Here is a 66,038-nt window from a genome sequence, read left to right on the forward strand (position 1 = left end):
TGGTGATAAAAGCTGATCGTTAAAAAGCACTTACTCTGTACCAGTCAGGCTTCTAAGTACTCCGTGTGTGTAAACTCATGGAACCCACACAGCAGCTCTAGAAGGTGGGTACCATCCCTGCCCAGAGCCCCAGACGATATAGAATGAAAGTGAGGCCTAAAGAGGTGAACTAACTTGCCCAAAGCGGGGCCAGGATTGAATTCAAACCCAGATACCCCTGCTGGAGCGATCCCCTCCCTTGGCCCGTTCCTACCCCATCACACTCTTGCCTGCCTCTCCAGGCCCTCACCCCCTTCTTTCTGCCTTTCAGAGTCTCTGTCTCACCAGTGAGCTTCAGGTAGAGGAAAAACACTTAATTTTGGGGCAGGGAAATGGCACACTGTTCACGAGGATAATAAACTATGCTCATCTCAAAGGATGGGACGTACCCATCACGGTGTCGGGAGGAGGCATTTAAGCTATGCAGAAATGTGATAAGACATAAATTCACAAAGCGGTGGGAGTTGTTCTTCTACAAGAAAAAACACAGGAAAGATTGCTTGTTTCAGTGAGAGGTAAGTCGTCTCTGTCGTTGGGAAATAGGTGCAGAAACATGTCCCATCAGGTAAGGTATGCTGGGTAGTCTTGTCAAAACGGGGTCAACCACAGGCTTGCGGCCTTTCTCTTGATGACAGATGAGGGGGACAAAGGCAACAGCCCGCGAAACCTGCAGAGCTGCTGGGGGAAGGGCTGTCTTTGAAGTGGTTGCCTCAGGTTGGAAAGTGGATGGGAGGAGAGCAGAAGAATTTTCTGCCCCGCTGCTGAACCCCTGCCTCCCAATTTGGAAAGTGGAGACCCCTAGACGAGAACAAAAGTAGTAACAGTCTCCAGGGCAGGGCTTTCTCAGGCTACTTAAAATATCTTGCGGTACGCCAAAGTAACACATAGGCATTTGAGAAAATTTAGAAAGGACATTACAATCACCCATAATTCCACCTCTTGCTGGCAATGTTGTTCTAATCTCATAAAATTTCGTTGACTTCATTTTTAAGGGTTGTATAGTTTTCTGCCGTATTGGTAATTTGGACTTTGAAGTTGCCAAATTTTTTAAAAAATTCTTACAACCAGTGGTTTGATAGTATTTTAAATTATTTCTCTGGCATAAACTACTGGAAGTGAAACTGCTAGATGAGAAGAAACACACATTTTAGAGTCTTTTGATATATCTCAGATTGCCCACCAAGGAAGTTATTCCAAATTATGTTGTCATTGGCAGTGTTCATTTTCCTAAACAACCTCACCAGCGTGGGGAGTTATCATTTTTTAAAATATGCCAGTTGACAGAAAATGGTGCTTTGATTCACACTTGTTTCATTATTCCTGAAGTTGAATTTTAAAATATAATTTGCTTACTCTTTGTAACAAAGACATATATCGAAAACTGTCCAGGTTTGACGTCCGAGACATCCATGTTTGAGATGAAAAATCAAAACCGCGATTCCTCTTCTAAATTAAATAATGCATTATATATAGAGAGAAAGATAGATGATAGATAAATTCCTGAGGAAAGGAATTAATCTGAACCTGGGCAAGACATGACACGTTCCCAAGACGGGCCTGGGTTGCTGCTCTAAGCTCTGTGGTGGTAGAGGAGCATCACAGGGCTTGGGGACCATCCCGTCCCACGCCCAGAGGTGAACAGCTGTTTGGCATTTCAGATTTCCCATGATGCCCTATGGCCCCCAGAAAAGGAAATTTCACAGCATAGGAATGTCCTGAGCAGCCCATCTGGGGCAGCTTGAACTGTCCCTGAGCCTGGGATGGCAGACGATTCCCAACTTGGCAGAAAACTGAGGAGGTTTTGGCAAGTGTGGACTTCCCCACGGCAGAGCTTCCTGTGGGAGCAGGTAGTCCAGCCTCCAACAAAGGCAGCCTGCTTGCAGGTTCAGCCTGCTGGCTGGGGCTGAAAGGAAGGACTTTGGCTCCACACAAACACACCAAGCATGGGGACTGCTCTGGCTTCTGGGGTGGCCTCTTGAAGCCCTTCAACATCGGCTCCAAAGACTTTTTGAGACTTTGGTGCTGTAGCCTTTCTATGGGATGGCCATTCCCACTCCTAATCATTTGTTCATTCATTCATTTGCTAATTCAATCAACCAAAAAAAAAAATTTTTTTTTTTTAGGATTCACTTTACACAAAGTCTGATACTAGATTCCAGGGGCACAGCAGTGAATAAGACTCAGTCTTCGCCCTCTAAGAGTTTGCAGACTAACAGGGGAGAAAAGAGATTAAATAGCTGTCTGAAACTTAAGGCAGAGCTTAAAGAAATCTGATGGTGCACCAGCCAAGTGCCTGGGGAGTGAAGAGGGAAGAGTTCATTTCTTTCGGGATGAGCAGGGAGACTCCCTAGGGAAGGTGCCATTTGCTTTGCATCGTGAAGGATGAATTGTGTTTTAACACTACAGGTAGGGGAGTAAGTCAACAAGGAGCTGTGGAAACAACAAGGTCCTCCTGTATAACACAGGGAACTGTATTCAATGTCCCATGATAAACCATAATGGAAAAGAATATGAAGAAAAGAATGTACACGTGTAACTGAATCACTTTGCTGTATAGCAGAAATTAGCATAACATCGTAAATCAACTACAGTTCAATCTTTTTTAATACTAAAACTGAAAACAACAACGACCAAACAAAGAAAAAACCCAAGGAGCTGTGGGGTGGGAAGTATGAAGAAGAGGACTCTCCAGACTGTAGAGGCCTGGGAGTGTAAATTGGTGCATTCTCTGTACCAATTTGGTACAGAGAGCAATTTGGCGGCAACCATCAAGTTATCGCGCAGCTCCCCTTCCCTTCTCTTCTGAACAATTCAATTCTAATGCCATTAAGTGGGGGCAGAGTTACATATATCAGAATGGGAAACAGAACAAACACAATGAACCCTGCAGTGTCAGATTGGAATGGTAGGTTTTCATGGTTTCAATCTACATAAATAGATATAGAAATATAGATGTAATGCACGTACGCATGTACACACGCACACACGCACACACACACACACACACACACACACACACACACACCGATATTCCCTAGCTCTTTCCAGAGGGTTTGGGAGCAGTGACACTTCAATAGCAAACACATCTAGAGTTCAGATCTTGGCATTTAAATACTGTTTTCCACTAAAAGGAACCAGGGCTTCTTGGAGAAATGGCTGTTTCCAGAGCCCAGGCAGGAAGACTACTAGATGAGCATGCAATATTTTGTTGTGTTGAGCAAAAAAAGTGCTCAAGAAATGATGGGTCCATGTCCGAAGGACTCCCACTTGAAGGGGCTTCTACTGGCCAAACCAGGAGCAATATAAGCATCAAAGTAAAGTGATGATGATATAATAGATTATAATCCATTGAATAAGGTAGGAGACCAGGAGTCCATACAGATAAACAGAAGCCTGGTAGACATTACTTCATCTAGGGGGACAAATCAAAATCATGCACTGCCTGATGGAATGCAGTGAGAGAACCCAGCATCACCTCCATAACATGCCCTGAAATGCTACCTAAATCTAATCATGGAAAAGTGAGACAAACCCAAATTGAGTGATATTTTACAAAATAACTGGCCTGTAGTCCCCAAAATGCCAAGGTCGAACAAGTCCAGAAACACTGAGGAATTGTTCCAGAGAAATGCAAGGCATGATTCTAAATTAGATGCTTTTGCCATAAAAGATGTTACTGGGACAACAGGCAAAACCTGAATGGAGTGTGAGGATTAGATGGTAGTAATGTATCCGTGTTCATTTCTTGTTCCGTTGGTTATATTGAGGTTATGCAGGGGCATGTCCTTGTTCATAGGAAATACATGTTAAAGGGGATCCGACAACATACTCCCCACATGCTTCAGGAAACTTTCTGGAAATTTGTTTCTAAGTAAAATTATTTACTTAAAGAATATTACAATACACTGTTTGACCTAGAAATTCTACTTGCAGGAATTTTTCTGAAAGATATCCTCGCATAATACATGGCAAATCGAAAAGTATACAAGCTATTCATTGCAGTTGTCTAATAAAGCCAAAATTTGAAAATAACAATCATCAACATAGGCTGGTTAAATACATGTGATACATCTGAACATAAAATGAATACAGGAAAAAAAAAGAATAAAATAGCTCAGGATTAATCTGCAGGATACACTGTTGTAAAAAAAAAAAACAAACCAAAAAAAGCCAGGTGCAGAAGAGGGTGTTGGAACGCTTATCATTTGTGTACAAAAAAGGATTTTTAAAATGTGTCAATGTACATCCTTTTCTGTGCACAGAGGATCATTCCAGATATGGTCAGCATTGGGTGCCTCTGGGGACGGAGCATGACTTGGGAGGAAGGGTCATTTTCTACACCTTTTGTACTTTTGAATTTTGCAGCAAGTGGATATATTACCTGCTCAAAATTAAATTATCTCTTAAAAAAACAAAATGCATGATACCTAGCTACAGAGAAAATACAAAGAACTTTTGCAAATGTATCTGATCTTTTCTCTTGTTACATATTAGTAATTTGCCTTCTGGGAAGGGACACACAGCTCCCCAAAGAGCTTTGCTTAAGAACAATAAACAGTATTCATTGCCTGTTATTTCCACCTGCCTTCCTGGAGAAAATAAAAATTATGGCTTGGAATCTTTCATGTTATGAACTGAATTGTGTCCACCCCCATGAATGCATATGTTGGAAGTCCTAACTCCCAGTACCTTGGAATGTGACTGAAATTGGAGATAGCATCTTTAAAGTGGTAATTAAGTTAAAATGAGGTCATTAGGGTGGGTCCTAATCCAATATGACTGATGTCCTCATAAGAAGAGGGAATTTGGACACACAGATACAGAAGGAAGACGATGTGGAGACACAGGGATAGCCACCCACAAGCCAAGGAGAGCCTCCTGGGACAGGTCCTTCCCTCACGGCCCTTGGAAGGAACCAACCCTGCCGACACCTTGATCTCGGACTTCCAGCCAGAACTGAGACAATGAATTTCTGTTGTTTAAGCCACCTGGTCTGTGGTACTTTGTTACAGCAACCCCAGCAAATTAATATAACATTCAATTTCCAAAGGGGGCTCTGACCAAGGCGCTCTCCCACAGTGACGTATCCAGGTGGCAGACAGCGTGGAGGAAGCTAGTGAGGGAAATAGCTAGAAAGATATGACAGCACCAGCTGGAGCAGGACTTTGACTGCCGTCTTAAGGATTTGGATGTGATTCCCTAGGCAAGTGGGAGCCAAAGAAGGATTTTGAAGAGCGGAAGGACAGGCTCTGAGTATATTAGGAAAGAACTTGGTGGACAATAAATTAGAGTGGAAACCTGACCAGGAGGCCACTGCAGGCATCCTGGTGAGAGAAGGAAGAGCAGCCCTCAGGTGGTGAGCCCAGAACGTGGGCTTGAGTCAGTGTGGAAGAAATGAGACCATTGCTCACATATTTGGGAAGGTCGTTCAGGTTAAGAGGTCTGAGGTCTCTGTGGTTGACTCTACTGTATGGAAAGGAATTTAAAAAACAGGTCAAAAAGACTGTGCAGGTCTTTTGAACAACATGGGTCTGAACTGTGCTGGTCCATTTTATACATGGATTTCTTTCAATAGTAAATACCACAGTACTACGTGAGTTGAATCCACAGATGCAGAACCTTGGATATGGACATTGGACTGTAAAGTTATACTCAGATTTTCCACTGCTGGGTGTGGGTACCCCTAACCCCTATGTTGTTCAAGGGTCAACCGTACATCTCTATGGTGGAGGAGAAAAAGAGGAAGAACAGAGAAATGCACAAGGGCTTTGATTGGAAAGAGGGAATGTAGGGAGCTGTGCAAAGGGTCCCGGAGTATATGGGGCTGAGGGACCAGGACCCAGGGAAGAGTCCATCAGACTTGTCCAGGGGGAGAATCAAAGCCTGTTCTAGGGAATTGCTTCTGGGGTGAAAAAAGAAGTGGTTGGCCTCCCATAGGAACATGTAGGGGAACTCGAAGGACCAGAACACAGCCCACCTGGGAGGGCAAAACCCAGGGAAGGGGCTTCCCTGGTGGCGCAGTGGTTGAGAGTCCGCCTGCCGATGCAGGGGACACGGGTTCGTGCCCCGGTCCGGGAAGATCCCACATGCCGCAGAGCGGCTGGGCCCGTGAGCCATGGCCGCTGAGCCTGCGCGTCCGGAGCCTGTGCTCCGCAACGGAGAGGCCACAACTGTGAGAGGCCAGTGTACCACAAACAAACAAAAAAACAAAACAAAACAAAAAAAACCCCAGGGAGGTGGGGAGGTGAGGGCAATAATTCGGCTCCTCTGATTTCTCCCCACAGCAGCTCAAACTCGGAGGCTGGGAAGGACAGTTTGCAGGTGAAAGCATCTGACTTCCTCCCTCTGACAGAACAAAAGCCACCTCTTTGGGAAGAACTTAAAAAGTTGATGTCTGTTCCTTGTCTTGGCCTTGGGAGCTCAGCCCACAGTGAGGGAGCCGGGATGGCTCAGCCTGCTGGCGCCATCTAATGTCAGACTAGACACTAGTCCTCTGCCGGTCAGAGAAGGCAGGCTTAGGCCAGGCGGGTGGGATAAACTGGAAAGCTGAGATGCAGCCTGCAGCAGAGTTTTGGGCACCTGTGGCCTCCTGGGGCCGTGGAGAGGGAATGTGACCAGGAGTTCATGGGCAACGACCCTGGGACTCTGCATTAATTTACTAGGGCTGCAGTAACACATCACCACGAACCAGATGGCTTAAAGCAACAGAAGTTTATTCTCTCACAGCTCTGGGGGCTAGCAGTCCAAAATCAAGGTGTCAGCAGGGCCTGTCTCCCTCTGAGAGCTCTAGGGGGAGAGTCTTTCCTTGCCTCTCCCTAGCTTCTAGTGGCTGCCAGCAACCTTTTTCGCTTGTTGTTTTACAGATGCATCCCTCCTATCTCTGCCTCCATCTTCCCTGTGTCTGTGTCCAAATTTCCCTCTATTTCCGCCAGTCATCAGATTAGGATCTACCTGATCCAATACGACCTCATTTTAACCTGATGATATCTGCAAAGACCCTATTTCCAAGTGAGGTCACATTCACAGGTATTGGGGGTTAGGACTTGAACGTATCATTCTGGGAAACGCAATTCAACCTACAACAGACTCCTTTCACCCAGCAGATTTTCCCTGAGCGTCTGCAAAGTGCCAGGCCTGTGCTGGGGGCTGGGCTTGTGGAACTGAACGTGTGGACACTGCTGGGTCCTGGAGGTTTTCGTGTGTGGCTCTTTAATAGTCTTGTCACAGATCTGTGGCCTCCTGGTTCACCCTTGACTCCTCAGCGCCCAGCAGGGCAGGTCCAGAGACTCATTATTTCACTGAAGTAGGAAAGGAAGATGGAGGAAGGGCAGGAGAGAGGAAAGAAGGGCTGCAGGAAGGATGAGGAGGGAGACAGCACCGGGGAAAATAGGGGGGAGTAGTGCAGGACCACTGGCTAGAACTTTGCAGAGCAGCTGACATTTAATCTGGGACTTGAGTTTGCTCAGCAGAAAGAAGGTGAGCAGGGGAGGGGCCTTCTGGACTGAGCTAAAATTGTGAGCCATGGCCTAGAAGCCTGAAAGAGGCTGTGATGTTGGGGAGCAGGGGGGCGTTTGGTGTGGCTGGAAGGGAGGGTGTGTGTGGGGGGATGTGCTGCCCAGTGGCATGGACCTGGAGACTGCTCTATGGTAAAGGGCTGGGGGGGACATTCTCATGACTTTAAATGCTACCCTGTAGGTGGAGGGGCACCCTAGGAGATTCTAAAGCATGCTTTAGGTGTCATCATTATCAGGGGTAGAGACTGAAGCAGGGAGAGACTCGTGAAAAAGGGGGAGGTCCAGAGGGCCTCCTAGATAAAAAGGGAAATTTCCAATCACAGAACTGCCTCCACTTTCTGACAGCCCCCAGGCCAGAATAAAACCATGTTGCCTTGAAACTTACCTCAAATACTTGACACAAGCTTCCAAAACAAGCCCCTGGTAGCATCTTCTTCCTGAGGTGTGCACGGCAGCAAATACCAAGAAACCCCTTCTGTGTGACTTTAGGGACATTCGCTCATAGGCTGGCTCTCATAGGCTAGCATAGCTAAGTGTCTTTTAATTCCTAGTTTGCTGTTAATAATGAATGAGTGTTTAATTTTATCAAATGCTTTTACTGACAGAAAAGATAAGATGTAACGTGTTTTTCTTTCATCTGTTAATGTAACGCATTATACTGAATAGTGATAGAATTGATTGCTATTAAACCATCCTCATATCCTTGCTAAACCCAACTTGATTATGATAAGAGCATGTAGCCGTGTGTGCCTGTTTTAAAATACACTGCCGTTTTTGTTTAATTGGCATCTACTGCCAATTAAAAATTGTCACTCGTGTGCCCGTGTGTCTTAAAATACACCGCAGTTTTTGTTTAATTGGCATCTACTGCCGGTTAGAAATTGTCGCTCGCCATCTGGTTCTGCAAGACTGAAGTCGCTAGCCCCTGCCGTCACTGACCCTCAATACACCCTGAAAGGGGTTCGGGGTGGAGATCAGGAATGAGGTCCTCTGTGCTCTGAGAAAAGCTGGCAGAACAGGCCTTCAGATACTTAGATATTTTCAGGAGATTTTATGAGCTCAATTTCTTGCATCTTCTCATATCTAGAAAAGGACTAAAATTGTTAACAAAGGCATCTGCTCCTCGTGACTAGCAGCGACCTTCGGCTGAAATGTGTGCTTGGCTGCACACACCCCCTTCACTAAAATCATATATATACTGACGCTCTCCCCCTCCTCTTCAGAGCAGTTCGTCAGGGCTATCTGAGAGGCTGTCTCCCGGGCTGTAGTCCTTATCTGGCACCAAATAAAACTTAACTCACAACTCTCATGTGTTGTGCTTTTTTTTTTTTTTTTTTTTTTTCAGTTGACATATATTCGTAAGTGAAAACGGTCTGAAAATTTCTTTTCTTGTCCTTGTTTGCTACCAGAGCTGTACTAACGCCATGGAACAATATTTTATTGACTTCCCTCTTTTGAATTTTCTGAAACTGTAGACTACAGAGTTTATTGGCTCTTAACAGTTGGATAAAACTGACCTATAAAACCATATGTGCAATTTCCTGAATGATTATTGATTTAATTTGATTTTCCATTTCATTGAGATAATTTTGGTGATTTTTTTCTATAAAGTTATCTACTTAAATATATGTTTTCCAAATTTGTTGGCATTTAGTGTTCTAATTTTTAAAAATTTTACTATCTGTCATCATGTACCCTTTATTTATTTTTCTGTTTATTAAATTACTACAAGCATATTGTTTAAAACACAAAGAAGACAAGTAATAATGGGAAAAGCCATCTGCCTTGCCTCCCCCTCCCCACACCCACTTCTGCTCCCCAGAGGCTCGGTATATAACCATTCCTGCTTTTGTACTCCTGGTGTTTACACCTCTCCCTCTCTCCCACCCCTCTAAATAGATCACTCATACTGACATTTTTTACTTACCTACTTTATTTTTATTTTTTTGAATTTTATTTATTTTTTTATACAGCAGGTTCTTATTACTTATCCATTTTATACATATTAGTGTATACATGTCAATCCCAATCTCCCAGTTCATCAAACCATCACCGCCCCCCCCACCCCGCCACTTTCCCCCACTTGGTGTCCATACGTTTGTTCTCTACATCTGTGTCTCTATTTCTGCCCTGCAAACCAGTTCATCTGTACCATTTTTCTAGGTTCCACATATATGCACACTTTTGCTATCCGGGGTCTTTTGTGTCTCCATGCAAATTTTAGGATTTTTTGTTCTAGTTCCATAAAAAATGCCATTGGTAATTTGCTAGGGATTGCATTGAATCTGTAGATTGCTTTGGGTAGTATAGTCATTTTCACAATATTGATTCTTCCAATCCAGGAACATTGTATATCTCTCCATCTGTTGATATTGTCTTTAATTTCTTTCATCAGTGTCTTATAGTTTTCTGCATACAGGTCTTTTGTCTCCCTAGGTAGGTTTATTCCTAGGTATTTTATTCTTTTTGTTGCAATGGTAAATGGGAGTGTTTCCTTAGTTTCTCTTTCAGGTTTTTCTTCATTAGTGTATAGGAATGCAAGAGATTTCTGTGCATTAATTTTTATCCTACAACTTTACCAAATTCATTGATTAGCTATAGTAGTTTTCTGGTGGCATCTTTAGGATTCTCTATGTATAGTATCATGTCATCTGCAAACAGTGACAGTTTTACTTCTTAGATTTCAGTTTTCTTAAATTTACTGAGGCTTCATTTGTTACCCAAGATGTGATCTATCCTGGAGAGTGTTCCATGAGCACTTGAGGAGAAATTGCAATCTGCTGTCTTTGGATGGAATGTCCTATAAATATCTATTAAATCTATCTGTTCTATTGTGTCATTTAAAGCTTGTGTTTCCTTATTAATTTTCTGTTTGGATGATCTGTCCATTGCTGTAAGTGAGATGTTAAAATCCCCCACTATTATTATGTTACTGTCAATTTCCTCTTTTATAGCTGTTAGCAGTTGCCTAATGTATTGAGGTGCTCCTATGTTGGGTACATATATATTTATAATTGTTATATCTTCTTCTTGAATAGATCCCTTGATCATTATGTAGTGTTCTTCCTTGTCTCTTGTAACATTCTTTATTTTAAAGTCTATTTTATCTGATATAAGTATTGCTACTCCAGCTTTCTTTTGATTTCCATTTAGCATGGAATATCTTTTTCCATCTTCTCACTTTTAGTCTAGATGTGTTCCTAGGTCTGAAGTGGGTCTCTTGTAGACAGCATATATATGGGTCTTGGTTGTGTATCCATTCAGTGAGCCTGAGTCTTTTGCTTGGAGCATTTAATCCATTCACGTTTAAGGTAACTTGTCGATATGTATGTTCCTATTACCATTTTCTTAATTGTTTTGGGTTTGTTTTTGTAGGTCCTTGTCTTCTCTTGTGTTTCCCACTTTGGGAAGTTCCTTTAACATTTGTTGTAGAGCTGGTTTGGTGGTGCTGAATTCTTTTAGCTTTTGCTTGTCTGTATAGCTTTTGATTTCTCCATCGAATCTAAATGAGATCCTTGCCAGGTAGAGTAATCTTGGTTGTAGGTTCTTCCCTTTCATCACTTTAAATATGTCATGCCACTCCCTTCTGGCTTGTGGAGTTTCTGCTGAGAAATCGACTGTTTACCTTATGGGAGTTCCCTTGTATGTTATTTGTCGTTTTTCCTTTGCTCCTTTCAATAATTTTTCTTTTCCTTTAATTTTTGCCAATTTGATTGCTGTGTGTCTCGACGTGTTTCTCCTTGGGATTATCCTGTATGGGACTCTCTGTGCTTTTTACCTTTTAAAAAATGTGGCCACTGGAAAATTTAAAATAATATGTGTGGTTTGCTTTTGTGGCTTTCATTATATTTCTATTGAACAGTGTTGGTTTAGATAATCATTGTCATACTGGAGGCAAAAAAGAAGAGAAAAGAAGAGAGGAAGGGAAGGGGAAAGGGAGGAGGGGGTGGGGGAGAGGGAGAGGGAGAAAGGAAGAGAGAAGGAGGGGGAGGGGAGAAGGATTATCAGAAACCTTCTAGGACTGTAAAAGTCTGTAGGCTCCTCCCAAGACCGTGGTAGGGTGGTGAGGTTCCAGAAAATGTACTACAGCCTGTTAATGTCTATCAGAAGATTGCTCAAGTGTTTTATCAAGAATGCAAAATTCTTCTGAGAAAGAATAGCTATTTATACCAGACCAGAGAGTTCCATTCCTGCTTAGATTTGGGACAGTTTCTTCCTCAACCCCCAGAGAATATGATTCCATGGGTCTAAGGAGGGCCCAGAAATTGCATTGTTAAGCAGACCCACCAATGGGGTGATTGGTGTTTCTCTGAGTTTGAGAGCTGTTGACTTAGAAGGTGGTTGTATAGACTTGGTGACCCCACTGGAAGGGCTAAAGGTGCCACGAGAGGGCCCTGAAATGGGCCTTTGAGAAAAGCCCTGTGCTTCGTAGAGTGTCACCTGAAGGGAAGTGGGAGAGAGGCTTCAGGGTGAGGCCAGGTCTCAGTCTCTCTGGGGGTGGGGTAACTCCCAACACTCACCCTTTTAAATCTAGCCCCCTGTGCTCATGGGTTGAGTTCGGTGGCTCAGGCCCGTGCTCTTCCGATCTTACTGTTCATCTAGGCTTTAAACAAACTTTGGAAAGCTATGTACTTTTCCCCACATTTTTTTTTTTCTTTTTTTGCGGTACGCGGGCCTCTCACTGCTGTGGCCTCTCCCGTTGCGGAGCACAGGCTCCGGACGCGCAGGCTCAGCGGCCATGGCTCACGGGCCCAGCCGCTCCGCGGCATGTGGGACCTTCCCAGACCGGGGCACGAACCCGTGTCCCCTGCATCGGCAGGCGGACTCTCAACCACTGCGCCACCAGGGAAGCCCTTCCCCACATTTTTAAGTAGACATCTAAAATCTTTCATCATCTAGTTGAATAGTTGCAAAGGATGTAATTTCAGGTGTAATTTCAGTATTGACATTTCACAAAGAAACCATTAGATCACTTTTTAATAAATCCATTGGGAGCTGCATATCATTGCAATTTGATACTCATCATGGTCCATTTTAACACAAAGGAACCAGCTCTTCTAATGAGACAAAAATTTATATCATTCCTTCTCTTCTTGAGCTCACTTCCATTCCACTGCCCCCATAGAATTTTACCCCAATGTAATGTGTTTTTATATCTGAAAGTATTTTTAAGCAGCGCTTCATATTTCTATGCATCAAAATTGAGTGTATAAATAGAAATTTTTAAAAATTTAATTACCTGTGATCAAAACAACATAAAATATTACAAACACATTACAAGTTTTGATAGTTATTCCATTTCAAAAGTAATTTTACTGGAAATACATCTCTTAATGGGGTGGATAGGGCTATTTTTTCCATATAACCTTGGATGAATAATATTAATTGCAAGAAAGAGACATCTATACATTTAAGTGCTGAAGAACATTCTCTATACAGACAAGTCGATGGGAATGGGTGGAGTTTTGTTGCCGTAATCCCACTCAGTTTGTGAAATTCCGAGTCATACATAAAAAACCTTTTTATGAATGATCAAAAATGATGCTTAATGAGGTGTTAGCTGGCAACCTGGTTATGTCCCCCTCCAATTATTCTGAAAGCAAAGGATTGGAAACCATTTGACTCACGAGGGATTTGTAATCCTGTTATTAGACACATCGTTTTTTTGATACCTACCCAATAGTATTTCTAATGATCCCTTCGTTTGATGCCTCGGAGGTGCTCCTCTCTCACTGGACAAAAGAAAGTTAACCTCCCACTCATCCGGAATCTTTGTCTAGTGGGAAAGGGGCTAGTGGAAAGGAGATGCCTGAAACAACGGGAAAGTTCACAATCAGATCAACTTGGGAAAGAGTTCACATCAAATTGGAGGATTGTCACAGACTTTATGTTTGTGTCCCCCAAAGTTCATATGTTGCGATCCTAACCCTCAAAGAGGTGGTATTTGGAGGTGGGGCTTTGGGGAGATAATTAGATAACGGGATCAGTGACATTGTAAAGGAAACCCCAGTGAGCTTCCTCATGCCTTCATCCACGTGAAGACACAGTGGGAAGACGGCCGTCTACGAACCAGGATGTGGGCCCCCATCAGACACCTAATCTGCTGGCACCTTGATCTTGGACTTCCCAGCCTCCAGAACTGTGAAAAATAAATATTTGTTGTTTACAAGCCACTCAGACTATAGTACTCTGTTATAGCAGCCCACACTGACTATGACAAGGACCTTGAATGGCAGGTGGACCTCTTAAAATGGAATTTAGTGCCCAGATATCCCTTGGGAAGTCTCGGTGTGTCCCCCAGGGGTTCACATAGCCCAGGCATTAGGTGCCATAGCTGCTGCAGCTGAGAACTCAACGTAAACATAACCTCGACCCACCGGCAAGGAGGTGACAGCTGCTCCCTGGTATGTTTTGTGGCCCATCACACCCAGAGCTGCCTTTCAGTTCAGCTGGTTTCCCCTCCATGGGAAAATGGCTTCTTAGCCTCATCCTCTCCTTTATGTGTCATATTCCTTCCTTAAACTTCTCTGGGTAAGTCCTTAAATTTTTCTTCAGCACATATCCAATATTTATTGCTTTGTCATGGTAGTAAAAGTTTGAGACCTCTGAGATAAACAGCTTGAGTTAAAATATTTACTTGTTGGGCTTCCCTGGTGGCGCAGTGGTTGAGAGTCCACCTGCCGATGAAGGGGACACGGGTTCGTGCCCCGATCCGGGAAGATCCCACATGCCGCGGAGCGGCTGGGCCCGTGAGCCATGGCCGCTGAGCCTGCGCGTCCGGAGCCTGTGCTCCGCAACGGGAGAGGCCACAACAGTGAGAGGCCCGCGTACTGCAAAAAATAAATAAATAAATAAATAAATTTACTTGTTGTGCAACCTTTGGAAGTTACTTTCAATAAGCCTCGTTCTTCTCTGATGAAAGCTTGTTTTGTTTTGAGGTTTAAGTGATTTAACGTACACGAGGTTCTGAGCACAAAATGCTTTGAGACTCGGAAGAGAAACCACTGAGCAGATCTCAGGCTCTGTTGTTCCATCCCGTTAACTCTGCTCCTCCCTGGCCCTGTTTTCCTGGGGAAGGTTGGGTCAGAGAGGCAGAGAGGTAGTGTGTTGAGTTATTCCTCTGGGAAGTCAGTGTCGGAGCCTCAGAAAGGAAGGGGGCGTCCACAGTGTCTGAGACCCTCAGCCTGAACTCAGTTTCACCTCCATCCTCTGCTTGCAGAGGTACATCGCTGCACTCTATCCACCCTCTAATCCATGATGAAGGTGACCTTGGCCGTAGAAAGAGTTTAGACCGACTTGGGTTTGAATCCCCGGCTGTCACTAATAGTTATTGAACTTGGGAAATAGACCTCTTGGGACATAGCTCCTCTCCCATAAAACAGGCTCAGCAATACGCATCTTAGGGTTAACGTGAAAGTCAAAGGAGATAAGTCAATGAAAACCCCGGCACAGTGCTGGGCACAAAGTAGGCCCCCAATTATTCCTGAATGCGACCAGGCACAGTAGGTAATTATTACGGTATCTTCCTAGTTAAACATAGTGAGGAAAACAGGCATGACTCAGGCAGACAAGGTGGTTTCACACACCCTCACCCGAGCAGAGCCTGGTGCAGGAAGACAGATAAGCCACTTTGGCTTGCTCTGGTGGAAGGGTGGTGGGTGGTGGTGAGTTAGATCCAGGGCACACTGGGCCATTTTGAAGTTGAGCTGCTTGTTTGTTCAGCATTGGAGGTGTCAGCCTGGTTTACAGCACCCCTCTTAAACTTCATCCTCATCTATGATGTGGGCTCTCTGATGGCCATGCTTGTACCATGGGACATCATTTCCTCTGATTGGACTGGGATACACATGTCGCCCAAACTGGGCTAATCAGATTTTCCTCTCCAGGGAACTTGGAATTGGGACAAAGAGCTTCCACTCTCATGCTGGGATCTGCTTGTGGATGGAGGAAATATAAAACCTGGGTGATATGATGTGGCCATCTTCTGCCATATGCATTGAGAGATAGGGAAAGCCAGGCTGCAGGGAGAGAGGAACTGAAGTAAAAACAAAAACAGAAAACAGACAGGAGAAAAGGGACTATATTCCTGAGTTCTTGACAGTTCCCACTTCCTGTTTCCAGACTACTTCTCTGACCTGGACACATTCTTGCCCTCGGATTTCATGAGATACTTTCTGAATCCTCAGTGATGAACCTATCTTTTGCTGCTTGCACTGGATAATGTTGCATGTTAAGCTATTTCATGCTCAAGTTACAGAAGTCAACTTGAGCTAGCTGAAACAAAAAGAGGAAATTAGTGCAAGGTGCTGGGACATCTCATGAAATTCAGGAGGTTTAAATCAGTTTCAGAAGGTGCCAGCATCAGGGCAGCTCTGGGTATGTCAGCCACAGACTGGGAAGCCGACTTCTTTCCGGCACGCTGCCATTAAGATGCCTCAGTGTGGGGTGTTTCAGCTCAAAACTCCAAATTCCAGGGGTGGAGAGAACCTCATTGATCTGTGATGTGCATGTTAGTGATGCCTGTGGAGTAGCTCCAGGCAGCAGCAATATAACTGCTGAGAGAATTTACTGTGAGGACAGGACGTGCTGCTCCCCAAGAACAAGGAGTGGGCACTGACCAGCCAGTGCAAGTGACATCCTGTGAAAGCTGGTTCCTACAATTTACGGCTCATGGGGAATCGTTCTTCTCACTGAGTGGGCTGCGAAGGTTTATAAAACAGTGTCTCTGACATCAAAGAATTTATAATCTGCCCACAAATAATAATACTCCAAGGCAGCCTGTGATAGCTGCTAGAGGAGATGTACAAAGATGAAGTGCCACAGGAGTTTCGAGACAGGCGAGATACCTTTGAGCTGTGGGGACTACAGCCCAGACTCCAGGCCATGTCAAGGTTGGCAAATGACTTACTGAATGAAACACTAAAAATACACTTAATGTGCCTTATGGTAACAGCCAGGAACATGTATTTACAAATAAATGTTAAATGCAATAAAACAAGAATGTGTTTTTGATGGACTAATCCAGAGTATGTGAGCCAGGTTGACATATGCAAATGTATAAGGTGAAAAGTAGACACACACCAGCTGGGCCAGGGTCTTGTCTGAATTTGAAGGCAAATTAGTCCTATCCCTATACTTTTGGCCCCAGCCCAGATTGTAAGTTTCTAGTCCGTTAGTCTCCCCAAACCCTCGTCCCCATAGTGTTCATGCTTGGGATCTTATAGGCTGATGGCCTTTTCTCCACTGGCCACTGGAAAGCTCCTTCCAAGACAAACACATTCTTAATCTGCTCACGAAATACTCCCTCCATGTCTTTGCCTCAACAAAAACCTGAGTGGTTTTTAAAATTTTCCTAATCATATATATGGGGATTCCTTTCAACTTGGTCTTAGAAACTGCTCTGACCCATATCTGTCTCCCATGCTTCAGACCTATGGGTCCTGCTGCCTGATGGAATCTCCTCCCTGGACGTTGCAACTCAACTAACGTGAGTGAGCGCGCGGGCATTACCCCTTCTTCCTGTATCTTCTACAGCACCCACTCTACAGCCTGGAAGTGAAATTTGATTCTTATCGCCCTTACTCTCCATGGCAAATCAATCACCAAGTTGTTATAATTTGCCTCCTCAATATCACTCCCATTTGTCCCCTTCCTTTACCAGTGCCCCATCAATCCCACGATTGACTTAATGCGCAACTCTTGGTTTTGCCTCACCATCTGTGTTATCTACTGCTATGTGACCAGCTACCCCAAAACTTAATAGTTTGAAACCACAAATATATATTATCTCCCATAGTTTCTGAGGATTAGGAATTTGGGAGAGGCTTAGCTGAGTGGTTCTGAGGGTCATTTCTGAGGCTGCAGTCAAGCTGTCAGCTAGGGCTGCAGTCATCTCAAGGCTCGTCAGGCTGGAGGAGCTGCTTCCAGGATCACTTACATGGCTATTGGCTGGGGGCTTCAGTCAGACTCTCCATAGGTTGCCTGAGGGTCACAATGTGGCAGCTGCCTTCCCCACAAGGGTCTCTGTGTGTGTGTGTGTGTGTGTGTGTGTGTGTATGTGTGTGTGAGAGAGAGAGAGAGAGAGAGAGCGAGAGAGAGAGAGAGAGAGAGAGAGAGAGAGGGAGGGAGGGAGGAGTTCTAGATGGAAGCCATAGTCTTTTTAAAAACATAATTAAGTTTTCATTTCTTTTTTAATTGAAGTATAGTTGATTTACAATATTGTGTTAGTTTCAGGTATACAGCAAAGTGATTCAGTAATGTATATATATTTTTCAGATTATTTTCTGTTATGTATATGTTATTACAAGATATTGAATATTGTTCCCTGTGTTATACAGTAAATCCTTGTGTGTTTTTAATTTCTAATTAATGATTTTTTTCTTTTTTTTTCCAGCTTTTTGAGGTATAGTTGACATATAGCACCCAATAAGTTTAAGGTGTGCAGCATAGTGATTTGACTTACACACATCATGAAATGATTATCATAGTAAGTTTAGTGAATATCCACCATCTCATGTAGATACAAAATTAAAGAAATCTATAAAAAGCCATAGTCTTTAGTTATTTATTTTAAAGCCATCATCTTTTAAAACTGAATTTCCAACATTTTCACTTCTGCTATATTCTATTTGTCACATACACCAAACCTGATACATGTGGGAGGCTATGTGTGGATACCAAGATGTGAGGATCCTTGGGGGTTATCTTGGGAGTTGGCTACCACAACATCCTTTTATCCTTTTTGTTGGGTAAAACAATCTCTTGCTTTTCCTTTGGGGAACCACCCCTCCCTCACTGGTAAGCTATAGTTTGAGTGGAGCTGCCCCACCACCATTTCTGGTGAGGGTCCCCATTTGCAGTATGGATCCTGCTTAGCTAAAGTCCATATCAGCATATTTTGCTATGGATTGAATGTTTGTATCCCTCTAAGATTCATATGTTGAAACCCTATCCTCCAATGTGATGGTATTTGGAGGTGAAGACTTGGAGTTGTAATTAGGGTTAGATTAGGTCATGAGGGTGGGGCCCTCATGATGGGATTAGTGCCCTAATAAAAACAAGAGGAGACACAGGGTCTCTCTTTCTCTGTGCTCACACCAAGGAAGGCCCTATGAGGACATAGCAGGAAGAGGGCTCTCACTGAGAACTTGACCATGCTGGCACCCTGTTCTTTGACTGCCAGCCTCCAGAACTGTGAGAAATGCATACTTGTTGTTTAAGCCACCCAATCTGTGGTCTTCTCTTATAGCAGCCTGAACAGACTGAGACCCAGTCTCTCTGGCCTTAGTGATAGGGTCGGGGATGAGCAGATGACCCAACTGAAAGGCAGTGAGACATTAGGAAATGTTTGCTAGAGCTTCTGGGAAGATCTGAGTTGCTTCACTGGGAGATCCTGAAAGAGATGCTCTCTCTTCCTCTGACTTTGGAGGTGTGAGGTTGTGAGGCTAGGGCTGCTGGCATCTTGCTAACACAAAACGAACCTGCCTGGGAATGAAACTGATATTCAGAGGAAGTCGAGCAAAGAGATGGATGCCAGAGCTCTGCTTGAGCTCTGGATAAAACCAAGCCTACAGCTGGGCCTGTCTGTAAATTGCTCCGTTATACTCACCAATAAATAAACTCATTTTTTTAGATGGTTGTACCAGGGATTCCGTTCCTTGTCATATAAAAAGTCTTGATTTTGGCAACTGTCCCCCTCCCAGTCCTCCCCTTCTAAAACATAAATCTAATCATATTTTCTTCTTGCATAAAAACTTGCAACACCTACTCAGTGTCCTCTGGATAAAGTCCCAGCTCATTAACATGGTAGATGAGACCCACCACTATCCTCTCTGTCTCCACCTCCAGCCCCTTTCCTTGCTTCCATTTTATACAATACTCAACTATTTATACCATGTGCCCTGCTGTTCTGAACAGGGTCTGGGAGCACATGAGCCTTAATCAGGATTTAGGGTGGTGGAAACCATCAGAGAAGATCAGAGTCAGCCTCATCAAGATCACCTGGAAGCCCCAAACCTCAACCCAGAAGCTGCACTAGTTCGTATGTGCTAATGCTGGAGGTGCTGTGCCTTTCTTGGTCACTGGCTTTCCACCAGGATCCAAGTTTCTGCTGCTCTGGTTCCTAATAATATCTCACTGTGGATGCAACAAGATCTCCACAGGGATCAACAGGATGGACTAATTGCTTCACTAGCAGGATATCTGACCCCAATTCTCCTTAGGCCAAGGCCATTTGAATACTCAATATCCAAGCTCTTAAATCAGAAGACTGCTTATTTGAGATACAGTGATCACGAAGAAGCTTCCCATTCCCTTCCACAACCCTTTATCTGAGAGTAAGCCATTTCTTCTGGACTAAACTTGGCCCACTTCTGGGTACTCTGATTTATCAAACAGATAAATGTCAGGTATTCTTCACCAGATTGGTCCTGTGTGCCTTGACTCTAATTATTGTACTAGGGAAGGAATCATTGCCAGGACTGGGGCTGATCAGGGGGAGGGGGTCTCTTTCTGGAGGTATGTGTGAGACAGGCTGGGCCCTGGGACCTGGGACCTGGGACACTTGGCTGCAGTCCTTGCACCTGGACAGACGTCTCCTCAAGCAACAAAATACAGAGAAATTATAAGGGACTAAAAAGAACTGTATGCATGGGCAGCTGGGGCAAATTACGGACAACAAGATACAAAAAGACCAAAAAGCCCAACTGCCACTTCTGAAGAGCCGGGAGCAAAAGCAGGGTACTGCGCATGCCCCCTGCACATACCACCACCAGAGGGAGGGGCAGACCACCTAAGCCGCGCTTCTGGCCCAACCCCTGGACCCGCCCCTACCCTCACCCCATATAAGGAACCAGCTCGCCCCCCCATCAGGGAACAAGTGAGCAAGGGAACCTTTTACTTGTTCTCACTCCCTCCTGCTGCAGCTGGGGCCCCAATAAAGCCTTGCCTGAATTTCTTATCTGGCCTCATATCAATTTCTATTGATTAAGGAGGCCAAGAACCCTAGTTGGTAACATGTGTACCCCACCACAATGGCTCTGTTAGGAATCGGTATATGGAGAATTGTTTTCTGAGGCTTCCTTTTTCTTCTTCTTCTACTTCTTTTCTTTTTCTGAGGGATTAAACAACAAATATTTATTTTTTTCACAGTTCTAGAGGCTGGTGCCAGCGTGGTCAGGTTCTGGTGAGAGCACTCCTCTTGGCTTGCTAATGGGGATTTCTTGCTGTGTCCTCACATGGTGGAGAGAGAGCTCTGGTGTCCATTCCTCTCTTATAAATGTACCAGGCCTATTGGATCACAGCTCTGACCTTATGATGAGGCTTCCCTCTGGATATCAGAGATGGAAAAAGCCTGGTAGTTGGTCAGTCCCCAGTTGCTAACAGCTTGTGGGGTGGAGTAGATGTACAGGACAACCAGCACTGAGGGGTACCTCTGAATGGTTTCGCTTTGGAATGTTTGTCTTTTATATTTACCTGCAAAGTATTTGAGGTCATGAAAAAGAAACTTCCGTGTACTTTAAGTCCCAGTCTTGGTTCCCTTTGTTATAGCAGTTTAACCTTCCCTGTGATTTTTGTCCCTTCTGACTCGAGAGATAGGGCTGCCTGGATCACTCATTAGAGTGGAAATGTGTGGAGTGTGCCAGGCATGGGATCAAATACTTTACATGCATTATCTCACCTAATTCTCATGATAACCCTATGAATTAACTATGATTATTGACCTATTTCTCACATGTGGAAACTGAGGCTTAGAAAGGTCCAGCACCATACTGAAAGTCATGGATTCTCTCCTTCACAAATATGATTGGAGTGCCTGTGATATGCCAGGCCCTATTTTAGTCTCTGGAGCTTCCCATACTAAGTGTTGAGCCTGAAATTCCAACACACGTCTTATTCCAGCTCTGCATGTCTAGCTGATGGGCTCAGCTACTTCCCCTGTGGATGTCACCTGTAACGCAGCCTAGATGCTTCGGTCCTTGCTAGTAAGGGTTGATGCTGAATCCTTTTACACCTTCTAACCCACATCTTTGTAACACAGAGACAAAAACATAGCTAAAGTTACTTGCCCATGATGCAAAATTTGCTCTCCTGACTTAAAAAATGCTATAAGGTTTTGACTTCCCCTTTGAGTAAGTCATTTAACTTTGGAAAGAAAATCCTTTAGATCCACAGAGTTAGAAAAGGCACATGGGGTTGAATCAAGGTCCACCATTTCCAGCTGTGTGACTTTGTGCTTTGGTTTTAACATATTAAAAAAAGAAAAGAGGATGTGAACTGACATTGGAGAGTTGTATAAAGGTTGGATTGGCTAATAAATCCAAAGCCTCAAGCACTATGCCTGGCATACAGTAAGGGAAAGATGGGTGGCAGCTTTCATTAAGGAGGATGAAGATTGTAAAGAGGCCACTGGATTCTGCAATTAGGTTAAGGTGAACGTTGAGGGCAGTTCAGTGGAGAGGCGGGGTGGAGGTCCAGCTGTAGGTAAATGAGAGCTCGAGAGAGTGGCACCTCGGAGTGTAAAAACTACCTGCTCTCTAGCTAAATGTGTTGGCTTAGGAAAGGTGAGATGGGGCAGCTTTGACAAGTGACATAGGTGGGGTTTTTTGTTTTTGTTTTTTTACGTTTTAAAGAGGGAAACTAAGAAGGTTTGACAATTAAAGATTAAAGAGATAGTGGAGAGGTCAGGACTTAAGATTGAAAACAAATAATTGATGGAGCAAGGTCTGGAATCTGGTGCATAAAGGACCAAAGTTTGAAATTTAGCTCCTTCTTTCTTTGAGACAGAAAAGGGGAAGATGGGTGAAGATATATGTAATTTGAAGATAGAGGGGAGAGAGAGGCTCTCTCTACTTTCCAGGTGAAGCAGGAAGTATTGTGGTAGTTAGCCTCTGAGATGACCCCCAACCATCCTCCGTCCTGGTCCTCACAGCCTGTGTACTTCTCTTCCACATTGTACCAAGTTTGGCTGTGTGACCAATAGCATATGGCAGAAGCTATGAGTTATAGGTTGAATTGTGTGCCCCCCCAAAAAGGTATGTTGAAGTTCTAACCCCCAGTACCTCAGATGTGACTTTATCAGGAAGTAGGTCTTTACAAATGTCATTAAGTTAAAATGAGGTCATTAGGGTGGGCCCTAATCCAATGTGATCGGTGTCCTTATAAAAAGGGGAAATTTGGGGAATTCCCTGGCAGTCCAGTGATTAGAACTCCGAGTTTTCTGCAGGGGACAGGGGTTCGATCCCTGGTAGGGGGAAACTAAGATCCCGCATGCTGTACGGCACGGCCAAAACAAACAAACATACAAAAAACAATAAGAACAAAAAAAGGCAGAAATTTGGACACAAATTTAAAGAAAGACAGACAGGTACAGAAGGTAGATGTTGTGAAGTTGCACAGGAAAAGATGGCCATGTGACTGAAGTGATGCATCTCCAAGCCAGGAACACCAAGAATTGCTGGTAAACACCAGAAACTGGGAAGTAGCAAGGAAGGATCCTCCTCTAGAGCCATCAGAGGGAGCATGGCCTTGCCGACACCTTGATGTAGGACTTCCAGCCTCCAGAACAATGACACAATACGTTTCTATTGTTTTAACCCACCCAGGTTTTGGTACGTTGTTATGGCACCTAGCAAACGAAAACACTATGGTATGTCATTTCTAAGATCAGGTTATGAAAAGATTGTCGTTTCCATCTTGGATATACTCTCTCTCTCTCAGGTCATTCCTTCTTAAGATAGCTAGCTGCAGGTTGTGAGGACATTCAGGCAGCTTATGGACAGGCCCACATGGAGGAGAACTGAGGTTTCCAGCCAACAACCAGCAAGGAACTGAGGTCCATCCATAGTCAGGCGAGTGAGCTTGGAAGGAGATCCCTCTAGTTCAGGTAAGACTGCAGCCCCAATCAACATCAACAGCTTACTGTGGGTTCATTTGAGACTCTAAGCCAGAGCCACACAGTCAAACCAGCCCTGAATTCCTGACTCACAATGACTGTGAGGTAGTAAATATTCACTGTCTTAAGCTGCTAAATTTGGGGTAGTTTGCTACACAATAGTAGATACCCCTGCTAACAACGAAGGAAAGATGATCACTTGAGAAAAGGAGAGAAAACATGGGATGGCTGCTGAGATAACAGGAAAGGCAGGAGTAAACCAAAAAATGCGGGTCTGGTTAGTGGTTGCAACTATAATTGGAAACCACCCGATTAAGGTGCCAGTTAAATATTCAGATTCCTAAGCCTCCAATTCCTGAATCAGCCTCTCTGGGAAAATGGCACGGGGAATCTGCATTGGAAATACAGTAGTGCCTAAATGATTCTTTTCAAGAACCACTGAGTTAGAGGATAATTGAGAGTAGAGGTAAAAGTGGGCCAGAAACAGCAACTAAAGCTAGAATTTAAATTGGGTGTTAATTCATAGCACAAACTGATATCGAATAACCACACTGCTATGGACCTATAAAGAATTTCTAATTTTTGTCAATAAATTCTGAATTAGTGGGAATTACTATCTCTGCCTTAAAAAATATTCTCAGGAGGTTTTCAAAAAATTTTTTTTAATTTTTATTTTTTTGGCTGTGCTGGGTCTTCGTTGCTGAGCATGGGCTTTCTCTAGTTGCAGTGAGCAGGGGCCGCTCTTCGTTGGGGTGCATGGGCTTCTCATTGCGGTGGCTTCTCTTGTTGTGGAGCACGGGCTCTAGGCGCGAGGGCTTCAGCAGTTGCAGCACCCGGGCTCAGTAGCTGCAGCACGCAGGCCCTAGAGTGCATGGGCTTCAGTAGTTGTGGCGTGTGGGCTTAGTTCCTCAGCAGCGTGTGGGATCTTCCCGGACCAGGGATCGAACCCACGTCCCCTGAATTGGCAGTCGGATTCTTAACCACCGCACCACCAGGGAAGTCCTTCTCAGGAGCTCTTATGCTAATCTTTGCTCTCTAAAGATACTGCCCTATTTCTCCTTCAGTTCAATCCCTATGCAGAGATGCTCTGCCTATTCTAATTTCTACCTCACTCTAAACTTCTCTGGCCTTGGTGGTGAGAACTCTGCAAATTCAGAAGTGTTTCCTGTTTCTGGGATTTCTGGGGCCACCCTACTGCACAGAAAGGTATCCCATGAAGGTCATGCTGCAGCTTTTGTGATCAGGGCTGTGGCAGGAAAATCTGTAAGTGGGATGTTCTGGGCAGAACAGAGCATTAGATTCTCTAAGCCCCAGTTTCCTCATTTAAACAATGTTATAACACCTACATGGAAGGGCTGGCCTGAGGATTGACTGAGATAATGGGAGTAATGTCCTTATCACCATGCCTGGAACATAATAGTGGCTCAGGAAATGGCAGCTGTCAATATTAAAAGGGATGGTAAGGAGAATATGCTTAGGTGCCCTGAACTTAATCTTGATGTTAGAATGGTTTGTGTCCCAGTCAGGGCTCCAGCCACAACCTGAGTGACATATGAGTATTTGGAGCAGGGAAGATGGTTTTTATAGAGAACAAAAAAGTGAGTTCCTGAACCTAGGTCAGTATTAGAGAATACTCCTGGCTGAGTATTAGAATCACCTGCAGTCCTTACTAACAAACTGGGACTCCTCCCCAGGCCAATTAAAGCAGAATTTTCTGCCAGGTGGACTCAGGCAGCAGAAAGCTTCAAACACGTCCCAGGTGATTTTAATACACAGCTGGTGCTAAGGAAGACTCATCTAGGGACTCAAATTAAAGTAATGGGTTCACAGGTATCTTAATTGCTGTACACTATATTGAACAACAACCAAAGCAGGAGGTAGCGATAGAAAGAAGTCAGATGAGTGTGTAGGGGTGAATCTGAGTCAAACATCGAACATTTGCAAAAAACATAAATTTCCAAGAGAAATTATTTAAGGATACTTATTCTTTAAAAAAAATTGTTAGTATTATTATCTAGAAGCAAGGAAGTCGACACTTTTAGTGTTGGGAGTTTTGGATAGGAATTTTTAAGCATCTGGTGATATTTAGGACATTTTCGGAAAAACGGAATTGTTGGTCAGAATGAATGTTTTTTCCTTAGGCATGTAGTTGTGTCATATTAAGTGGAAAACAGATAAAAATTTGAATATACACTTTTGATCATAAATATATTAAAGAAACATGGGAAAATGCCCATGATTAAGTTTTATGAATAAAACCCCTCATGATACCATTTCTATATATGAGGATGATTCGTATTTTGAAAATACAGTTGTGCTTGTAGAAAAACACTAAAGGGAAATTATAAAAAAACCTAAGTAGTTATCCCTTAGGGTTGGAAATAAGAATGACCTTTTAAATTCTCATATCTATATTTTAAAAAATGATGAGGTATTACTTTTGAATTGGAAAAAAAATTCAACAGTCAGAAAAAAAAATCACACACACACGAAAGAAATACAGCAAAATATAAGCAGAGGTTGATCTGATGAGATGAGATTGTGAGCATTTCCTTCTTTCGATTATTCTTCCTGTTGAACATTTTTGTGACAATGAGTATCTATTTTTTTTATAATTGGAACAAAAGAAACTCTATTGAAAAATAAAGATCAAATCCTGTCTCCTTGTTTATGAGTTTACTTTCTGACAAAGGGAGTTGCGTGAAGCATTGACAGAGCTGTTTGAAGTTTAGGAATCACTTAGCTCAGGGGTATGCAAACGTTTTCCGAAAAGAGCCAGGTAGTAATTATTCTAGGTTTTTTGGTCTATATGGTCTCTGTCGAAAGTATTCAGCCCTGCTTTTGTGGCAGGACAACAGATATAGACACCAAGCAAATGAACAGGAGTGGCTGTGTTCCAAAAACACTTTATTGATGGATACTGACCTTTGAATTTTATATAATTTTCATGTGTCATGAAATATTCTTCTTCTTTGGATTCCCCACCCCCCATTCTTAAAAATGTAAAATCATCCTCAGGCCATACAAAAACAGTTGAGAGGCTGGATTAGGCCCAAAGGTCATACTTTGCTGACTCCTGAGTTAGATAAAAATCAGGGATGTGATGAAGGAAACTTCCCACAGTTACGCTAAAAGTCTCCCAAAGAGATGGCTTTGATAAACTCTGTTTATTTTAATCTGTAATTTCTTTGCATCTTTTTTCCTTTACTAAAGATTTGCTACTCACTTGGATGTCTTAGGAAAAAGATGCCAAGTCATTTTGTTGAAACATTAATATAGGAACAGGAACACCTGAAAGAAATGCTAATGCAAACCCAGGTCTACAAATACTGTCTTTTCTGTGCTAGGCATTCCTGGAGACAAAAACATGAATAACACATATCTTTATTATAAGTCAGTGATGAAGGAATTATAGGGGTGTACACAGAATATCGTAGGATCACATAGAAGGGAGAGTAATTCTGCTCATGGAAGATGACCTTGTGTTTATTGGAGAAGTTGGTAAGAAAATCTGGTAGGGAGACAGGCAGTTTTCACTGAAAAAACGAACACTGCAGAAGACAAGTTGTTTAAAATAGAGTAGATTAAGTCACTAGGAACTACTAATGAACAATTTGTGGAAGTCACAAACTTTTTAACAGTAAATAAATCAAGAGACTTTATTAAAAAATTAATCCTGAAGAAAATCAGAACACCTCGGGCTGAAAGCAGCTACTTTTCTTTTGGTGTACAGAACCATCGTTCTTCTTTTTCACCGCAGAAAATATTTTCCAGATTACTTTCTCTTATTGCAGCGAAACTAATGTTTAGTGAGGGAAATCACAAGATGTTGCTTCCATATTCAACACAGAATGTAGAAAATAATTGGGAGGCTGATTTTCTTTTAATTATGCAGAAAGCAAACAAATGCAATTAAATAAGTACAGGTTTGGAACAATTTGTGTGTGATAAAATGCCTATGTTTATCAGGCTAGCAGCTAAAAGTAAGTGTTTTAATTTAACAAATACATATTTTCTTTTAAATCCATCCTTAATTGGCCACACCATAACTAACTTCACAATTTTGGTCTGTACTCGCAGACGCGCTTTTTAAAAATAAACATACAGGGCTTCCCTGGTGGCGCAGTGGTTGAAAGTCCACCTGCCGATGCAGGGGACACGGGTTCGTGCCCCGGCCTGGGAAGATCCCACATGCCGCGGAGAGCTAGGCCCGTGAGCCATGGCCGCTGAGCCTGCGCGTCCGGAGCCTGTGCTCTGCAACGGGAGAGCCCACAACAGTGAGAGGCCCGCGTACCGCAAAAAATAAATAAATAAATAAAATAAAATAAACATACAAACGTATGAATGGATGAGTTCATGCCATACAAACTATCCAAGTTCTAACCCAGAGTTCCCAAGGGCCCTGGAGGTCCGAGTAAGGGCTGGTAGCTCTGCTCTTTCTTGAACGACTTTATTTCTGTGTAACTCTAGTTGCAAGCAGCAACCCTAGATTCTGGGCATCTCTCAAAAATGGGGTTAAATTAAAGAAAACTTTTTCACCATCATTCTCTTTATTGCCTAAGTTTCTAAGCCTGCCAACCTTACTGGGAAAATGCAAAGTTAAGAATGTGAAGGGCTACCGTTTCACACTTACTCTGAAAACACACTTTCTGTTTCTGAAGAATGGTAGACTTTTATGTGTTACATTACAGAAACCGGAACAGGAGTTAACCAAACACCGTTTGGATTTAAAAGTAGCTTGAAACACCTTCTTAGCCAGCACAGTCCTAGAGTGTGGAAAAGCAGAGGTCTGCATTCTGGCCTCAATTTCAGATGGCCTTCTAGCCACAGTCCCAATTTCAGTATTTCATGACCCCCAAACCTTCCATTTAAACAATACCGCAGCTCCTTAGACTTCTTACTATAACTAACCCGTAAGTCCGTGATATGGTTAAAATATTCACTTGAGCATCAGGGAGCGCCCTCCAAAGCGCAACCGTAAATTGCAAGCAGCAAGGGGTCAGAGATGGCCAGATATTTTTGCAAAGCCTGAGTTTCTTTCACCCAGTATGCTTCAGGGTATTAAAAAAAAAACTTAAGATAAAGAAGAGGTGTGGGGATTTCCCCGGTGGTCCCTCCAGTGGTTAAGAATCAGGGTTTCCACTGCAGGGGGCACAGGTATGATCCCTGGTCGGGGAACTAAGATCCTTCATGCCGCAGCACGGCGAAAACAAACAAACAAAAGGTGTCATTTGCCTTAGGGTGTTTTTATGGGGGAGATAATTATGAACTGAACTTCACGGCCTAACGGGAACCAGACAGCCTTCCACCGTGGTCCCTCCGGCGCCGAGAACCTGACGGCCACGCCCATGCCAGGTCCCTCCCCTCGGCCCCGCCCACCTCGGGGGCGGGTCACTTAGGCCGTCACCATAATGAGGTCCGGCCCCCCGACACCTCTGTCCCCGACCCAATGGGGCGGTGCCAGGGGCGGTCCCGGAAGTGACGCAAGGACGCGCCCTCCATTTTGTAGGACGCCAGAACAGCTAAGTGCGTCAGTTGTGGAGAGACGTAGAAGGGTTGAGTCCTGGTCTGCGGGGAGGCTGCCGGCTCCGTTGCAGACTACGGACCTCTCTGGGTCTCAGCTGCCAAAGATCCTGTCCGGTAGGTGAGTGGCTCACTTTGAGGGAAAGGATTCTCGGATCGAGGCTTCTTCATGGCCGCTCAGATCGCGAGTGGTCAGGGCTGCTCTCTGTGCGGAGGACGGCGTCCAATGAGCGCAGTTTATTCGAGGTGGGCGCTGGGGCACGTCTCCCTTTGGGTATTGTTTGAGGGGACCTGACGGGGGAAGGGCGGTCCTGGTCACGGTCGTTTTTACAGAGGGGTCGTGTGCCCCTCCCTGCCTCCTTACTTCACTCTCCGAACCCGGAGAGTAGTGGGCCGAGACCTTTGCTCGGGGTGTGGTCGGGGCTGTCCCAGGGCGGGTACAGTGACCCGGAGCGGTGGGGTCGGGGTGGGGGGAGGGGACAGGGAGTTTGGCACGGGCGGCTGTCCCCACCGCCGGCTCCGAGGCCGCCATTTTGTGACTGCTCCGCGGCCGCCCGCCGCCGTCTGCGCAGGCGAGGCGGTGGCGTCGCGAGATTCCGGCTTCCACCCGCTGTGACTCTCCTGGGAGGCGGCGACGCGCGCGCAGCCCGTCGCCATTGGGCTGGCCTTGCGGAGGGGGGGTCGGCTCCGCCCGCACTTCTCGGCCTTTCCTGACTGCGGCAGACGGGAGGGGGCCAGAAGAGCCGGGGAGAGAGTGCGGCTGCGCAGTTCCAGAGGCGGCAGTGGGCGTTGCGGTTGCTGCGGTCTGGGCCCAGGGAAGGATCGTGTTGGGAGCCGAGTTTTAATTTTGTCTGCAAGGGACCTGGCCTAGTTAAGAGGCACTCTTGGCAGTCTTGTTTATAACATCACCGGGTAAACATTTTATTTTATGCCGTTTATGTTTTTGATCCCTTGACCAGACATTCTTCTGACATTTCACCGGTGTTATCTCAATTGAATTATTTCCTGACAGGAAGTACTAGCGGGACATGAGTGGCTGTCGCGTATTCATCGGGAGGCTAAATCCAGCGGCCCGGGAGAAAGACGTGGAAAGATTCTTCAAGGGGTATGGACGAATACGAGATATTGATTTGAAAAGAGGCTTTGGTTTTGTGGTGAGTATTTAGAACTGGTTGACTTCTCTGTTGTTAAGTGCGTAAAGATTGTGGTAAGCAGTGCCTTTGATTTTATTGAGTCCAGCTAGAGTATCTTTAGGAAATGCTTTGCATCATCGAGGCAGTGAATTTTCTTAAGGGATAAAAGAGCCTCACTACTGGCTGAGAGAAATCACTGCTGGTCGCTTTTTGATGTGGCTGAGCTATATGCTGTTGTCATTAAGATACTCTTCCTAGGCTTTCACAGGTATTTACTGGTTTTAATGGGTTGTAGAATACACTTTTAAAGGTGTATGAAGCATTTGGGTTTTTTCATGTTTGTATTTTAGGAATTTGAGGATCCCAGGGATGCAGATGATGCCGTATATGAACTTGATGGAAAAGAACTCTGCAGTGAAAGGTGAGGATCTTGTTTTTAGTTTTATCACTAGTTAGCACCGCAGAAATAGAGCAGACTAGGTCAGCTGGCTGTTTATTTCTAAATAGTTCCTGACATAGCTTAAGTGGATAATGAAGATGTTTCTTCCCTTTCTGTAGGGTTACAATTGAACATGCTAGGGCTCGATCTCGAGGCGGAAGAGGTAGAGGACGCTACTCAGACCGTTTTAGTAGTCGCAGACCTCGAAATGATAGACGGTATGTGATGGATGGTGGATGGCTGCTTTGAACAAGCGTTACTGCAGGAGGAGTCTTTAACGTTTAAAAACCATTAGCGATAAGCGATTCTGCTGTTTATGTATAATCAGTTCTGTTACGTCCACTGATCCTGTGTGTGTCATAAAATAACGCAGAAACTGTTGGCGGAAGTCATTTGAATGACTTGTCATATCTGATTGCTTGAACTTGCCCACAACTGAACACAATAAGTGCACGTTGCTTCATTTCTTCCATTGTGAGCGCTCATTTTCTTCCTCAGAAATGCTCCACCTGTAAGAACAGAAAATCGGCTTATAGTTGAGAATTTATCTTCAAGAGTCAGCTGGCAGGTTTGTTGAAATACAGTTTTGAGATACTGTAATGTGGCTTTTTAAATATTAGTGGGTAGCTAATGTTTTTATTAATGTTTTATTAAAAGTAATTTTAATTTTAAATTAATGGACTTAATCGTAATTTTAAAATTTTAATTAAATGTAATTGGGGGATATTTCAAACTTTAATATTAGTGATCAAATGTAAATGTTTTGAGGATATATTTTCTTGTTTTTTAAAATCAATTTTAACCAAATATTAAACCCTTTATTTGCCAGCCTATCTGTGTCGTTGGCCTTATGACGAGGAGTGCCTGTGGGTTATCCTAATCGTTGTCTTGGTCACTCTTGGTTGGGCCTGGTTGACTTTGCCAGTCAGCTCCTACAGTGATCAATTGGCCACCTCTAGATCTGTGTTTGCCGGTCTAGACGTAATCGGTGCACTTCCTTGAAGTGCCAGGTTGCAGCGATCCCAGAGCGTTGATAACGTGATCTGATCCCTAAGTTGAGAGCTGTCTTCCTGTAACGCTTCCGAATAAGAGGTCCTGGTCGAAAAGAGTTGAAAGATACGAAATTAGGTGGTCGTTGGAATCCTGATCGCAGTAAAGTGGTCCTTGGTAACTACACAAGAGTAGAACATGTCTGCATCCGCCAGTAGTCTGCTAATAGGGAGGGCTGTGCGATTAAAGGCTTCCATCGATTGGGTAGTGTCCTTCAAGTGGGTGGCGAAGAGCCAGTCGGGCATATGTCATGAAGGTTTCTCCGACCGATTAATGGTTTGCTGCTTGACTAGCCTAGGGAAATAATAATAAAGGTAAAGTAAACTTTTTTAATGACATATGGGGCACAAGATAACTGGTGTCTTGTAAATGTTTTGTTTTTAAATATAAAATTTCTAGTTTAGTCTTTACTTTAAAAATATGTATTGTTTCTTTTTGTTTTGTTTTTGTTTTTTTGTTTTGTTCTGTTTTTTTCCTTTTGTATTGAGCTCAGTATAGACTAATACTACTTTAATGTTAAAATCTGAATTTCCTGGCATTTTGCTTAAAAGCAATATGCTATTTGCTTATTTCGTGCCCTGACATATATTATTTTTAAATTCTGATAGAATACAAGTGTGGTAAATACCATGTTTGTACTTTATCTAACATCTTCTCTTTCAGTAGTCTTGTTTTTATACAATGTGGTTGTTTGTGTGTCATGTTTCCTTTTCTCTGCTTAACACAATCGTCTTGTGTTAAGGATCTCAAAGATTTCATGAGACAAGCTGGGGAAGTAACCTTTGCGGATGCACATCGACCTAAATTAAATGAAGGGTGAGTATGTACTGGAGTATGAGAGCATTTTAAAATATTCTGAAAGTTTTACTCTGAACGTTTGAGCTCTCAAAATTTGGACATGCTGGAATGTAGCAGTTCTCAGTCAGGGTTGAGTTTGCTCCTCAGGGTGCATGTGGCAGTTCTGGAGACCTTTTGGTTGTCATGGTTGAGGGTGCTGCTGGCATCTTGTGAGAAGAGGTCTGGGATGTTAGTAATCATCCTATAATGCACAGGAAAGCTTCTCACCCCCAAAGAATCATCCAGCTTAAAATGTCAGCGGTTTGGAGGTTGCAGAGTCTTGCTCTCATGCTGTTTTATCCGTAAAGAGATTACTCAATATAGCAATAGCAAAATGAACATTAAAAAGGTACTTAAACTAGACTGGTAACATAGTTTGTGAGACTACAAGAAGTATATAACTTTACAAATGGCATTTTTTTTCTTTGTAGGGTAGTTGAGTTTGCCTCTTATGGTGACTTAAAGAATGCTATTGAAAAACTTTCTGGAAAAGAAATAAATGGGAGAAAAATCAAATTAATCGAAGGCAGCAAAAGGCACAGGTATCTCTTTAAATTGTTTTTTAATATAAATTTATTTTATTTTGGCTGTGTTGGGTCTTCATTGCAGCGCTTGGGCTTTCATAGTTGCGGCGAGCAGGGGCTACTCTTCGTTGCGGTGCGCGAGCCTCGCATTGCGGTGGCTTCTCTTATTGCGGTGCACGGGCTCTAGGTGCTTGGGCATCAGTAGTTGCAGCACCTGGGCTCACTAGTTGTGGCTTGCGGGCTCTGGAGCGCAGGCTCAGTAGTTGTGGCACAGGGGCTTCGTTGCTCCGCGGCGTGTGGGTTCTTCCTGGACCAGGGATCAAACCCGTTTCCCCTGCATTGACAGGAGGATTCTTAATCACTGCGCCACCAGGGACGTCCTGTTTAAATTTTTAGGACAGAGTTTTATTTAATGGATTGTAGGGCCTGCTACTTAGTGTTTTTTGTTTTCTGTTTTCTTTCTTTCCTAGTAGGTCGCGAAGCAGGTCTCGTTCCCGGACCAGGAGTTCCTCCAGGTCTCGTAGCCGATCTCGTTCCCGGAGTCGCAAGTCTTACAGCCGGTCCAGGAGCCGGAGCCGGAGCCGGAGCAAGTCCCGTTCTGTTAGTAGGTCTCCTGTGCCTGAGAAGAGCCAGAAACGTGGTTCTTCAAGTAGATCTAAGTCTCCAGCATCTGTGGATCGCCAGAGGTCCAGGTCCAGGTCCCGGTCCCGGTCAAGGTCCAGATCAGTTGACAGTGGCAATTAAACTGTAAATAACTTGCCCTGGGGGCCTTTTTAAAAAAAAAAAAAAATTCCCAAACCATACTTGCTAAAAATTCTGGTAAGTATGTGCTTTTCTGTGGGGGTGGGAGTTGGAGGGGGGTTGGGTTGGGTTGGGCTGGGTATCTTTGTAGATGTGGACCACCAGAGGTTGTTGAAAACTAATTGTATTCAATGTTTTTGATAAGCCTTCTGCTCACATTTTTGTGAATGTCTGAAGTATATAGTTTGTGTATATTGACAGAGCTCTTTTATAACTAAAGCAAATTAATTTTTTTGTACTAGAAAAAATTTGAACGTTTTAGTTCCTGGTTATTCAAATATGTTAATACAGAATTAGTTTAATGCCTCACTTAAACTAATTAATAGCTTTGGACACTTAAAAGAGCTCTAAATTTGCTTGTACGTAAAGGCTTAATTTGAGTTTTCCTTGTTAGGGTCAAGGGTGTCCGTCCCCCCCACCCTTTAACAGCTGCCTGGCAAAGACGTTAAAGCAGCTGTTTGTTATTGATAATAAAAGATTATAAAACTGCTTTTGTCTGTTTGTTTGAAGGAAGTATGGCTACATCCTCCTCCTTCCCCATGCACATTTGACACATTTAAAATCCCTGGTAGAGAAGGCTGTAGTAGTGCGGTATGGTGAGCCTTTTTTTAAAAATTAGTACTGTTGACATTTCTTGGCTAGTCAGAAGATGGGCAAAGAAGTGTGAACTGTTCAGAACAGTGATAACCAACAGTTGTTACGACGGTTTCCCTTGTGCGTGATCCTCCTGTTCTTTAACCACCCAATTTTATTTGGTGTCACATTATTTAGGCCTTCCATAGCCAAGAGAAGGACAATTGGGAAGGAAGATTGTAAAATTTAATGTTTCATGCCTAACTTAAAGGTTGTAATATAATTTTGATGGTCGGAGATCATCACATAAAACTTTTAAAATCACTGCATATGAATGCTTTAAGGGGCTTTCACATGATTTTTCTTGTCCTGAGACATGGATGTAACAGTCTGTAGGGAAAACAGTTGGGTAGTGAAAACTGCCTAAGGTTCTACATCCATCTCTGTTAAGTGTTAGAGCCCTATACCTATAGGAAATTAGTTTTATTGTTTCTTCTAGGAATTTCATAGACTCATTTGAGTGCTAGTCTAGATAAATACTTGGAAGCATAACAGTGAATAACAAATAGTAGCCACTATTAAGTCCCTTGTCTGTATAGTCACTGAATCCTTAACTAGTATATGTAGTATATATATAATTCCTGGTATTAGAACCCAGGAAGTCTAGTTCCAGAACCCCCAAACCACTCCACACTCATCTGACCTAACCTTTCAGGGATTTTGAGGAATGCAGAATTAGAAACCCTGGGAAGATTGGGCTTCCGCAAAGGTGGGGATTGGGTAGTGGGAATCTCCATATGTGGAGGCTAGGGTTAAAAGTTCTTGGCATGAAAGCTGCCCCGTGTTCAAAACTGCAGGACTCAGGCCATAAAATTGTGAAGCTGATCTTTTTAACGCAAACTCTTCTGGGGAGAGTTTGTGTGGTATACTTGTTTATTCACTTAGATGTGGGGTACTCTGCTTACTAAATGGGAACCTAGGTGTTTGTTCTTTACAGTGTATCTGAAATGGAAAGGCACAATTATTTTCCCCCTTGGGCTTTTTAGATATGGTAACTCAGGGTGATGTGGTGTAGTTCGACGTTTTACCAGTGACTTTTCACCTCTCTATCATTAAATAGGTAACATCAGTGGCTTACCACTTTAATAAACAAGATAAAGCCCTTTCTTTGAACAAGTGGCAGAGATGACTAAGTTATTTTGAACTGATAAGTTGGCCTGAATTCCCAGATACAGGACATGAGAAGTAATGAGTGTAGGTATATAATCCTAAGCAAAGTTTTAGGACCAGGTTTTGCAGGGCGTAATGTAACTCGTTTTGTGTTGGGCTGTGCTGCCGGGAGTGTGGGATCTTAGTTCCTGGACCAGGGATCGAACCTGTGCCCCCTGCAGTGGAAGCACGGAGTCTTGAGCACTGGACCGCTAGGGAAGTTCTTGTAGCTCGCTTTTTATATACAGTTGGCCCTTGAACAGCACAGGTTTGATCTTCATGGGTCCACTTATATATAGACTTTTTTCAACAAATACGCGTTGCTGTATTACATGATCCATGTTTGGTTGAATCAGTTGACGTGGAATCTTAGGTACAGAGGGCTGACTAAAGTATACTCGAATTTTCAGCAACATGGAGGTTGGCTGTTCAGGGGTCAACTTAGTCCTCTAAGGAAAGTTTGAGTGTAATATATCTCAAGTTCAGCCATTCCTTCCTCAAAAAGCTGAACTTAACATTTGTTTTGCCTCACCCAGTCTGCTAGTAGATGATGTCAGCTAGAGAGAGAAAACAGTTTGAACAGGTATGTAAATGTGGGTAAAATATGTAAGGCTGATAGGTGGTAGCTCTTCTCACAGTTTTTTTTTTTAAACAAATTTGCATTTTTAAGATGTTGTTAGTGACCCAAATTACTGGTGTTCTGGTGCTGGGAGTACTGGTAGTTCTGGACATTGGCCAGACCTAAAATTTACTTGTCTTGGTTTCAATCGAACCTAATCACATTAAGTGGTATGAAAATTAGAAGAAACTCTAGGCATGGTCAGCTGTTTGCAAGTGTTCTTATTAGTTTGTTAATCTTTCACTTTTTTTTTTTTTTCCCTAGATTTTATTTATTTATTTATTTATGGCTGTGTTGGGTCTTCGTTGCTGTGTGCGGGCTTTCTTTAGTTGCGGCGAGCACGGGCTACTCTTCATTGCGGTGCACAGGCTTCTCATTGCGGTGGCTTCTCTTGTTGCAGAGCATGGGCTCTAGGCACACGGGCTTCGGCAGTTGTGGCTTGCGGGCTGTAGAGCGCAGGCTCAGTAGTTGTGGCGCACGGGTTTAGTTGCTCCACGGCTTGTCGGTCTTCCTGGACCAGGGCTTGAACCCGTGTACCCTGCATTGGCAGGTGGATTCTTAACCGCTGCGCCACCAGGGAAGCCCTTTCACCTGTTCTTTTATGCCTATAAGCCAGATGGAAAATGTCTGAATTTCATTGGGGAAAATTTGAAACTTAAGGATTTTAGTTACTTTACTTTGACTTAGCAACCGCTAATTTCGGCAATAGCTTACAGTACTCTGAATTTGGAGGGAGCATAATGTGAAAACTACTGATACCTAATGAAGGGATGGGACAGATGATTAGTGAAACTATTCTGTTGGTATTTGTACTTTTTTGGCTTTTCTTTTTTAAAGTTTTCGTTCTCTTCTGGAATTGTGTTCTTCAAAATGTTCTTTCATTTGATTATGGCTGAGGTTTTGAGTTTGTCTTATCCAAGTGTTTTTGCATTTTATCACGTCTGCTTTTGCGTGCTTGGTGTCATGTTCTCAGGAGCTTTAATTCCAGTGATGTCAAAAGGGAAGGAATGGGATCTGAATATTTAAGGTTAGAAAGGACTTCTGAAGTTTGTTAATCCTACAGTACTCTGAGCTTGTATTTCCCTTTTGGGTCACAAAACTTGGAACAGAATTTGGGTATTTGATTTTAGGGTAAGAACCCATTTATTGACTAGTTCAGAAATTGCTTTTTTATGCCTATCAGGCACTATTCTAGAGATGCAAGGGCAAAAGGCAGTTTTGGTTCCTGCCTTTGTAGGGCTGTCATTGAATAAGGCTTTTATTTTTTAAACAAGTATCAAGTTGTAATCTGGGAATAGGTGAGGCTTTTTGGGGGAGACTCCCACTTTGTCCTCCACGCAAGGCTTGATGATTCTGATAGTTTATGGTGGAAATGCTAGAGAAAGAGACCCCACTGGTGGTGGTTCATCTTTCTGCTCTCTGTATAGTTTGCCACGTTGGCTTTCTGAATTGCCTTCTGACCAGAATCCAGGTCACTGGGGAAGGCTAGGCTGTGCAAGGGGGGCACGCCTCCCCTCTGTGGGTGCCATTTCCCAGAGCTGTTGGAATGGTTTCTTCAGTTGTGTCAGCTTTGTAGATCATTTTTGTTTTATCTGTAAAGTTGAAGAGGGTCATAGGTTAGGAAGAACAAAAGAATAGTTAAAAAACTTGTTCTATCTGGGAGATAAAAGAATACCAACTTACTCCTAGGGTGTCCTGTGTTTTTGTTTTTTCCCCCGTCTCTTTACCACCTCTTCTCCCGTGACAAACTGAGGAAAGATTTGCTTTCCCCTCAACATCCCTAATGGTAATACTAGTAACAAAAGGTCTAATAAAGAGCACTGACTCTTCATTACTCCATCTCTGACTTCTTAGTACACACAGTACAGATGGGGAGTTGAGTTTATGTACGCAAAGGTTGACTGTTGCCTTCTGGGAGCCAGTGGGGGCAGGGAGGAAAATGCATTAAGTGGGAAGTCTTCCAAGGGGTGTTTCCATACCCCTATCATTGTGGTGTCGGGTCTACCCCTTTTTCTGCCTGCATGGTGGTGGCGAGGAGCTATGATTATGGTCCCCCTTTCCTGTTCTCCCATCTCTCTAGAAGGGTACAAGGGTCAAAAGCACAGAAACTTGTGACAGATTCTTTAACTTGAGCATTGCTGCTTGGGCCCAGACAGTACAAGAGCTCCAAAGAGGTGAGTTATTTGCACTTAGTTTTGCCACAGGGGTCTTGCTAGGTACATTGGTTTTGAGAGTCATAGACTCAGAATATGGCCTCTTGAGCACATTTCAGGCCTTTCTGGGACTAAAACTGCAAATCTGGAAATCTGCTTCTTTTGTTAAAGAAGGTGGAGTGTTCAATGGGTAACAGATACCTTGAGTTGCTCTCAAGAGGAGTATCAGATTCTTTTCCATAACTCCACTGTAGTATTGAACCAAAGCTTAGTAAAAATGGTTCTGAAGTATGGTTACTTATTTATTGGTTTCTTTTTGGCTGCTTGATAACCAATACTACATCTTTTAAGTTAATTGTAAGTCTTCATTTGCTACTATAAGATGATAAATTCTACCAGGGTAAGTTGTATCTTTCTCATAGGGTATAAATCAGTCTCCAGGGTCTAGAGGTCTCGAAGGCATCTTCAAGTTTGTGGGAAATGAGTCAGTTGAAGGATTTGAGTGGTTGAGATGAATATACTAATGTTTAGAGTTATAAAATACTGAAATATGTTACCAACTGAGATTTGAGTTTTCTGGTTTGAAAAAAAACGGGGGGGGGGGCGTTTAAAGCCCACTAAGGGACTCGGTGGGCTTTCTGGAGGTTTCATTATATCTTGAAGAGAATGAAATACTCTAAGCCTCTTAGGTGCTGTTGGCTAGGAAGTTATTTAATCCAGTGGTAATTACATTGTTATATTAAATCTAGACTTTTGATAGTTGTTATTAATTTAATAAGCTTATACCTAAGTTTTGTTTACTATGTAGCCAGAGTTGGAATCCTCACTTTTCGATTCTGGATTATCGGGCTGCATTGCTTTCATGTTTTCTCATATAGGAGTGCCAGTGGTGCTGGGGCTCTGACCTGGCTCCATGGCTTGAGAACCTACTCTTAACATGGAAACTTAGTGACTTCTTGTGAATAGGACTTTTCACACAACATCTCACAACTATGTAATGTCCAAGACAGTTCTGTCCTATTTCTATACCCTGAGTCCTACATGGTCTCCTGAGTCCTGCATGGTCTCCCCAGTTAAAGTAGCAAAAATCGCCTCTGTTCTATGAGGCAAACTCCACAGCTGATTCTCCCAGCAAAAATGAAGTGCCGTTATTATAGTTAGTCATGGCTCTTTGAAATCCCTTCCTGCTTATTGGTGCTGCCTGGTTCCTAATGACTTTATGGGTTACAGCCCTATCCAAAAGGTCCTTGCTAGTGATGGTTGCTGGCAGAATCATGTCCAAAATGGGAGCAGAGCTCAAAGGGGAACAATTCAGTACTTACGCTTGGAAGGCTTGATTTTCTCATAGCACCGAAAGATGGCAATGAGGAGAAGCCCTTCTCCAAGCTGGAAAATCATATAGAGGAGAGGAAAGAAGAAAAGTGGTCCAATGACTTCAGGGGGGAAGGTCATGTTGAGGATGGTGGAGCAGAGTTGAATATTTTGGCATCCAGTCTCCATGCTGACAGTGCGTCTGCACCTGTGTAGGTTAAAAAAACCACCCCGTGTGCCCTCAGAGAAGGGACGTGAGGGTGCAGCTTCACTTGCTCATCTCCTTTCTCCCAAATACTCTAAGAGAAACGGACAGTCCAACACAGGAAGATGAAAATGAGCCATGTGTGGAGTGCCCGGTTTTGAGAAAAGTCGAGTTGGCCCATCTCTTAAATCACCAATCCAGCCTTGTGGGAGATGGGGACTGTTAGGTTCCTGTTGGGGAGTTTTTATGAGGGAATTTTTGAGTCGCTTGGAAATCTACAATTTGTCACTTGTGGGATTATCAAAGTGAATTTTGGAGAAATGTCTGGCTGGAGGGATAAAAGGAAGATGGGAGCCAGAATCATTCATTGGCATATGTTGGGCTTACACATAATGGGACAGTTAGAATTTAAATGTAAAGTAGAAGATTGTCTAAATGTCTGGGAACCTTGCCCTGTGGTCCAGTTTCTGGCTTGGACATCTTTAACTCCAAAACACAATGATTAAATAAAAGTTTGGTTCCATTATCTGTCTTTGGAACACATTCTCGGTTTTGCTTTCCATTTTATGGATTAAAGAATGGAATGTTTGTTAACATTTAATACATTTTATTCACTGAAGTGCAGTTAGTATATTAAAATAGTTCTTTGCTAAAAAAAATCGCCAGCCCTGTCTCAGCACATTTACTATGAGGGAGACTACCGTGGGCGCTTGGTGCTGTGGCCATTTATCACGACCTGTATCATTCTGTCTTCGTGAAAATTCATGAGTGGTCATTGGCAGCCTCTTGACTACTATATCACCATGTGTTGCATCCTACAGTAATTTGTTCTTTATTAGCCTGGTTTTTGAAATGGATAATTATTTTAAAATTGTATTTTAAAAACAGCTCTTCGGGGCGTTGTGGTGCGAGGCTGGAGTGCAACTGTTTAGACCCCTGCGTAAACATCTGTCTGCCATGTGGCTGAAAATAGGAAATCTTGAAGTGGGGTACCACTCTGTATAGACAGGGTGCCTAGGGTGCCTGATGTGTCCACACCTGGCGCTCAAGCTGACTGTTCCCCTAAAGTAGCAGGTGTGTTTGTGAATTGGATTAGGCTCTAGCAGAGGTCCGCAACTACTTCAGCTCTGAGTGGCATTTAGCAGAGTTGCCACCCAAGGTGTTGTGTCAAGACTAAAACCTAGACAGAAAGGGAGGAGAAGTGGGAAAGGGATTGTCAGCGCTTATGGCATGGAGCTACTCCACTGCCATTTGCCACCAGGGAGTTGGGCGGGAGGTGGAACCTAGGCTCTGGAGGGAGCACTTTGCCATGAACTACTGCCCTTTGGATGATTCGATGCCTTTGGTCTTTGTGTTTTGTTTCTGGATCTGTGTTATTCATTGAGTACCTTCCCTCCCCAGTATTTCTCAGTCCAGAGTTCATTGTTCAGTTGAGACATTTGAATATATTGCTTGAAAAATGCCTTCCCGAGATCATGGATCTTACCTTTTTCTGAGAGACAAGGATGAGCATGAGACCCGTGGGACAGTGGGACCTAAAATAATACCTACCGTCTGTTGAGGCGGAACAGAGCAGAGAGAACGTAGCCTAGCAGGAAGCCGATGAAAGGCATCAGGGAGGAGGTGGCCAGCAAGTGTGGTGTCATGACAAACAAAATGCTCTTGCCCACGTTGAGGACAGAGAGCACTACGACAGCCACACTGCACAAAAGCAGGAGGATCATCCCTCCCTGTGAATAAGGACAAGGAGGAAATGCAATTAGAAGGATACTGGGCATGTGGAAGAGCAGAGAGGGCTGGGGAAACACTGGTGGGTATTGGAGGTGGAAAACACTTTAATAAATGTATTCGAAGTGGGACGGAATGTGAAAGACCTTTATCTTTCATCTTTTTGGATTTCTTAAAGCTTCCTGGAGGTCATAGATCTGATTAACACGTTAGGAAGACTCAGCCAAGCACAGCTTCTGATTGACATCTATGTATGGCAGGTTTTCAGTGAAGTGCTATGGCTCTGAAGGATGAGACTATTCAGTCCTCTGGCAAAGTGAATATTGTAAATGAAAGTTCTCTTTCAAAGTCTCTGAAGCCCGTCTACATATCCCTACGATACTGCCATTGCTGTGGTCATTTTGGAGCTCAGTAGAAGTTATTCTTAGAACCTGTCATACTTGTCTTGAATACCTCCATTACGGGTAGGGACTTCATCCATCCATTTTACGATGAATTTAACTTCTGGAAATTGCCAAAGTCACTTGAACCAAAGCTGGTTAAAGCAGGTAATGAAGTCAGGTAATGTGGTTTTAGATCCTAAATGATGTATAACTGTAAAGGGATGAGCCTACTTTCTTGAGTGACCTGCAGATAGGATGATAAGGGAGTTCCCAAAAGGAGTTTCAGAATGGCTCAGGCAATAATGGCATCATTAGAAGTAGTTCGGGTCCCCGTTGGTGGGAATGTGAATTGATACAGCTGCTGTGGAGAACGGTATGGAGGTTCCTTAAAAAACGAAAAATAGAACTACCATACGACCCAGCAATCTCACTACTGGGCATATACCCTGAGAAAACCATAATTCAAAAGGACACATGTACCCCAGTGTTCATTGCAGCACTATTTACAATAGCCAGGACATGGAAACAACCTAAATGTCCAACGACAGATGAATGGATAAAGAACATGTGGCACATATATACAATGGAATATTACTCAGCCATAAAAAGGAGCGAAATTGGGTCATCTGTAGCAACGTAGATGGACCTGGAGTCTGTCATACAGAGTAAAGTAAGCCGGAAAGAGGAAAATACCGTATAGTAACGCACATATGTGGAATCTAGAAAAATGGTACAGATGAACCTATTTGCAGGGCAGGAATAGAGACGTAGACTAGAGAACGGACATGTGGACTTGGGGGGAAGGGGAGGGTGGGACGGATTGGGAGATTAGGATTGACATATATACACTACCATGCGTAAGGCAGATAGCTAGCAGGAACAGGCTATAAAGCACAGGAAGCTCAGCTCGGTGCTCTGTGATGACCTAGATGGGTGGGATGGGGGGGTGGGAGGGAGGTCCAAGAGGGAGGGGATACAGGTATACATGTATAGCTGACTCATTTCATTGTACAGCAGAAACTAACACAACATTGCAAAGCAATTATACTCCAATTAAAAAAAAAAAAAGTGCAGGTCCACCCTGCCTCAGGTAAGTGCTGTGAAAGCAACTGTCATTGGGAACAATGGTATGTTTTTATATGTTTTAAAATACATTATTTTATAGTTAACATCTTACCATTTAAAGTTTTCAATAGGCAGATTTATGAAATTAGAATGTTAAGATTTTTCAGCATGTAACAAGGATGCAAGCTTTCAAAGTGTGCTTACATGTCTGTACATTTTAGAGGATGACGCACTAAACTGATGAAATATACAAATACACCTAAGCCTCTGTCCCTCTTATCTTCTGAGTAAAAGGATATATAGCAAACTTTTCTTGAACTTACCGTGTTGTTTTGTAATGGTTATATGTTTTGGTTCCGTTTCCAGCTCATTTGCACATGTGGGGTTTTATATTTCCTACTACCGTTTCTTAAAATTGTGGTGAAATACATATAACACAAAAGTTGCCATTTTAACCATTTTTGAGTGTATAATTCAGTGGCATTAATTACACTGCAGTGTTGTCCTAGCGACATTTTAACATTTATTTATATTGCTCTCATTTCAGCTGTACAGTTCTGCATTGCTGTGTTTTTAAGCCATGTTGCAACTGATAATGATCATATGAAACATCACCTGTACTGATGGTGGTCCTGTCCCAGGAAAGGAAGGCATCTCACCAGTAACAGCATGCTTCAGGTTTTATTGAAAGACTGATGAGCTGCTTGGTTTGCCCTTGCATTTTGAGTTAATTTCTGCCTTTTGGGTTTGTCGTCTACCTAATGTCCAGTTTTTGCCCCTATCAAAAGAGTGTAATGGATAACATAGGGTGTACTGGGCTACAGGGATTGTGAATGAATCCAGAAGCCCTCTTTCTCTGTGTGTATCTTTCTCTGTGTATCACTCTCATCCCCTCACTTTCGTTCTCCCAGTCTTGGGGCCTTTGGAGTGGTGAGCACAGACAATAGTGTGACCCAGGTGTGAAAGCCATCCTCAAGATGTGTAAACTGGTGAGCCATACAACCTCTCTTGAGTGAGGTTGACAACACAGGACCTGGCATATTAGAACCACTGACTAAATTGTAGCTCCTATTACTACTCATAGGGAAAGGAGAGGAATTTGACATCCCAAAGTTTTTTGTCACTCTCAGTCCTGCTATTTGTGGCGATCTCATGTCCATGACCTGTTGAGAAAAGAGGCCATAGGTGGGTGCTTCTTCATAGGTCACCGTGTTTTCTACTACCTGCACTGTCCTGTCATCGCTGATTGAAGCTGTGATGAGTGTCCATTCATGGGTAGCCGACTCAGCTTGCCAGTGATCCAGGAGATAACCTGGCCCAGCTCTTCTTGCATCGGTGACCTAGGCAGGTTGAAGAATGACCTAACTAGTGAGATCCTTCCTCTTGTTTAGGGAGTTTGAAGAGTTACAGAGAGGGAAGCAAGAGCAGAGGCAAGTGTTAAAATTTTGACACGAAGGCCTGGGAGCAGCAGAAGCCACGAGTTGGCACAAGCTGTGAGATTCAGGAGAGTCCGGTCAGTTCATCCGTAGCAGCAGGTATGGGAAAAGCATAGGTAGAGTGGTTGAGTCAGTGACAGGGCGGGATCCTTATTGAAGAGTGATGGATGGCTTATGGTAAGAGTGGCTCTTAGACCATATGTCATGCTCAGGTTCACCAACTTTCTAACCACGTAAGCTTGAATAAACCCTTGCATGGGTAAGTTAAAGTATTACTTGAATTGCCTTTCCAAATGGGGCATCCCTGAAATTGTATCTTGGCGTGTTTAAATGTGACCTCCTTCTAGGGAATGTAACTGGTTGAGCAGAGTTTGAGCAGATAACCCTAACCTTCTGCCAGAGCCAGTTACCAGAAGTTGGATAATTTTGATTTGAAAGTCTCTAGGAGTGTTAGGTGTGCAAAGAGGCTGGGACAATTGTTTGCTCATTTTCCAGCTTGTAACTCACTACATTATGAAACGGGGAGATTGAGGATGAGCACAGTCCTCAAAGAAATGTAACATGAGGAAACTTCAGCGTTTGCATCTTGACCACTTGTTTTTCTCTGCATCCTCACAGGAGTGATTCCTGTTTGGGAGTAATTGATAAACGGAGCTGTTGCCCTTCTGCTTGTCTAACCTTGGAGGTTTGACCAGCAGCAAAGTGTCCCAAGATACACCTGCACTTTATGTGATTCTTTGTTACTGACCTCTGTCTTTCCAGCCCAAGTATATCTCAGCCCTTTGAATGTTCTCCGGGGCCTTTTTTTTTTTCTGCGGTACGCGGGCCTCTCACCGCTGTGGCCTCTCCCGTTGCGGAGCACAGGCTCCGGACGCGCGGGCTCAGCGGCCATGGCTCGCGGGCCCAGCCGCTTCGTGGCATGTGGGATCCTCCCGGACTGGGGCACGAACCCATGTCCCCTGCATCGGCAGGCGGACTCTCAAGCACTGCGCCACCAGGGAAGCCCCTCTGGGGTCATTTTGACTCCATTTTTTGCTGTGGAATTGAGTCATGGATGTGTAACACAAGAGGAACAGGAGTAGAAAGAGAATAAGGCAGGAGACTGAACTTCATCTTGAAGGGCTTTATCACTTTAAGATCTGAGATTCTTTTTGCATCCTCAGAAGAACACTTTTTTTTTTTAATTGAAGTGTAGTTGATTTACAATGTTGTGTTAATTTCTGCCATACAGCAAAGTGACTCAGTTATACATGTATATATTTCATATTCTTTTCCATTATGGTTTATCACGGGATATTGAATATAGTTCCGTGTGCTATACAGTAGGACCTTGTTGTCCATCCATTCTATATATAATAGTTTGCATCTGCTAACCCCTAACTTCCACTCCATCCCTTCCCTACCCCCTGCCCCCAGCAACCACAAGTCTTTTCTTTACATCTGTGAGTCTGTTTCATAGATAAGTTCATTTATGTCTTATTTTAGATATCACATATGAGTGATGTCATATGGTATTTGTCTTTCTCTCTCTGACTTACTTCACTTAGTAGGATAATCGCTAGGTCCATCCACGTTGTGCAGATGTCATTTCATTCTTTTTTAAGGCTGAGTAGTATTCCATCGTATATATGTACCACATATTTGTATTTGTCTTTCTCAGAAGAACACTTTATTCTGAGGTAAGCAGACATGTTCTTATATCAGTTGCACTTGGGTTTCTAGTCTTTGGTTTCACCTATAAAGTGGAGGGGGGCAGAGCTGCTTTAAGTGATCTCAGGAGTCACTTCACATTTTTATGTTCTGTGATTTATTTTTCTTTATTCCTGTATCCCACAAACTATCTTGAGTAACTGAAATGATAGACACATGTTTCTGGTTTTTTGTTTGTTTTTTTTGCTAATGTGTGGGAGAGCCAGGACTTGCCCTTTATTCCTCTGTTTATTCTCAGGTATTAGCTGTGCATGTTGAGAATTCAGTGTTGAGGCACAGCCATAGGATGTTGCTTCTTGCAGGTGGGTGGGGAATAAAAACGGAGTGGGTATTTATAATACAGTATGATACATGTTGTTGCAATGGTGTTGGGTGATATGGGAGCAAGTAGCACAAGCATCCTGCCCAGGCTTGTGGCTTAAGGAAAACTTCCTAGAGGAGGTGCTAATTGTGTTGAGACTTGAAGGGTGAGTAGGAGTGAGTCCAGTGGGGCATGTGCAAAGAAGAGAGCTGACACTGGAGAGGTTGGCTGAGACCAAATCAAGAAAGGGCTGAGGAGCCACATGACTCCTGGGGGAGTTTAAAGAACCAGTGAAGGCCTTTAAGCAGTGGAGTGACATGATAGTTTCTTTCCAGACTCAGGTGAAAACTGGGTCAGGGAGCCAGGTTAGAAGGCTGAGTTGTCTAGTGAGAGAGGAGAGTGCCTGAAAGAAGACAGTAGACACAGGGATGGAGAGACATGGGTTCAAGCAAAAGAAGGCAGAATTGACGATCCCTGATTCGTGTGAGTGGGGAGGGAGAGGATGTGGAGAATGACTGTCTGGTTTCCGGCTCAGGCAGTGGGGCACGTTGAATGCCATTCATTGAGATAATCACACAGTGGGAGGAGGGGAAGAGCAGGCTTAAGGAGGTGGTTTAAATTTAAGACATACTGAATTTTAAATGCCTGAGGCATATTCAGGTAGAAAGATTTGGCCGTTAATAAATGGATTCAGGAGTCAGGAGAGAGATGAGAGCTGAAGATACTGTTCTGACAGTCATCAGCTTGTAGATGGCTGTTGAGATGGACCAGATCTCATGGTGGGGAGGTCCTGGGCTTAGGGAAGAAAAACAAGAAAAGCAGAAAGCTTGGGCTGAATGCAGAGAAGTAACTTTTACCAGAAGAACTCACAAGGGAGTCTGAAAAGCAGTGCCAAAGACGTGGTAGGAAAGCAGGTGCCCTGCCACTGAAGCTGAGGAAGACGATTTTTGAGAAGGAGGCAGTGGTCAGCCATACCAACAGCTGCTAAAAGAAGAGTTGAGACATGTCCATTGGATTTGGTGAAGAAAGTGGAGCAGGTGGTCATCAAGATGCTGAGTGAATCGGAGGCCAAGGAGTAGAGACTGTTGAGGCCTGGCCACTGGAGAACTCTCCTGCGGGCCAGTGTGGTGAGAGTGGAAGGTGGGTGGGGGCAACAGGTGACTCCCAGGAGCACGGCTCGGAAGGGGAGGAAAGAGAGGTGTTGGCTGGAGCGGGAAGTAGAGTTCCATGGCTCTACTTAGTAAAAAAAAAAAAAAAAAAAGATGTGAACCAGTATCAACGTTGGTTGTGAAGAACTAATATGGAGACGTTCTAGAAATGAGAGCGACGGGGAGGAGGCTATGGAGGTAGAGGACATGATCAATAAAAGGAGATTTCTGAGAAGTAAGGGTGGAGAGAATGGAAGATGCCATCCAGAGCAGAGTGGGGTGATGAGCCATTTGGCAGGAGGAGGAATGACTTCACATCTTCAACAGGTGGGGACTGTGGCCATGGTATTAGGACTACACCGGGACAAGGGCAAAAACTACCCTTGAACAATGGTAGTGTGAAAACCAAAAGACCCTGGAAACCTGACCAAACCTCTTTGTTCCAGGCCCAAAGCTGCTGGAAGCCTTGGGCCTCCAAGTAGTATGCCCTGTAGCCCGGCCCAAAGGCATAGATCCAGGGGTGGGGACAACAACACGCCTTCAGGAGGCGAGTTTTTCCTGAGGACGGGGATGGAGCCTGGGATCCTGGGCTGAGCAGGGAGCCAGAGGAGAGACTGATGGGAACTGAGCTCCAAGGTCACAAGAGTTGGTAGAGGAACCACTCACTCTACAAGTCTGATTTTTCCAAAGGCAGGGCAGTGGTGTGATGCCCTCATAGCACACTCCTACACCTGCTGGGGCCATCTCACTCCACTTTTCTCCCATCCCACTCCTAAAGTGATACAAGTGTGCCTACCACCTCTCCCCCTGGCCTCCTCCCCTCTGGCTTCTCATCCAGTCAGCCATGTTTGCCCGTGGTCTCCCTTGGAACTCCTCTATTCAGGCATCTCCCTAGGCTTGCCCAAATCCAACCCTTTCTTCATGGTCTGGCTGAAACCGTGCCCCCTCCTTCCATCCTCTAGGGATGCCTTTCTTGACCGCCTGGCCCTCACTAGCCTCACCTCCTTACATTCTGCCAATACCTGATTGTACATTGTGTTGGATCTTGTTTCTCATCTATTACTGACTTTCTGCAAACAGACTTTGAGGACAGTGGCTCCTCAGAGAGTGTAGCATAAAACTTAGCAGCTACTAGGTACATGATAAAAGTTTAATTTTATTATTAAAATAATGATTATACCTTATAGTTGTGTGTGGTGTTTTACTGTTTTTCTCCTAACTTCAAAAATATTCTCATGTACATTACAATCCCATGAAGTAGGTTGTACCAATAGCAGCAGACTTCTTTTGTTTTTTTTAAACAAGGAAAGAAACTGACACAGAAAAAGCCCAGATGACTCGCCTCAAGCCATTCACTGCGATGGTGGTGGTGTTCTCGCTGCCTGCCCAGGCGCCCAGGTTCTTACCTTGGTGACATAACGTACGTATTGTGGCCATTTGGATTTGAGGATGATGCCCATGGTGCAAGGAATGAGAATCAGGATCAGTGATATCATGATGTTGCCATAGGGCACCTTGTCCTTCAGGGTCCCATCATAGATGCCCCTGGAGTAAATGTACAGGAGGAGGGGCATCATGCCCAGGGCAAAGAAGGTAGAGCAGGTGGTCATCACGATGCTGGGTGGGAGACATAGGAAGAGTGCAGAGAGAGAGAGAGCCCGTTAATACAGGCACAACCTCATTTTATTGCGTTTTGCAGCTGTGTTTTTTTTTTTTTTTTTTTACAAAGTAAGGGTTTGTGGCAACCCTGCATCAAGCAAGTCTATCGGTGCTATTTTTCCAACAGTATTTGCTCACTTCATGTCTCTGTCACATTTTAGTAAGTCTCGCAATATTTCAAACTTTTTCATTATATTATGGTGATTTTTGATGTTACTATTGTAATTGTTTTGGGGCACTGCGAATCACGCCCATGTAGGACGGTAAACGTAAAGGATATAAATGTTGTATGTGTTCTGACTGCTCCACCAACTGGCTGTTCCCCCTTCTCTGTCTCCCCTGTGGCCTCCCTATTCCCTGAGACACAACAACATTGAAATTAGACCAGTTACTAACCCTACAATGGTCTCTAAGTGTTCAAGTGAAAGGGAGAGTCACATGTCTCTCATGTTTTTAAATCAAAAGCTAGAAATGATTACACTTAGTGAGGAGGGCCTGTGGAAAGCCCAGATAGACTGAAAGCTAGGCCTCTTTCCCCAAACATTTAGCCAAGTTGTAAATGCAAAGGAAAAGTTCTTGGAGGAAATTAAAAGTGCTACCCCAGTGAACATTCGAATGATAAGAAAGCAAAAAAGCCTTAGTCCTGTTACGGAGAAAGTTTGAGTGGTCTGGAGAGAAGATCAAACCAGCCACAACATACACTTAAGCCAAAGACTAATCCAGAGCAAGGCTCGAGCTCTCTTCAATTCTAGGAAGGCTGAGAGAGGTGAGGAGCCTGCAGAATAAAAGTTTGAAGCTAGCAGAGGTTGGTTCATGAGGTTTAAGGAAAGACATCATCTCCACAACATGAAAGTGCAAGGTGAAGCATCAAGTGCTGATGTAGAAGCTGCAAGTTATCCAGAAGATCTAGCTAAGATCATCAGTGAAGGTGGCTCCACTAAACAACAGATTTTCAGTGTAGACGAAACAGTGTTCTACTGGAAGAAGATGCCATCTAGGACTTTTATAGCAAGAGAGGAGAAGTCAATGCCTGGCTTCAAAGCTTCAAAGGACAGGCTGATTGTCTTGTTAGGGGCTAATGCAGCTGGTGACTTTAAGTTGAAGCCAGTGCTTATTCCAAAAATCCTAGGGCCCTTAAGAATTATGCTAAATCTACTCTGTGCTCTATAAATGGAGCAACAAATCCTGGATGACAGCACATCGTTTACAACTTGGTTTACTGAATACTTCAAGTTCACTGTTGAGACCTACTGCTCAGAAAAAAGATTCCTTTCAAAATGTTACTGCTTATTGAAAATGCACCTGGTCACTCAAGATGTACAAAGAGATTCATGTTGTTTCATGCCTACTAATACAAAATCCATTCTGCAGCCCATGGATCAAGGAGTAATTTTGGCTTTCAAGTCTTTCCATTTAAGAAATACATTTTGTAAGGCTATAGCTGCCATAGATGGATCCGTGCAAAGTTAGTTGAAAACCTTCTGGAAAGGATTCACTATTCTAGATGCAATTAAGAACATTTGTGATTCATGGAAAGAAGTCAGAATATCAACATTAACAGGAGTTTAAAAGAAGTTGATTTCAACTCTCAGGGATGACTTTGAGCAGTTCAGTGGAGGAAGTAACTGAAGATGTGGCAAAAATAGCGAGAGAGCTAGAAGTGGCGCCTGAAGATGGGACTGAATTGCTGCCATCTCCTGATAAAACTTGAATGGATGAGGAGTGCTTCTTACAGATGAGCAAAGAAAGTGGTTTCTTGAGAAGGAATCTACTCCTGGTGAAGATGCTGTGAAGATTGTGGAAATGACAACAAAGCATTTAGAATATTACATAAACTTAGTTGGTAAAGTGGTGGCAGGGTTTGAAAGGATTGACTTCAATTTTGAAAGAAGTCCTTTTCTGGGTAAAATGCTATCAAATGGCAAAATCATTCATGAAAGGAAGATTCAGTCTTGTCTTATTTTCAGAAATGGCCACGGCCACCCCAGCCTTCAGCATCCACGACCCTGATCAGTCAGCAGCCATCAGCATGGAGGCAAAACCCTCTACCAGCAAAAATTACAACTTGCTGAAGGCTCAGATGACGGTTAGCATCTTCTAGCAATAGAGTATTTTTAAATTAAGGTATGTAAATTTTTTTAGACACAATGCTATTGCACACTCAGTAGACCACAGTATAGTTTAAACATAACTTTTATATGCCCTGGGAAACCAAAAAATCCACGTGACTCACTTTATTGTGATATTCTGCTTCATTGCAGTGGTCTGGAATTGAACCTGCAGTATCTCCAAGGTATGCCTGTACAGACTACTTTGTGGAGTGCCTGCTTTGTGCCAGGCATTGTGCTAAGAACCTTACATACATTGCTTTATTTCCTTTTCCCAGTAGCTTAGGAGGTAAGTATACTATCTCCTTTTTGCTATTGAGGAAGCTGGGGACTTGAAGAGTTGTGACTTGCCCAGGATCACACAGATAGGAAGGCTGAGGCAGGATTTGAACCCAGGTCTGTCCAACTGCTTCAGTCCCTGTGTGCTTCACTGTGGAAAGAGCCATTCTGATCTCCTCTGTAGTAGAACTCTCTATACTTGACATAGCACAGCCCATTTTGAAGAAAGCTGTGTGAGCCCATCACTCTGGCTATAGCCCATTGGAACATAGAATAACACCTGACCTACTAAGTTGCTAAGTGCCTGCCTTAGAGCCTAGGGGATGGCTGGACATAGTGATTCTGTCTAACTAAGATAACAAGGATTAAGTACATCAAGAGCATTTTCTCACTTGGGGAGTTTGAATGTGTACACAGTAATAGAGCACTTGGTTTTGGAGAGGCATGGGAGGCATGTTCAGGCAAAACCCAAAAAACATGCAAAGAAAAAGCAGTAAACAGAGGCCATGATTAGGAGGACTGTAAACAATAGCAGCAAAGCAGTAAAAACAGAATAATGGAAGGACCACAATGGTGGAGCTGTAGAGGAGGCAGCAATAGTTACCCATTGTTGAGTAAGTGACAAGATAATCTGGTCATCAGACCTGTTTTTTATCTTGAATAATATTCTGGTCCCCAATACCGATATTCTCATGTTCTTTACTTTCTGGTTTATCCTTAACATTATTTAAGAGAAATTGAGTGTGAGTCTCAGATCCTGAAAAATAGCGTACCCTCCCAGCTCTCATCTGTATCCTAACTGTCCTAAATGTCCTATTACCATCTCCATTTGGAATTTCATACATGTTAATCCCAGGACCCTGTGTAGGAAGAGGCCTTCCAGAAAGACCAACCAAGAGAAGAAGCTGCTAGGGAACCTTCCTGGGTTTGTAGACATTCACCTTACAATATATGCTCTGGCTTCCATTCTAGTGGGAAGGTTGGGGACGAGGGCTTGACAAGACCACAGGAAAACCACACTAAGTGTGTGTCCCTCCTCCCTATAGCCCTATTCACTATCTACACCTCTTCATTGTTTCCATAGAGGTCAAATATGGCTTAAATGAATATCAACTACATCCTAGTCCAAAGGGTCCGGAGTATAGCCATCAAGAACACAGAGTTATCATATGTCCCAGTGACTCTACTCCTAGGTATATACCCACGAGAATTGACAGCATATGTTTACACAAATACTTGTATACAAACGTTCATAGCAGCATTATTTATAATAGCTAAAAAATGGAAAACAAAATATCAACGGATAAGCAAAATATGGTGTATTCATGTAATTCAATATTCTTCAGCCATAAAAAGCAATGAAGTACTGCTATATACTATCACAAAGATGAACCTTGAAAACATTATGGTAAGTGAAAGAATCAGAAACATAAAAGGCTAGATATTATATGATTCCATTTACCTGAAATCTATAGAGACAGAAAGTAGATTAGTGGTTGCCAGGGGCTGGAGTGAGAGAGGAATGGGAGTGACTGACTGCTAATTGGTATAGGGTTTCATTTGGGGATGATTAAAATGTTCTGGAATTAGATACTGGTGGTAGTTGTACAACCTTGTGAATATACTATAAACTACTGACATATACTTTAAAAAGGTGAATTTTATGGTATGTAAATTATATCTCAAAAAATAATTTTAAAAATCTAGGGAGCAGCTAAATTAATTCTTAGAGGAAAATTTATAGCCTGAAATGTTTATATAGGAAAAGAAAGATTAAAAATTAATGAGCTAAGCATTTCACTCAAGAATTGAAAAGAAAAACAAAGTAAACCTAATGAAAGCAGGACAAAGAAAATATTAAAGACGAGAGAGTAAACTTTAAAAATTCTATAAATTAACTGAGAATCAATTAAACCAAGAGCAAGTTCTTTGCAAAGTCTAATAAAATAGACACTGCTGGTGAGACTAACCAAGCAAAAGGAAAGAGGGCACAAATTGATGTTATGAATGCAAAAGGAAACATAATTTCAGATACAATAAAGATTTTAGAGAGTCATAGAAGAAATCAAGGACAGTCTTATACTTTCATTTTTCTATTCAGATTGAATGGACAATTTCCTGGGAAATATAATCTACAAAAACTAACTCAAAATGAAGCTGAAAACCTGAATCAACTTAGAATCACTAAAGACATTTAATCAGTAGTTTGAAACCTGTCATCCAACCCCCACATGATGTACATATGGTTTTACAGTAGAGTTCTACTAAACATTCAAAGTACAGATAGCCTCAGTATTATATAGAGAGCAAAAAAAGTGGAAACATGTCCCAAATTATTATATATGAATAATGAAATTTTACAACCAAAGGTAGAAAATCACATTATGAGAAAGGAAAATTAGGGTCCAGTCTCATTTATGAACACAGAAGCAAAAGTCATAAATAAAATGTTACCAAATGAATCTAGCCATGCCTTTAAAAAATAATGCAATGAACAAAATGGGTTTATCCCAGCAATATAAAAATGGTTTAACATTAGACAATCTACTGATATATATCACTGTATTATCAGATTAAAGAAAAAATGGTATCATAGATGCAGAAAAGTGCCATTCAACAAAATTCAATGTTCATGCATGATAAAAATTAGTACACTAGCAACAGAATGGAAATTCCTTAACCTGAAAAGGGTTAATCTGTCAAAAATCTACAGGAAATAGTAAACCTAATGGTGAAAAATTAGAGGAATAAAGCAAGGATACCTGTTCCCATCACATCACCTACTGTAAATTATACTATATAGGTCTTTGCTAGCACAGCAAAACAAGAAGTAGAAAAAACATATGGATGGGAAAGGAAGAAACTAAACTTGCATTATATGCCAATGATAGGACTGTCCACAGAGGAAATCCAAGTGAATTTCCATTACAACTAGTAAATAAGAGAATCCATGAAATTTTGATTACATTAGCAATAAAAAAATCAAGTTCTGATATACCAGAAAAATAATTAGCAAATGAATTTTTTAAAAAGATACCATTTATAATATTCATAAAAATGATAAAATATTTAGAAATAAATCTAAAAGAGATATGCAAGATCTTTATGAAAGAAGTTATAAAACTTCATAGGTATAAAATAATGATTAATAAAAGAAAATCTGTACCATTTTCATTTTCATGGATGGGAAGATTCAGTATTATAAAGATAGCCTCTAAATTTATCCATAAATTTAAAGCAAATTTAACCGAAATTCCAGAAATAGTTTTTGTAGATGTGAGACTTAATCCCAAAATTCAAGTGAAAGAGTAAAGGGCCAAGAATAGCTAATGTAATTTTCAAGAACAACAAGGTAGGGCAGCTTTCAGATATCAAGATTTATTAAAAGGCTGTAATTAAGAAAGTGTGATATTGGCTCAAGGATAGAGACATAGAACAATAGAACAGAAGGGAGATCCCAGACACAAACTTATGCTTATTTGTGAATTTGGTCAACGAGAGAGATGGAATTAAAAGTTGATGGAGAAAAATTCACTCAGTGGTCCTGGGAATTTTCTCTATTCATATGGAAAAGATAAAATTAGATCACAGCATACGTAATAATAAATTCTAGGTTGATCAAAGATCTCCATGTGAAAAGCAAAACTGTAAAACTTTTCAAACATAGGTGAATATCTTTATGACCTTCAAGGCAGTAAAGGATTCCTTAAAGAAACCCCCAAAACATAAACTGCCAAGGAAAAATATTCGTATCGTTGGTTAAGTTAAAATAAGCATTCTGTTTTATAAGACATCATTATCAAAATGTAAGGATAACCCCAAAACTGTGAGTAGACTGTTGCAACATGTAAAAACAACAAATAACTGTAAATTAATGAGAAGAAAACACCATGGTCCCATGGAGAAATAGGCAAAGGGCATTATTTTCAGAAGAGGACACCCAAATGGCCAACAGTGTTTGAAAAGTTGCTAGACCTCCCGCGAAATTAAATTTAAAACCACCGTGACTCATTTCACTCTCACCAGGTGACAAAATTTAGAAGTCTGACAATTCCGAATACAGATGAAGACACGGAACAACAGTCTTCATACACTGCCCTGGGAAGTGTGAAGTGGAATTAACTACTTTGGAGACTTGTTAGCTGCAGATGTGTGAACCTCAAGACCCGGCACTCCTGCGTTCATTATGTGTTCTCTCACATGTGAGCACAGGGGGAGCATGCATAGGACTTGCTCATGCAACAAAACATGAAATCCATGTAAATGTCTGACAACAGGAGAACGGATAAATGCAAGCAAACTATACTGCAGTTCAAATGCATGAAGTAGCTCTTTTATTTATATACCTATTATCTCAAAAAAGCAAGCTGTCAAATGATATGGGCAGTATGATACCATTGATATAAAATTTAAAACCATGTAAATGCAACAGTGTATCTTGTTGATGGATATATACCTATGTAGTAATAGTGTAAAAGGGTCTGTGGAAGTGCTGAAAGGCAAATCCTGGGAGGTGCTCCCTTCAGGGTGGGTAGAGGGGAATGAGATTGGGAAGGGCACACAGGGGGCTACAGTGCTAGCTATTGATTTCTTCTTAGGAGAAGAGCCGCACAAAACTTGTGTGCTTGTTCTGATGTCCTTGAACGGAGGAGTCATGCTTACTTTGGCTTGGCATGTCGGGAGCTTTGGAATTTGCTCTGAGACTTGGTGAGCCTCATGCACTGAGGTGTGTGGGAGCCATGCTCCCAGACCCCCGAACCTCCTCCGCATGTGTGAGTGCTGGGCACTGGTCCTAACTTTCTGGTATCTGTGACTGTCATGATCCTGTTACCCTGAAGGATAGGGATGGGAGGCAACTTCCTGACTCTAGCTCTGAGATTGGAATCTGTTCCATAGTAACATTGTGGACCTGGATGCTTCTCAGGGGTCCAGGGACCAGGGAGAAAGGAGCACATTTGGTTTTTTCTTTACCCTTCCTGCTTAAGTTCCTGGAGCTCTGCATACAGCCTGCTTTGGGGCATCGGTACACCCTGCTTGAGGAACAGTTTTTGAACTCCTGTCAATAGAGGCACTGGAGGCGGAAGCTGAGAGAGTTGTGAGGGGACCCATTAGAGACTCTGTGGTGAAGTGGGAAACTTCTGGGAACCAGAGTAGCTTCTGTCTCTTCCTGCTTAGTCTCCCTCTGTCATGGTGGGGAGAGCTGTGGGAATCCTTGGGTTATCCCCTCAGCCATTGGCTCTGGTCTCAGCTGTGAGCTGGCTGGAGGGGAGAGGGGGAACAGGTGAACTGGAGGCAGAGGTGGCCATCAAAGGGGCCCAGTTCCTTCTGGCACTCTCTCCTCTGTCCCTGATGAGGGCACTTTCTCTTTCTCTTGTGGGACACCTGCCTTTTTTGGAGCATGTCTAGCAGCATCCTTGAGGAAGGAGCTGCTGGGCCTGGCTGCCTTGAGAGGTCCACCTTGCGGCCCAGCCTCCTTGAATGTGCCCGACGCCCTGTGATGGCCGCTTCCCCAGCCTCACTCCAGCTGTGAGGCAGAATGACTGGGAAGAGAGAGCCCAGGAATGGCTCCAGACACAACTGGCCCACAGATTCTCGGGAAGCCTCTGGAAAGTCTCTGGACTTCCGCTTCCTCATGTGTAAAGTGGAATAGGTGTCTTAACATTCCTTTCTGCTCTAGATGGGAAATCGCGTGGTGTTGTACACAGATCTCAAACCCATAGCTTCCGTGTAACATCTGGGCCTCTGTCATGTCCTGTTTGGCTTGCACAGTGTTTTAAAAACTTGGAGCGAGTTACCAATAATTAAAAATTTGGAGATTTCACATAAAAAGGGGGACTCCATCTCCTCCTGAAAAGCAGGGAGCTGTGCAGGCACTGAATCCCCGTTCCCACAACACCCATGGCAGAGATGCATGACATCTGCCCCGTGTAGGGCGGCCCGTGTCTCCGAGGCTGGCGGTCACCCTCCAGGCACTCAGTTCATTTATGTACACACCCGACCCTGAAGACAGCACAGGCTTTGGAGCCTTCAGACCTTGGACAAATGTATTAACCTCTCTAAGTCTCAGTTTCCTCATCTCTAGAATGGGGCTCTTTACGGCACCTCCTCATGGGAAGCTGTGAGAGGATCCCATGTAAAGTGCTTGGCCCGGTGCCTGGCTGTCTTTTATTATCAGCACCATTCTCATTATTATAATACATGTAACAAGTTGTCCCAGATGAAGAACTCAATTTGGAATTTGAGGTCTGGCGGCACGTGATGGTGGAGGATGAGATTCACGCTCCTCCAGTGGGGTCAGAAGCCTGGTTTAACGTGCGGGGGAGGTTTGTCTGCGGGTAGGGGTGTTATGCTAGAAGGTGGCCGTCCCGGCAGAGCATTGTCTCTTGAGGGTCTAGGTGGAAGTGACAGTTCCCAGGTGCCCAGACCAGGAGGCCTAGCAGGAGAGCATGAGTCACTGGAGGCTCTGCCGGAGGAGGCCTAGAGCCTCAGAAACGCAGGTGTTTCAGAAGAGACCTCATTGGCACCCACTGGCTCAAAAGGCTGGGACATCTGGTCACTCACACTTAGAGGCTCCCCCATGATATTTTACGCTGTCCCACCCAGCGCTGCCGCTTCTACAGAGCCACGAAGCCCTGAGTACCCCTTTCCTCACCTGCAGCCCTTCTACAACAGAATTAAGGTGTAGTCCAGGTTTCTCTGTCCAAGACACAGAGGCTGCAACGGGCCTTGTTCACAGGCTAAATCAAGACCAGGAGCTTGTTTTGCAGCAGGAAGGACTTGGATTAGATAGAGGGAAGAATTTCCTCACAGTGAGGTGGTCGAACATGGATATGTTCCCATGGGAGACTGTACAAGCCAAGCTCTCTCTCCATCGACCACCTCAGTAAGGGTCAAATCATATGGGTAGAGAGTCCAGAGCTTCTCAGATGGCAGGTCCAGGGAACCCCCAATGATCACTATCATTTTTTCATCTAATAATCAACCCCAGCATCGCTTGGCATCTCCAGAAGGAGGCTTCCGTACCTGGCTAGTTTCCTTAGTAAATTTCAGCCAGGGACAGGATACTGACAGGCACAAGCAGATGGAAGCATGGAAGAGTGGATCGAACCAGAAGAGACCGGCTTGAGACGGAGGCTTAGATAAAAGCAAGAGCTTTTATGCTGGTGAGTTTTCTTTAGCCAGCAGGGGCTGCTGTTGCAGCTGGAGCAGGCCTGACGCGGCCTCACCCTGGGAGGCATTCCAGACCAGAGTCCCACCTGTTTGGAAGGACGGGTGTTCAACCAGCCCCTGCAGGAGGGAGCCCTCGCTGATTTCTGCTGTGATGAGCTGGGTGGGGTTGCTGCTATTTCCCTCCTACCACTTTGGCCGAGGCGAGGCCCATCATGACTTGGGACCCCGACCTGGTCCTGGGAAACTCTAGGATCTACCTGGCTGTGTCTTTGCATCGAAGTGTTCCTGCGTCTGATGGGCGGATGGGGGAAGTTCAGAGAAGACAGCCCAGACAGCTGGGGGGAATCTTTGGAAGTTCCTTCTTGCTCTGCAGGAATTGGAGGTGCTCTTTGATTCCGAGCCACCTTGATCTCCCTGGAGATCTTTGAAACTAACCTGCACTCCCTTTCATATCTCTGGCCTCAAAGCAGACAACTTGCCCCACCTGACAGACAGGTAAAAGTTCTCCAGAGGTTCCTTTGCTTTAAGTCAGTGCAGTACTCCTTCAAGACAATCCTTGTGCCCCACTCGAGACAACTCTGGGAGTAAGGGGGCTCTCCAGGGTGCCCCTGGACCAGCCGGGCCCCTTTGGCTTGGTGCTTAAACCAAGATGTACCCCAGGTCCTGTCCCCAGCCCAGCATGAGCTCTTGACCATCAATGCCTGCCGCCCCCTGCCCTAGCACCCACCCAGCCCCAACTCACTCACGCTTCTGGCTTTAGCCCCCCTCTTTGCCTTGATTGTGATCTCCCATGCCGCCGCTGTCCCCACATTGCTCCTTCTTCAGCCCCCCGTCCTACCTGAGGTTCATGTCCCCTTTCATGGCCAGAGTGAAGACGTTGGAGAGGCTCCCCCCCGGCGAGCAGCCGCAGATCAGGATGGCCAGTGCCTCGACGTTGTTCAGCTGGAAGACCTTGCCCAGTGCAAAGGCAGTGAGGGGCATGATGCCGTACTGCGCCACCAGGGCGATGGCCAGCCCCTTAGGCTTCCAGAAGTGCACCTTGATCTTGCTGAACTCCATGGTGCAGCCCAGCGAGAGCATGATGGTTAACAGTATGATCACCAGGATGACGCTCAGCGCCCAGTCGGTGGGCCGCTTGCCGAAGTTGTGCGGCAGGGAGAAGTTGAACTGGGCAGACTCATTGAGGGCCTCCATCCTCCTGGACAGCAGCGGTGGAGAAAAGGCTGAAGACCCAGCACGCCCCTTGCTCGCCTGCTGACTCCCTGCCCTGCCCAGTCCTTGCTGAGTGCCTTCCTCAATCACCTCCCAGGGCAGGGAGCTTCAGGACAAAACGTAGATCTGAGCAAACAGAAGGATTATGCAACTGGCTGTGCTTTCTCTGGCTTTGGCCCCAAAGGAGAGAAAGCCCAGAGCCTTATCTGCAGGGCTGTTCCGGCCTCTCCTGAGCTCCTCAGCCTCTGCTGTCTTCCTGGGTGTCACTCACACCCCTCCCTCACCTCTTGGCTGCTTCTGGGACAAGAGGGCTTATATCCCCCCACCCCCTGCTGAGCACACCCACAGGCATTCTGTTTCTTGGAACCAATCCAGGTCCAGCCCCTCTCGTCCTCTGCTCAGCCCCTGAGGCCTCAGTTTCTCATTCAGGGGAAGGTGTCTCCCCATGCCCAGGCGGTCACGCGCATCTTCCCCCAAACCCCAGGGAGTGACAAGAGTTGAGTTTTACCTTTCCTTCCTGGAAAGGGGGGTGTGGGACAGGGTAGGGGCAGGTGAGTTGCTGGCTTCCAGGAGAAGTTGTGTCCATGACCCTTGTCCTGGAAAAGGAGAGGTGCCTGTGTCCTTCTCACTTGTGCTGGGAAAACTTGGTCCTATCCCCAGACCTGACGGCACGGATCATGCTCCCACACACACCTAACTCCAGGGAAGAGCCTGCTGCGCTGGCTGAGGGGCTCTCGGGAAGACTGGGGGCACGTTCCCCAAAGGGCAGCTCTGAAGGAGCCCTGGCTGGGGAGATTTATTTCTGCCCAGGCTCTTTGGCCAGCAGCCCGAGGAGGCCCATTGCTTGGGAAACTTGCCGAGAAGGAAGCAGGAATGCACAGCCTTTTCTTTCCGATGTCCTGACTGCTCTACCTTGGCTCTGCGCCTGTCTGGGAGCCAGGCTCTGGCTGAGCGGGTGACAGTGGACAGAGGCAGGCACGCCTGGTGTGTGTGGCGTCCCGGGCCTCCCTCCTCCCACCCCAGCCTAGGGATAAGCACCTTCAGAGGAAGGACAGGGAACAGCCTTCAGAAGAATTGCGTCTAGGCGGGGCTGGAACCCAAGAGGCCTGAGTGGGGTCTCATAGTTTCGTATTTGCTGGAACATGAGATTAGGCTTTTTGTGTGGGACTACAGAGGACAGGATGCGGACCAGGGTGCGAACCACTCTGTGGGGGTGGGGAGTGGCTTGGTATGAGGAAGCACCCAAAAATAAGAGCTCTCCAACAATGGCCCCAGGGGCTTTAGAATCCTGCATAGATAAGGGCTGGGATAGGATCCACGCATTGGGCAGCGTGGCTCAAGAAGGCTGCTCTCTGGGGTCCTGCAGGTCACAGGGCTACATCCTGTGGCCTCAATGACAAGAACTTGAAGCTCCTTTCCCTCTGAGAGTTCTAATATTAATGATTTCCTGGTGCTTGAATTGATCTGGTCTCAAGGGGAGGGCGGGCCGAGTGGGGTTTACTAGATGCCAATGAGGGTGTGTGGAGCTTGGACTGGGTATGCCTGGAGGGTCAGGGGCAGGCCCAAAAATGCTGGTCAGAAGAGGCCCCCTAACAGAGTTGCTAAGAGAGAATAATTATGTTTTTAAAAATTTATTTATTTATTTTTGGCTGCGTTGGGTCTCCGTTGCTGCGCGCAGGCTTTCTCTAGTTGCGGTGAGAGGGGGCTACTCTTCGTTGCGGTGCGCGGGCTTCTCATTGCAGTGGCTTCTCTTGTTGCGGAGCACGGGCTCTAGGCGCACGGGCTTCAGTAGTTGTGGCACACGGGCTCAGTAGTTGTGGCTCGCGGGCTCTAGAGCACAGACTCAGTAGTTGTGGCGCACAGGCTTAGTGGCTAGGCGGCAGGTGGGATCTTCCTGGACCGGGGATTGCACCCGTGTCCCCTGCATTGGCAGGCAGATTCTTAACCACTGTGCCACCAGGGAAGTCCCAGGGAGAGTTACTGATCATCAACTGAGTGCCAAGCACTTGTGGGAGTATAAAAAATTATGTAATCCATGTTCCTGCCCTCGGGAACCTTGTGGTCCATATGGTGGTTCACAATGCAAAGCAAAAAATATTTGAGGGTGGAGTCCAGGCAGGACTGCCACGTACAGTTGTGCCAGCTGTGCACTGAACAACGCTAGGGACACCACCCATTCAGACATCCTGTGCAACCAGTTTTTATACATCTGTCTTATGCCCAAGGGGGTGAGGAGTAATCAATCAGTATCTGTTAAAAGATCAGGGGTTTGTGATGTGACTATTGATCGTATCATGCCCATAGAAAGAGGAGAGTGCCCATTAACACACCTGTAACCTGGATACTAAGCCATTTAATCTCCACCAACTCTCCCCCCTTGCCCCTTCTCAGAAACCCAAAGCTCTACCTCCTACTGTGGATGTTTCCTTCAGGAAATCTTCTTGCCCTGGCCTCGCTTCCCTCCCCTCTCTTCCCTTATCCATTCTGTTTGTTCTCAGCAATATGCTTTTACAGATAATAGGAAAATCTCTTCCTGGAAGCTGCTAAACTTCATCCTTTTCTCCATGTCTCCTCTGCCCCTACTCTAATGCCATAAAATTTGGAAGGCAGGAAGATCTTTTGTGTTATATTAACAATAGCTGACCATTATTGAGCTCATGTTATGTGACAATTACATTTCTTACTTAGTCTTCACAATAGCCTCATGAGATAGGTACTATTACTATCCTTATTTTACAGATGAGGAAAGTAAGGCTCAGAGAGGTTAAGCGATCTGTCCAGTTTGCACAGCTGTTGATTGGTGGAATTGGTATTCACACGCAGGTCTGAGAGTCTGGGTGTTGACACCCAGCCTGGTTCTATGCCCCTAACTGTGGTGCTGTGCTGCTTTTTTGGGTTCCTTGTTCTGCCTCATCCTACCTCTCTACTTACCCCACTTTTTGAGACCAGGAAGCTTCAACTGGAAAAGTCCTGGTAATTACATATTTCTATCCAAATTGGACTGGACTGGCTTTTTCACAGACTGGATACGCCAAGCAACACAACAGCCCAACAATAAGGGGTGAGGGAATTTACTTAAGGGGCACTGTAGCTTCAGCTCTAGCAAAATGAGCTGTTTTGCCACATTCTGAAGTGGCATAAAAATCCTTCAATCAGCCATTGCCCTTGACCCCAAAATTCTACTTGTAGAAAATTATCCTACAGAAATATGTGTTTGAGTGTGAGAAGGTTAGATGTAGAAGGATTTTCACTGCAGCACTGCTTGTAGCAGTGAAATGTTGGGAGCAACCTTAATGTCTATTAATAGGTGATTGGTTATGGTGCATTTAAAAGAATGTAGCCATTTAAAAAATATGGTGGTGACGTGCTATGAAAGTGGCTGTAGAAATCAGCATTCTCCTCTCTTTTCTTGGAAATCATTCAAAAACAATAAGAAAAGTGGAGGGGAAAACCCACAGACAATATTTTTTGGTGAAACTCAGGGACAAATATAATTTGCAGACTGTAAAATATGTAAAAAGCCTGCCAAATTGCCTGATATGAGGCAGAAATCCTAGAAAAGAAAGTGAAGGAAGAGGGATGAAATGTGATATGCAGGAGGGCTCAGAGGGCACAGAGGTGAGACAGCTCCAGAAGTATCTACACCTCCTAAAGGTGGAGGATGCAGCCTCAAGCAGTTATGGGAACTGGGTGAGCAAAGCTGAAAGCAGAAACCGAATGTCTAGGTTCACACCACCAGTGGAGGTGGGTGTTTCGGTTATCCATTGCTGTGTAATGAACTTAGTGACTTTTTTTTTTTTTTAACATCTTTATTGGGGTATAATTGCTTTACAATGGCGTGTTAGTTTCTGCTTTATAACAAAGTGAATCAGTTATACATATGACTTATTTTTTTTTTTCTTTTCTTCAGCCGCACGGCATGTGGGATCTTAGTTCCCCAACCAGGGATCGAACCCGTGCCCCCTGCATCGGAAGCACATAGTCTTAACCACTGGACTGCCAGAGAAGCCCCCGAACTTAGTGACTTAGTTAGAACAACAAGTTATTATTATCTTTCGCAGTTCTGGGATGTGACAGGCTCAGCTGGTGGCTTTTGCTGGGGGCTCCTCATACGGTTGCCGTCAGATGGTGCCTAAAGATGAGTCATCTGAAGTCTCCTTCACTCACGTGTCTGGGGCCTCGGTTTGTCAGGCCTCTCCCTCCACGCGGTCTCACTACGCAGCCAGCTTGGGTTTCCTCGGAGCATAGTGGTCTCAGGATACTCAGACTTCTTCTGTGGTAGCCGACTTCTCCCAGAGCAATACCTCCGCGTGGCCTGGGCCAAAGCTGAAAGGCATATTATGAGCTAGTTTGGAAGCTACACAATGTCACTTTTACCACATGCTATTTGTCAAGCAGATTACTAAGACAGATTTGAAGGATGGGAGGAATAGATTCCACCCCTGAATGGATCAGCAAAGAATTGTGGCCATCTTTAATCCTACATGTGGGGCTGCACAAAGAATCACATGGATGGGCAGTAGTCATAAGAAGCAGGCCTGTGTCTGTGGCTGATGGAGGTGGGGAAAACCAGCTAGCCTGGAAGGCTACCCTGGGCCCTTCTGCAGGAGCCTCAGGCAAATATCTGGCCCATTCAATGAGTAATATACAGCATCAAACTAAAGTCAAAGAGGAAAAGACTACCAAGAGTTTCCAACAGCTAAAGAATACTCACCAGGAAATGTTGCCATAGAGCAGATGAAAACTGTCCAAACATTATGCCATTGAATTTTTTTTTTTTTAATTTTAATTAATTAATTAATTTTGGCTGCACCGGGTCTTAGTTTGGGTACGAGAGATCTTCTTTGCGGCATGCGGAATCTCTTAGCAGCAGCATGCGGACTTCTTAGTTGTGGCATGCATGTGGGATCTAGTTCCCCGACCAGGGATCAAATCCGGGCCCCCTGCATTGGGAGCGCGGAGTCTTACCCACTGGACCACCAGGAAAGTCCCTATGCCAGTGAATTTTAAAAAGTGAATGCAGTAATTGCTTCTATGACGGAGGACTACAAAACAGAAGTACAAGAACACAATTAATTTTTAAAAACTCATCATTTTGGAACCTCTAATGTAATAGTTAATTCAGGTAAGGACCATCAATAGATCCTAAAACCTTTAGGTAAAATGTAATTGGGGAACAGAATATTCATGCAGTGATAAAGTATCACCTTATAGTTTAATTAGGAATTATAGAGGGAAGATACCTACTTTACTTTGGTGAAACCTGGCAGCTAGCCACCTTCACCAAGTGATCAAACTTGGAATTACTAATAGTGAGAAACACAGACATTATGTGCTTCCTGATGGAATGCAATATCAAATGCACAATATAATTACAGCCAAAATTGTTTAATCTGAATCTAATGTCTTTAGACCTAGCTAGCACTTTATTGGAAATCCAAGTGTTAGAAACACAAATGAACTATAAAGAACTAGTCAGACAAATCTAGAATGTGGGGCATTTTACAAAATAACTGGCATGTATTTGCTCTCTCTTTTTTTTTTAAAGGATGGAAGACGTGGCTTCCGTGGTGGCGCAGTGGTTGAGAATCTGCCTGCTAATGCAGGGGACACGGGTTGGAGCCCTGGTCTGGGAGGATCCCACATGCCGCGGGGCAACTAGGCCCGTGAGCCACAACTACTGAGCCTGCGCGTCTGGAGCCTGTGCTCCGCAACAAGAGAGGCTGCAATAGCGAGAGGCCCACGCACCGTGATGAAGAGTGGCCCCCGCTTGCCACAACTAGAGAAAGCCCTCGCACAGAAACAAAGACCCAACACAGCGAAAATAAATAGGCCAAAATAAAAAAGGGTGGAAGAGGTGAGCCTGGGGTGGGAAGTAGGCAGTGCTTTTCTTTTTTTTTTTTGTGGCCTTGCTGAGAGGCCTGTGGGACCTTAGTTCCCTGACCAGGGATTGAACCTGTGCCCCCTGCATTGGAAGCATGGAGTCTTTTTTTTTTTTTTTTTTTTTTTTGTAAATG

The 66,038-nt window shown here is 44.0% G+C and overlaps 2 protein-coding genes and 1 long non-coding RNA gene across 8 annotated transcripts; 2 read left to right on the forward strand and 1 right to left on the reverse strand.

The window, feature by feature from the left end:
* Positions 1-28,933: 28,933 nt before the first annotated feature.
* On the forward strand, positions 28,934-34,242 carry SRSF5 (serine and arginine rich splicing factor 5). Of its 6 annotated transcripts, XM_024739651.1 has the most exons (9): positions 28,966-29,214; positions 29,541-29,880; positions 29,981-30,122; positions 30,452-30,522; positions 30,660-30,758; positions 31,039-31,108; positions 32,333-32,406; positions 32,859-32,969; positions 33,422-33,801. In XM_024739651.1, the coding sequence occupies exons 3-9, from the start codon at positions 29,997-29,999 to the stop codon at positions 33,693-33,695; spliced, it is 825 nt and encodes a 274-aa protein (XP_024595419.1). In that variant the 5' UTR covers positions 28,966-29,214; positions 29,541-29,880; positions 29,981-29,996; the 3' UTR covers positions 33,696-33,801. The 6 variants fall into 6 exon arrangements, with proteins under 6 accessions (XP_024595418.1, XP_024595422.1, XP_024595420.1 ...); XM_024739650.1 differs by lacking the exon at positions 29,541-29,880 and having other exon boundaries at positions 28,934-29,089; positions 33,422-34,242; XM_024739654.1 differs by lacking the exon at positions 29,541-29,880 and having other exon boundaries at positions 28,959-29,085; positions 33,425-34,241.
* A 2,393-nt stretch (positions 34,243-36,635) lies between these two features.
* SLC10A1 (solute carrier family 10 member 1) lies at positions 36,636-60,003 on the reverse strand. The gene is made up of 5 exons (XM_024739658.1): positions 59,648-60,003; positions 49,000-49,210; positions 41,374-41,552; positions 39,629-39,825; positions 36,636-37,745 (listed from the first exon to the last, which is right to left on the reverse strand). Exons 1-5 carry the CDS (start codon positions 60,001-60,003, stop codon positions 37,639-37,641), a joined length of 1,050 nt encoding a protein of 349 aa, XP_024595426.1. The 3' UTR covers positions 36,636-37,638.
* On the forward strand, positions 51,142-55,962 carry LOC112396112 (uncharacterized). Its single transcript, XR_003002499.1, has 3 exons — positions 51,142-51,376; positions 51,514-51,545; positions 55,666-55,962. It is a non-coding gene; the product is annotated as an uncharacterized LOC112396112 (long non-coding RNA).
* Positions 60,004-66,038: the final 6,035 nt, after the last annotated feature.

This window comes from Neophocaena asiaeorientalis, unplaced genomic scaffold (assembly GCF_003031525.2).
Source record: "Neophocaena asiaeorientalis asiaeorientalis breed wild unplaced genomic scaffold, Neophocaena_asiaeorientalis_V1.1 scaffold348, whole genome shotgun sequence".
Classification (NCBI taxonomy): Eukaryota; Metazoa; Chordata; class Mammalia; order Artiodactyla; family Phocoenidae; genus Neophocaena; species Neophocaena asiaeorientalis.

Bases quoted from the DNA above. Each gene is read 5' to 3' on its own strand.
- SRSF5 (XM_024739650.1), top strand. From the start codon at position 29,997: ATGAGTGGCTGTCGCGTATTCATCGGGAGGCTAAATCCAGCGGCCCGG. The intron at 30,759-31,038 runs GTATGTGATGGA...TTTCTTCCTCAG, and splicing joins AGACCTCGAAATGATAGACG to AAATGCTCCACCTGTAAGAA. The intron at 31,109-32,332 runs GTTTGTTGAAAT...TCTTGTGTTAAG, and splicing joins CTTCAAGAGTCAGCTGGCAG to GATCTCAAAGATTTCATGAG.
- SLC10A1 (XM_024739658.1), bottom strand. From the start codon at position 60,003: ATGGAGGCCCTCAATGAGTCTGCCCAGTTCAACTTCTCCCTGCCGCAC. The intron at 41,553-48,999 runs GTAAGAACCTGG...CCTTATTCACAG, and splicing joins ACGTACGTTATGTCACCAAG to GGAGGGATGATCCTCCTGCT. The intron at 39,826-41,373 runs GTAGGTATTATT...TAACCTACACAG, and splicing joins CTGTTCCGCCTCAACAGACG to GTGCAGACGCACTGTCAGCA.